A 72089-nucleotide genomic window follows, 5' to 3' on the forward strand; every position below is an offset into this window, starting at 1 on the left:
GTTACGCTGGAAAGAAATTTTTTTTAAAAAAAGGTGAAGGAACATATGGAGCTGGAACCAATTTTCTGGTTTCTTTATCAAGCACTTTTTTATTTTGAGATAATTATAGATACACAGTAAGGTGTATACACAGTATAGATACACAGTAAGGTCTAAGAAATCATACAGAATATCCCATGTACTCTTTACTCAGTTTCCTCTCGTGGTACCATCCTGAAAAATGATAGCACAGAATCACAAAAACTAGGGTTTTGACATTGATGCAATCCACTGATCTTATTCAGACTTTCCCAGATTTATGCTGATTTGTGTCTGATTTTTTTTTTCACATGTGTGTGTTCAGGAATACTTCACCACAATCTAGACACAGAACATACTCCCCTCTCTCTTCTGTTCTTACTCCCTCCTTTTTCTCCAACTTGACTGAGACATAGTTGACAGATAAACTGTATGTATTTAAAGTGTACCAACACAATGATTTGGTAAACATGTTCATTATGAAATGATTCCCACGATCAGGTTAATTAATACACCCATCACCCCAGATGGTTAACAATTTGTGTGTGCGTGTGAGAGAGAACACTTAAGAGCTAATCTTTAAGCAAATACCCATTTTACAATATAGTATTATTAACTCTAATTACCCTGCTGAATGTTAGGTCCGTGGAACTTATACCAGAAGTTGTGCCTTTGACCAACATCTCTGCATTCTCCCCGCCGTGATGACACGAATGTTAGAATTTTTTGTTATTACTCAGGGCCCACGAGGCTCTGTTCATTTTTTCCCCCTGGTTACTTTCTCTCTCTTGTTCCCATTGGGTGATTTATGTTGTTTTACCTTCCACTACACTAATTATTTCTTCTGTCAAGTCTATCCTTGGAGATTCTTATTTTGTTTATTGTTTTTTTCAGTTCTAAAATTTCCATTTTGTGTCTTCTATTTCTTTATTGAAATTTTCTGTCTTGTCATTTGTTCCCAGTTGTTTGCCATTGCTTGTTGAAACATTTTCATGATGGCTGCTTTAAAATTTTTCTCAGATAATTTTCATATCTTGGTCTTCTTGGTGTAGGGCATCTGTCACTTGTCCTTTTTCACTGGGTTTGATAATCTTGTCCTTGGTATTATGAGTAATTTTTAATTGAAATATGGCCTTTGTGTATTGTGTTTTATTTTTTAAATTTTTTTAAATTTTATTTATTTATTTGACGGATCACAAGTAGGCAGAGAGGCAGGCAGAGGGAGAGGGGGAAGCAGGCTCCCTGCTGAGCAGAGAGCCCGATGTGGGCCTTGATCCCAGGACCCTGGGATCATGACCTGAGCTGAAGGCAGAGGCTTAACCCACTGAGCCACCCAGATGCCCTTTGTATCGTGTTTTAATTAAGTTTTAGATTCTTTTAAAAGGTCTGCTAAATTTGTATAGTGTGGTAAACCCACAGAATGAAAGAAAAAAAAGATTCTTACGGACAAGTAAAAAGCTTGAAAGTATACTAAATGGTTAGCTTTTTTGGGGAGGGGACTATGATCAAAGGATTAACATTTCAACCTCAGTGACACAGAAAAAAGCAAAATAAACTAAAAAGCTAAGGTATTAAAAGGTTAGGTTGTTTGATATGTATTTTCATTGACTTTGGGTGGGGGGGTAAAGACAGAGTTTAGAGACTTTTATTTCCAGATCCAGGGACTCAAGCCACATTTCAGCCTGTTAGGCTAAGCAACGTAGGATGAACCAGATACCGTCTCATCCATGAGCTGTTCGCCCATCATCAACCAGAGTCCAAGAACTCCAGGGCAACCAGACACCGCTGTCAATTCTCATCAAAGAATGGATAATCTGGATGATTAACAAATCTAGAAGGTAAAGGAAGAGACTTAGTCAAGTATGTTTCCGGCCTGGGTAAAGAGAGGTTTCTTTTAAACTGGCTTAAGTATGAAAATTAATGGAACCTTCTTTTGGGATAGGTACAAAGGCACCCAGTTTTACAATAACCATGTCCCACTGCCTGACACTGTAAGGAATACAATGTAGAGAATATACTTACATGCTCATGATCACAGGTACAAAAACAAACCGAAATGTCGCCTTTTTGCAGGTATTGTACTAGTCTACAACCTAAGGAGATAAGCTCTTTGCGTTGCTATTTTAAACTCCCAAGAGGGCAGAAATGAATTCTGGCTCTTTTAAAACCATGACAACCTAGTTTAATCCATCAAGTTAACAAATATTTCAAGGCAATGACGAGGAGGGTGACAAGACTGTCACTGTGATTCAGTTTCTTTCAAGCACTCAGAAGTAATTCATCTACGTCTTGGTGAGAAATTACTTTTTAGATGTGGGGTGGATACAGTGGTTATGATATAAGATACTTCATCAGGGGTTTTCATTTTAGCAAGGGAGGTAGACCCCCCTCTTTCTATATATATATATAGTAATAATTTTGAGATAAGAAGTGCTAAATCACTAAACAATTAACTACTAATTAAAATGACCAGTGTTAATTGCCAGGGAATACTGCCCATGTCTCCACTCTCTGCCCCCCTTCCCTCTCTATCATTTGATGGTATTATTCATTCAACAAGCTTTTATTAATGACTGGGGGAGACGGTAGATATTTAAATCTTGCCCTAGGAATCTAACACTTCGAAGGAGGTCAATGGGAAATCAACAACATAAATCAATAAACGGCATGGGATGCTAATTAGGAATGTATGCCAAAGGAAAAACGAAGTTGAGTAGAGACAAAGGCATTGCTGGGCAGAGTTGCATTCCTAGGTAAAGTGACAGAGAAAGCACCATGGAGGTGACCCCTGAGGGAGGACGTGAAGAAGGTGAAGGAGTGGGCATCCAGCCATGGGGAGGAAGAGCATTCTAGGCAGAGAGAACAGTCAGTGCAAAGGCCCTGGGATGGGCCTGGTGTCTGTGCAGAACAGCCAGGCCTTGAGGCTCCACTGGTGTCAGCAGGGCGAGAGCAGAAGGACATGGAGGCAGACAGCGAGGCCCCTGCAGGTGTCGTAAGGAACTTGGCTTTCACTCTGAGTGAGAAGGCAGGCTACCAGATGTCAAGAAGAAGAGTGCCTGTCCACTCTGGCCTCCAGGTGTGGATAGGAAGTGCCGGCTCTGGGAGACGGAGCAGACGGCAGCCGGCTACCTGAGCAGGAAGACTTTGGGCTGTGTGTGTGGGGGGGTGTGCAGCAGGGGGTGTCTGCACATCCCATAGGAGCTCAATTGTAGACATGGCGGGTTTGAGGTTCATATTCCACACCCAAGTGCTGCTGAGTAAACAGATACACAAATCCTCATAGGTCTGAGCTGGATCTAATTTGGGGAGTGTGTATTTATTTAGATGGCGTTTAAAGCATGAAACTGGATGAAATTGCTGATGAGGTCAATGCAGATAGGAAAGAGAAGAGGTCCAAGGACTGAGTCTCTCCAAAGTTAAGAGGTCAAGTGGATGGAGAGGAGCCTGCAAAGAACATGAGAAGGACCAGCTAGGGAGACCAAGGGAACACAGACAGGATCTGGGGAAGGAAAGCCAGGAGCACGTTTCTAGGAGGGGAGAGCAATCCACCAGCTAAGACAAGATGAATAAGGAGAGGAGGTCATGGTGGACCATGATGAAAGAGTTTTGGTGAAGTGGAGAGCAGGTGCCTGATTTGTGTAGGTTCAGAAGAGGATGAGAAGGGAAAGCCTGGAGGCAGCAAGTATAGGCTTCTTCCAGATGTTTCCCTGTGAAAGGAGAAATGGTGAGTGACTCCAGAGTGAAGTTGGCTCAAGAGATTTTTGGTTTTGCTTTTAAAGATGGGAGCATGTTTGAATGCGTCTTGGAATCATCCCAAGGGAAGGGAAAACATGGTGGTGGAGGCAGACTATGGGATTTCCCCAGGTTTCCTAAAGGCCACTGAATAAAGCAGAGAGAAGGACAGAAGTCAAATGTATCTGCAGGGAACACCAGCCCTTGGAATGCAAGTGGGGCGGGGGCAGAGGATGGGAGAGAACAGGGAACATGGGGTCGGAAGGTTGGAAGAAAAAATGTTTCCCAGCCACTTCCTAAAAGATGAGGCCCCCCTCTGTGGATTGTGACCAATGGAGTCCCGTCACCATCCTGCTGCCCAGTGTCTACAGCTCACCAAGCTACTTACTCATCTGGAAAATAGCGAATGTTTTTGTTTAGGCCGTCCAGACTTTCCATGTCCTCTGGTGTCAACTGGAAATCGAAAACCTGTCAGAAACATGAGAAGACGGATTCCTTTTCCCTGCATCTATGACTGCCCCCGTCCCTCTGGAGACACACACATTTATCTAGAGATGGATGCAGGTTTTGTGAGAGGATGGTCATGAACCTGGGGTTCATTCCCCTGCAGGAGTGTGGCAGTGTGTCCACTGAACCCACAGGCCCCTCGGGGGTGCTGGGCAGGTGTGGGGTGGCTGGAGCAAAGGAATCCTAGACAGGGTCAAGCCCAAATCACATCTCATCTAACTCCTTTATTTCACAGCTCAAGAAATCAAGGCCATACTGTGGGGTTAAAAAAAAAAAAAAAAAGGATCGGGACCCAAACCTGACCTTCTGGAGTCCTTTCCCAACACCAGCTTCCCTCCCTGTAGCAGCTGGAGGAGAGAGCAGTTACGTACAACCCTGTGACACATGCAGGACACACAGAGCTAAGCTTTGTCCAAGCAGAGCTCAGGCGCCCCACAGATAACCCAGACCACAGGGAAGTGAGGTGCCTCCATCAGTCCCTGGATGCCCATGCCCTATCACATACCTGGTAGTTCTCCCAAATTCTCTTCTCGTTGAAGCTCTTGACCAAGGCCACCAGGCCCCGCTGCAGCTGGAAACGCAGGGCCACCTGGGCGGGGGTGCGCCCATGCTTTGCGGCGATGGCATTGAGCACCGGATCCTTCAGGAGAACGGGGCAGTTCTTGTTCACCCTGGAAGGGAGGCAGAGGATCTGTGTGCCTGGGCTGTGTGGCCCCTTGCTCTAGGGGTGCTTCCGCCTCTGAAATCTGCCTCATTACCCTCTGGCTGTCTCCACCCCTGTTTCCGCTTCTTTTGGTAAATCCAGACAAGGACCAAAGAAAGGAAGACAGAAAAGGACTCTAGGTATTCTTTCTTTTTTTTTTTTTAAACATTTCTGAGAAATGTAGTAGAAGATTGGATAAGTCAAGAAGATAAAAATGTCCAAAATAGGACCCAATAACCTCCCTGATTTTTTAAGAATTATTTTAGAAGAATTTCAAAAATGCTTTCAATGAATGACCTGTTTTATCAAGGGCTAAAAGGTGCATTCTTACATTGCTCTTCAAGAGATAAACTGAGACTTACAGAAGTTGTTAGTTGCCTCCTCTCACTCAACTATACTCAACTATCAACTGCCAGAATCGTGGTATGGGCTCCCTTTGTCACTCTTGAAGGCCAGAGCTTTTGAATTGTGTGAACATTCTCATCAGTGATTTTATTGCCTAATAAAATATTTTACTGGCAATATTTTATTGCCTAATAGTGTTATTGAGTCATGACAATGTAGGCTGGTTAAAGGGTTTCCAGAATGGATTACTCCTGCTGTCTACTGTCAACCTTCTCCCGAGAGCTGAGCAATAACTCCAGCAGCTACGGTGTCTGTGGTTAGAATAAGTGCACAGAGGTCATTACCACTCCTTCCTAAAATCAGTCCCTAAGGCAGCGTATGCAGTCAGGATGATGTCCTTGGACTTGCAGAACTCCAGGAGTTTCCTCTGGTTGAGGTAAGGGTGACACTCCACCTGCAGAACGCCAGGCACAAAGGTTGAACCACAGAACCACAGCCACCAGCCAGGTGAGGAACAGACAGGGCTGCACCACGTGGTGGCAAGTGCATTTTGTGCACACGATCATCACCCACGGTGGTACCAGTGGAGCAGCCTGAGGCTGACCCCTGATTACTGCCCAGAGACAGCACAGCATTGCTGAGAAACGTGCTCCGTGCTCAGGAGAAAAGCTTAGGGTGAGTGGTCGCCTGATAGGCTCAGTCTCTCCGACTGGAGAGCACAAGGTAGGCTTGGGTCTCCCTCACGCACTGCTCGTGTCTACAGAGGAGCAGCTCTGCCTTTCCTAGTTATCCTCAGCCTCACACTGACCTCTTCTCTTCACAGCCGCCACACCTGGAAACCAGTCACTCATCCTCCACATCTGAGCCATCTTCATTAGGTCAGTTTGGCTCCACAAGCCAGAGTGCTTTCCTCTTTCCCACCACACCGTACTGCAAGGTCTCTGTGTGATCCTAGGAGCCTCCAAATGCCGGCCCTGCTCTGCATCCCTGCACCTGTTCCCTTCCCCAGGCTCAGTCTTGTCCTGGGTGTAGAGGGATTTGGAACTTCTGACCCCTTTGCCATCACATGGAAAGAAATGGCTAGTTGTTATTCATCAGAAACTGTTACTAGTGTCATGACCCGCACACACTGCTAGTAGAGAGGTTTCTGTGCCGTAAATGGTGATCAGTGGTGCTGTCACCTGACTTTCCATCTGACTTTCTGTCTTCCTTCCATGCACCTGGAGAGCAGGAAATCCAGAACCTTTACCCAGAATGCTAACCACCTTTTCTCTGCTTTCTAGTCCAGATCTAGGTGGGCGAAGACTATTTCCCCAGGCATGAGACAGGTGGGCTGGGAACCAGCTCAGCTCAGCTGGGGAGTTTTGGGCTGGCCTTGGCTAGATTCCCTTCCATCAGATCATCAGATCAACTAGGCTCGAGTTAAACCCCAGGAGGTTAGGCTGCAGGGTAGTAGTTTTCACTATGGGGTGGGCATGAACAGAAACAGAATGTTCTGGCCATTTTTCAAGCTGGCCACTTCCCCTTCCCCCTGATAGAAGCATGAGTGTTCACTGGGAAATCCTGGTAGGGCTTCTGGAGGTACAAGCCATGAAAGTCTGGGGACCGTCCCATAGATGAGCCCTCTGGAGTCTTCAGCTCTGGGACTCATCCACTCTGAGCCTCCAGCAAGTCAGCAGCTCTGTTTGCTGCTTTCCTGCCCCACAGGGACCCTCACAGTGGCTATGTTCCTGGGAAGCCGCAATTCTCTGCATCTGTCTGTCTGCCTCTCCAATTTTCGGAGCCACAGCTTGCCCTGTGACCTCAATCCTCTGATGGATTGAGAAAGAGTAGCTGGTTCTCCATTGGTCCAGCTTTTTCATTATTGTACGGATGCAAAGGACAACCCCGTCGCTTCTTACAAGCCCGATCCCAGACCAGAGGTGTGCCAGAAGCACTTTCTACTGCACACCTTTCTCATTGCTTTTCCCCTGATTCTGGTGGTCAGATCAGAAGAAGCAAAGATCCGGAATGAGATGGCTTGCTGGGCCACATTAACTCTCTCGGTCACGGCCGCACGTGTTTGCGGCTCGGTCAGCACCACGCACAGGGAGGAAGGGGGATGGATTGTACGCAGGTCCACAGGCCAAACCAGGACCCGGGTCCACCTGACCTCACCCACCGTCCACGACGGTCTGTTCGCCTCACAGGTCACAAGGAACTACACTCTGCCCAGCTCTTCGGGCCCGTGTAGATTCCCCACTAACCAATGGCCTCCACTTGGCCATGTTCTGTTGGCCCCATAGAGCTCAGGGTCACTGCAGAGGTCACGACCACTCAGCTTCTTAGTTTGTCACCACTACTCAGGTCAAAACCGGTTTCTTTACTTTCTCCAAACTCATGATACCCAGAGTGGAGCTAAACCTCTTAAGCAACACAGAACACAACTTTTTAGAACTCCCATTTGTATTTTTCATCTAAAAATAAGCCTCCCAAGTATTGAATACATAAACTGCCTCTCCCTCTCTGTCAGCCAGCCTGTGAGAGGTTTTAAAGGAGATGATGTAAACGGGGTGAGTGTGGGCCCTGCCGAGTGCAGACGGCCAGCCGCTCACCTCCCTGCTCATCTATCTGACTTCTTACCTTATTTTCTGAGACAAGCAAGTCGTTTGTGTGGCTTATTAAAGCAGGTTTATCTTGACAAGGGGATTTCTTAAATTTTTTTTTTTACTTGTAAATGTGTTTTTGTGTTAAAATACACATAACATAAATTTACCATTTAAAAAAAAAACAAGTTTACCATTTTGGCCATTTCTAAGTGACGGTTCAATGGCGTTCACGTATTCACGTTGTGGTGGGCTGATTTTGTACCATCAGGTCTCAGTGGTTATCTCATGACACAGAGCTCAAAAGAATTCCCCCATTTTCCTTTACACGGGAGTGCTCCAAATTTGTTGACCAGAGATGAGAAAGCTCAGCGGTGGGTTAGCTTTAATTTTCTAGGGCCAACCACCATAACACCTAGTCCATTACATTCCAACCTGACCCTTGGATGTTTTTTTATGAAACAATGTGGCCTTGGGACCTCTCTCAAAAACTTGCAATGCGTTCTGTTCTCTGCAGGAGAGGGGGAGGCTGCTGGGGACCTTGCTGAAAGGAGGGAAGAGGAAGCTGAGGAGGGAGAAGAGGTTGGGGGCAGATGGGTCCGGCTCACCTGGTTACAAACTGGCTTGTACTTGAGCCCTGGCTTGTTCAGGATCCTCTCCAGATGCCTGCGGTTGAAGTTGGACACGCCGATGGACTTGGTCAGCCCTAAATCCTTACACTTCTCCATGGCCTGAGGAGGAAGGGGTGTGAGGAATGACCTGTGTAACCGGCTGGGGAAGCATGATAAACGGGGGTGGGCTCGGCGTGGGGGCTGGGGCTGGGAGAGAGCCTGAGACAGAGCAGGAAAGACAAAGCCTCCAAAGGTGCCAGTGTCAATAAAGGGGAAAGAATTAACCACGTGGGAGAATGACAAAGAAAATAATAGGAGAAAAAAAATGAGTCAGAAGATAGAGTAAGTAAAGAAGGCAAGGCGTTCAGGACGGAGCCAAAGGGGCCAGGGTGATTTTTAGCTGACACCTAGAAACCCAGAAAACCCTGAGTGATGGCAAAACGGGCCCCAGGAGAACAGGAGGTGTGGCCCGGGAAGCACAGGAAGCAGGAAGGAGGCCATACCTGTCCCCCAGACCACTGGCTCCCTCTTTTCCCTTTGACCTCATTTCCTATTAAGGTTACCGAAGTCACTCTGGTTCAGTCACAGGCCCCCTTGCTGTTCTTGAACACGACAGGTTCTCTCTCTCCTTAAAAACTGGGCCTTGGGGGGGCACCTGGGTGGCTCAGTGGGTTAAAGCCTCTGCCTTAGGCTCAGGTCATGATCCCAGGGTCCTGGGATCGAGCCCCACATCGGGCTCTCTGCTCAGCCGGGAGCCTGCTTCCCTCTCTCTCTCTGCCTGCCTCTCTGCCTACTTGTGATCTCTCTCTCTCTCTGTCAAATAAATAAAATCTTAAAAAAAGAAAAAAAGAAAAAAAAAACTGGGCCTTGAGAGCTTTGGAGTGGCTCAGTTGAGCGTCTGCCTTTGGCTCAGGTCATGACCCCGAGGTCCTGGTATTGAGTCTGGCATCAGGCTCCCTGCTCAGCAGAGTCTGCTTCTCTCTCTCCCTCTGTGATCCCTCTCTCTCTCTCTTGCTCTCACTCTTTCTCAGGTAAAAACAACAGCACAGGACTTGGCCTTCCTTATACCTGCATCACCCTCCCTCCAGGCACCCACATGATCAGTTCCCTCACTTCATGCAGATCTTTGCCCACTGTCAGCTGGCCCAGGAGGGCCTACCCTGCCCATCTGCATCCCGTAGCTGCCCTGGCGTTCTCGGTCCCCTTAGCCAGCTCTCCCTTCCCATTCCTCCCCCGTGCCAAGCACCTTCCTATCCATGCGGCCAGAGATCTTGATTTGCTCCCTGAAGCAGCCCGAGAACTTAAAAATACTCAGCACTGAGTACACCATAGACACTCAAGAAGTACTTGCTGAGGTATTGAATGGGGCAGATGTGAAGCCAAGGCAGAGGGACATCCAGGGACTTGTCCAAGGCTACATGGGAGCAGAATTGGACAAAACATACATCTCCCGAGTTCCTTGTCCACCCTCTGTCTCCCAGCACGCAGGGACATAGGTAGCATCTTTGGGGCTGTACTCACCTCCCATGTGGCACAGAGATCTACTGTGTCAAAAATGACTTCTCCATCTTTGTCCTTTGGGATAAATTCCTCCCCAGGCTGGGACACAGAAAAGAATGAGAGGTTGTATAAAGCTATCTTTGGCCTCATCCAAGCCATCTAGAGCCTACAGACCTTGAAGCTCATGCAACAATCTATTGTTCTTGAAAGAAATGGAAAGATTAGGGTAAAGGGAAAGAAAGTACCTGGAGGAAGTATCCTTCCTAGAAAGTATGTTTTTAACTGCTAAGAGTTTAATAAATATTGTTTGTGTCAAGAGCAACTTGAGACACCCAAGACCCCATCCTTGAGAGAAGTGAGGGTGGTGCCAGTTGGGAGCTCTTTGGCCCCCAACCCTGTGGGACAGGAGGCTCCCACCCCTGCTTTCCACCTGGAGGAGCCTTACAAGAGCATGACTCATCCGCATCTCCAGGCCTGAGTTCCAGACTCACTAAATCTCTTGTATGCCAACTGGTCTCCATACTGGGACATTCTCCAGACAAGAAAGGACAGAGGCTGAGATTCAGGAACATGGGATCTTGAAAATACAGGCAATGCAGTCACAAGATTGAAGCAAAGCCATGGAAACCAGTGAACTCTCTTCACTCTGGGGCTGGAAGGGAATATTATAGCAGAAAAGAAGGGGAATCTCAAAAGTATTATGCATCTTTCCTCCTCATCTTTATTAACTATATCCTCTGTTGTATTCAGCTACTAGTTGTTACATTGATCATCAATGTAAAATAACTTTTGCTAACCTTCAAAGCTACTGGGAAATGAATGAGATAAAGATTCACATAGCTCAACCCAAGCTTCCTCAGCGATGTGTCCAGGCTGGTTCGAACCAATTCTGGGCGGAAGAAGGTTCCCCACACCTGCAGCAGTGGAAGAGAAGTGGTATGAGATGGGTTTTTTTAAGAGTCTTTAGGAGAAATTAATAAAGTACAAAATTCACTATTTGCGATGCAGACATGATACTATATAAAGACTCCACCAAAAAAAAAAAACTATTAGACCTGATAAATTCAGAATTCAGTAAAGTGGCAGGAGACAAAATTAATATATAGAAATCTGTTGCATTTCTATACAATAAGGATGCAGTAGAAAAAGAAGTTAAGAAAAATAATCCCATTGACAATTGCACAAAAAAAGAATAAAATTTTTAGGAATAAATTTAATCCAGAAGATAAAAGACCTGGTTTCTGAAAATTATAAGACCTTGATGAAAGAAATTAAAGATGACACAAAGAAATGTAAAGACATACCATGCTTGCAGATTGGGGGAATTAATATTGTTAAAATGTCCATACTACCCAAAGCAGTGTACAGATCCAGTGCAATCCTGCTCAAAATACCAACAGCATTTTTCACAGAACTAGAACAAACAATCCTAAAATGTGTCCATACTTATGGACATGTCTCCCGAGGCATGGAAAACAAAAGCAAAAGCAAACCACTGAGACTACACCAAAGTAAAAAGCTACTGCACAGCAAAGGAAACAATCAAAAAAACAAAAAAAGCAACCTACAGAATGGGAAAAGATATTTGCAAATGACATAGCTAATAAGTGGTTAATATCAAAAATACATAAAGAACTTATACAACTCAACACCAAAAGAACAAATAATCTGATTAAAAATGGCAGAAGACCCGCATGGACATTTTTCCAAAGAAGGCATGCAGATGGCCAACAGGCACATGAAAAGATGCTCAACACCATCAAACATCAGGGAAACCCAAATCAAAACCACAATGAGATACCACCTTGCGTCTGTCAGAACAGTTAAAATCAACACCACGAGAAACAATAGGTGTTGGCGAGGACTCGGAGAAAGGGGACCCTCCTGCACTGTTGGTGGGAGTGCAAACTGGCACAGCTGCTGTGGATAGCAGTACGGAGGGAGCTTCCTCAAAAAACTAAAACTAGAAATGCCATATGATCCACTACTCTAATTCCATTTTGGGATATTTACCCAAAGATAATGAAAACACGAATTCAAAAAAGATACATGCATCCCTATGTTTATTGCAACATTGTTTACAACAACCAAGATATAGAAACAATTCAAATGTCCCTTGATAGATGAAAGGACTAAAAAAATGGGATATATAGGTATATATGTGAAATGGAATATTGTCCATAAAAAGTGAAATCTTGCTATTTGTGACAACATGGATGGACCTAGAGGATATTATGCTAAGTGAAATACCTCAGACAGAAAAAGAAAAATGCTATATGATTTCACATATATGTGAAATCTGAAAGCAAAATGAATGAACAAATGAACGGATACAGATTCATAAATACAGAGGAGAAAATGGTAGTTGGTTGCTGCCAGAAGGGAGGGGAGGCAGGGAACGGGTGACACAGGTGAAGGGGGACCAAGGAGTACGGACTTCCAGTCATGCAGTAAGTAGATCATGAAGAATGGAGAGTATATACAGTCAATAATGTTGCAACAGTGCTGTATGGTAACGGACGGGGGCTACACTTATCGTGGTGAGTGTTGTGTAACGGAGACTTGTCAAAACACTCTCTTGTATGCCTAGAGCTAATAAATACTGTATTTCAACTCTACTTCCATAACAAAAATGCTCTATCTTTTAACTCCATGTCAATAAAAAAAATTGTTTTATTTTAATATGGCTTAGTTGGGGCGCCTGGGTGGCTCAGCGGGTTAAGCCGCTGCCTTCGGCTCAGGTCATGATCTCGGAGTCCTGGGATCGAGTCCCGCATCGGGCTCTCTGCTCAGCGGGGAGCCTGCTTCCTCCTGTCTCTCTGCCTGCCTCTCTGCCTGCTTGTGATCTCTCTGTCAAATAAATAAATAAAATCTTTAAAAAAAAAAAATAATATGGCTTAGTTGATTGACTCATCTGGGGCTTTCTGCCTCATTCTAGCCTGAGTGGAACCAAATAAAACTATTTGATTCAGCTTTAAAAAAAAAAAAAAGAAGAACCTTTAGGAGGAATTAATCAAATAGCAAATAAACAACAACCACAGATCCACATGCCGTCATTGGGAAGTGACAAATCATCCCGCCAAGCTTCTACATTCTGTATCCTTGTAGCTTCTGTTTCATACGGAATGAAGACAATGAGGTAGAAATGGACAAGTATGGCCCTACACAGAGGGTGTCAAACTCTAGAACATAAAGAAATTACTTGGTCTGCCTGTACAGAATGCATCCCTGGGTCCTACCTCAAACACAATAAATCGCAGTACCTGGAGACTGAGCTGGGGAGTTGCATTTTAAACAAGAACCTCAAGAAGTTGTGATTCAGAAAATTGCACCTTGACTGTATTAAATGATCCAGGGTTCCAGAGATAATTGGACCCTATAGGGATTTGGGGGGAGGAGGGCACTTTAGTCAGCTTATTTTAGGAAGTAATAGCATAAGGAAAATCAACCAAATTTGCTAAAGCCAAGGAAACAAAAGGATCCAATGGAAAGGAGACAAGCAGATGAGAGAAAGATGGTGATACCATGTCTAACACGGTCATAAAGGAAGCTTCATCTTCTGGAGTGAAAAGGGAGAGATATCTGTCCACAGACCTGCCTAGGATTCACTTGTGTGGACTTCAACCCTCTCTTCATGGACTACTTCACCTCACATTTAATATTTGGTTCCAGGGCACCTGGGTGGCTCAGTTGTTAATCACCTGCCTTCAGTTCAGGTCATGATCCCAGAGTCCCAGGATCGAGTCTCACATTGGGCTCCCTGCTCAGTGGGGAATCTGCTTCTCCCTCTGACCCTCACCCCAATTGTTCTTTCTCTCTCTCTCAAATAAAATAAAATCTTTAAAAAAATTATTTCTAGCAGTAATCAGCTCAATGAACACTACTAGAATAATGCCTCTTGGATTCCCTTTCCAGCCTGAATTAAGCATGTAAGTTCTATTTGTTTCAGATATGATATCCATGGATATGAGGAATAGCAGGAGAAAATGGCTCAAAAGTTTAAATATGTGTGTGTGTGTGTGTGTGTGTGTGTGTGTGTGTGTGTGTGTGTATGGACATCTGGGTGGCTCACTTGCTTAAGCGTCTGTTTTTTTTTTTCTTTTTCTTTTCTTATCTTATTATGTTATGTTAGTCACCATACAGTACATCATTAGTTTTTGATGTAGTGTTCCAAGAGTCACTGTTCATGTCCAAGTCTTGATTTTGGCTCAGGTTAAGATCTCAGGTCATGAGATTGAGGCCTGAGCAGGCTCTGTGCTCAGCAGGGAGTCTGCTTGAGAGTGTCTCTCTCTCTCTCTGCCCCTCCCCCTGCTGACGTGCACGTACACACTCTCACTCTCTAAAATAAACAAATTTTTGTTAAAAAGTTAACAACAGGGGCACCTGGGTGGCTCAGTGGGTTAAAGCCTCTGCCTTCGGCTCAGGTCATGATCTCAGGGTCCTGCTGAGCAGGGAGCCTGCTTCCCCCTCTCTCTCTCTGCCTGCCTCTCTGCCTACTTGTGATCTCTCTCTGTCAAATAAATAAATAAAATCTTTAAAAAAAAAAGTTAACAACATACATAAGTACTTTTACAAACATTAATTTCATCCTTGTGGCAGTTCTCTTTTCCAACTTCATAGAAAAGAGACCTTCCACGTCATTATTCACAGATACCGAGGGAACTATACACAGAACCTTCGTAGTGTAGAATATGTCCTCTCTCTTCACGGTGCCATCAGCAATCTTCTTCCAGATGGCCCTCCCAATCTCCTCCTCGTTTTGATACAAATAAGCCGAGTCGATATGGCGGTAGCCTACATCAATTGCTGTCTTGACGGCCTCTTCTACCTTACTCTTCGGGACCTAGAAGACCACAAAGACAAGGACCTACTGGGTTCCGGAATGGCTGGTTCCACAAGCAGAGGTATTCCGCAGAACCTATTGTTTTGCTAAGGGCTGAGAGCTAGAGGTGACAGAGGTAAATATTTAGAACCTTAGCGGTAAATGTTTAACAACTGATTCTCTGAAGAGAAGAAGTCCTGATTTATGGCATTTGCTAGTTTCTGTGGTGTAAATCCTACCACCACGGCTAACTTCAGGCTACGAACATTAGGAAAAGGTGCTCACCATCGGATCTCATGAGCCCATGAGCTGGCCCAACTTGTCACTGGTTTTAATCACCCTACCTCTGGATTTACATGATCTGTGGGTTTAGCCAATCTATAGAATTATAGTTCAAGTTATTTCAGTCTGTAAGAGATTGTTACACTGATGGCAATTCAGGAGTCTAAGACGCAAATTATCTCTCAATGCAATGAAAGTGCAACTGTACATAGAATAAAATAATGATTTACCTATGGCGACTTGGAAAAACACTTCAAACAACCTTTGAGGAAGGATAGAGATGTAAAAGAAAGGAATATTCTTTCATGCAAAAATAACTCATCATTAAGTGTGTTGTGTTATGGCGGTCTGTAGGTGATACTTTCTCCTATAACCAGGAAACGACTTGGTTATTGTTCTTAGCTGCCTACTGTTCTGCTGGACTGCCAGGATGGGCTTTTCAAGTTATCTGTAATTTCCCCTCTCTCTGGTCCTCCTCTCCCTCACTTCAAAGGTCTCCCGGGGGTATTTTTTCATTCGTAACTCCCGATGACACAGACTTAAGAGCCCAGTCCGAGGAAAGGCAACGCTCTGTGCTAGCATTCTTGCTGGGTCCTCAGTATGACGTCCCATGTGACTCTCGTGCTGGAGAATGAATCCTACAACTTTCTTCTAAATAATTATAACCTCCTCCGCCAAGAGCCACTGACAAGGCGCTCTTATAAATTTGCAATGTTCAAACGAAAGACATGCATGGCGTTCAGTGTTCCAAGCAGAGAGAGAATTTCCAAGGGCCTCTTGGCTCTCCCCATGGCACAATCTTAACAACCTGGCCTCTAAGAGACTATTTCCAATCCAGACCACCAACACGCTCTCTAACATGAATCTTGTCTCTCTCCAGGTCCTTCAGCAGCTGCGATTTCTCTAGATATTCTATGACCGCTGGTGGACAGAGAGCTCTTGGACCCCGGGCATTACAGAGAAACTTCATGACAAGCAAGCTTGCTGTTAAGTCCCTGCCTCCTGGGTCTCATCGATTCCAACAGACTGTGAATGGCTACACAGGACAGCAAGTGAGAGGAACAGAAACAACCTTGCCCACTCCTGGACTGCTGACAGATGACACACTTCCATGTCCCTTGATCCTTGGACAAGTAGCATCAGAGTGACTGGGTAGCTTGTTAGAAATGTGGATTTTTGAGCTCTATCCCAGATCTACTCATTCAGAACCTTTGTGGGTGCAGCCCCCAATCTGCATTTTTCACAAGATCCTCGGGTGTTTTATGCCTATTAAAATTTTAAAAGCACTGACTTAACGCACTAAATAACTTAACCTGGAAAGAAGCAGCTTACTAATAGAGAAAATGAGGCCCTGGTGCATTTCCTGAATTATGATTCTGGTAAGGACCCTTGTCGGCTACTCTCCATGTCCAATGTCATTTGACTACCTTACTAGGAGCAGAAGTGCCAAGTCCCAGCATAGGCATGAGGTGTCCGTCATTCAGCCTTACAGAGCAAACTTTCATTGGATTCATCTCTTTGCACTCTTCTGGTTTTTTATTAAAAGAAATCTGCCAAGGGGAGAAATAATAAAATTGCTACTTTTTAAACAGCTTTAATGAGATATAAGTCACATACCATAAAACCATCCCTTTAAATTACCCAAGTCAGCAGTTTTTAGTCCATTCACAGAGTTGTGACCAATATACCATTTTAGAACATGTTCCTACACCTTCTAAGACCCAATACTCATAGAAACTCATAGAAACAACTCCCCATTCCTCTCTCCCTTCAACCCCTGGAGACCTCTTTCTGTCTCTTTGGATCTGCCTATTCTGGAAGTTTTATGTAAATGCATTCATACCCTCTGTGGCATTTTGTGACTACTTGCATTCACTTAGCATAATGTTTTCAAGGCCAATCCACGTCATAACGTGTAACGTACTTCATGCTTTCTAATGGCTAACTAACATCCCTTAGTACAGATGTACCGCATGCTTTTTATCCAATCATCAGTTGACAAACATTTGGGGTTTTTTTCTGCTTTTTGCCTAGTGGGAATAATGCTTGAGTAAACAAACATCCATGCACATGTTTTTGTGTGGACATACATTTCCAGTTCTCTTGGGTCTATACATAAGCCTGGAACCACTGAGTCATACAGCAAACCCAGGTTTAATGTTCTGAGAATCTGCCAAGTGTTTTCCAAAATGGCTGTACCGTTGACACTCCACTTCTTGAGAATTCCAATTTCTCCACATCTTCTCCAGTACTCGTTGCCCACTGTTTTGTGTTAATAGCCATCCTGACAGTATGAAGTGATGCTGTGGTTTTGATCTGCATTTCCCTGATGATGTGCGATGTGGAGCATCTTTTCATGTAACCCTTAGCTATTTGCTTATCTTCTTCGGAGAAATGTCTACTAGAGACCTTGCCCGTTTTTTAATTGGTTATTAGTTTCCTTTACTAACAGGTTGTAGGAGTTCCTTATATATTTTGGAAATGAACTTCTTATCAAATATATGGTTAGCAAATTCCAAATACTTCCATTCCAAAGAATGCCTTTTCTCTCTGTTGATGGTTTCCTTTGCTGGTTTTTTTATTTTTTTTTATTTGATGTAGTCCCACGTGTTTATTTTTGTCTCATTGCTTGTACTTCTGGTGTCTTATTTACAAAATCCTGATCAATATCATTAAGATTTCCTCCTATGTTTTCCTCCATAGTCTTAAAGTTCTAGGTCTTACTTTTAAATCTTTCAACCATTTTGAGTTGAATTTGACGACCCCAATCCATTTGTATTATTCTAACATGGACTTAGAATTAATCTCTGATCAATTTTGTTCTTAAGCTATTTAATGAAGCTCTAACCCTGGGCCTACCTCCATTTCTAAGTTTGAATTGATGAATTAAAAGAATAGTTGAGGGGCACCTGGGTGGCTCAGTTGGTTAAGCGTCTGCCTTCAGCTCAGATCATGATCCCAAGGGCCTGGGATGGAGCCCTGTGTAGGGCGCTCTACTCAGCAGGGAGTCTGCTTCTCTCTTCCTCTGCCCCTCTCCTGGCTGTGCTCTCTCTTTCAAATAAATAAAATCTTTAAAACTAAATAAATAAATAAGCAGTTGAAACCCAGGCATTATCTGCTTCATGATATGTTAACAAGACAAAATGTACAGGCCGCCTAAACAGTAGTTTTGAAAAAAAAAAATAATAAGAATGATGTTTATTCAGATTTTATGATGCTATGGAAAATTATTAAATACATATATTTTGAAGCCTTATCTGATGTTTCCAAGCCAGTTTCTCAAAAGGCTGTGCCACGTCGGTGTTTACACAGTGATCAACAGAGCATGAAAATTCCTAGCTCCTTGACCCTATGGCAGTATTGTGATACCTCAGCGAAAAATTTCTAAACAGACTCTTGGACTATCACCCTCCTTTTCTAGCATGTACTATCCACAGTACAAGAGGCTGACTAACGCTGTCAGGTTAATTTCTGGATTCTGACTCTGTTAATCTTCTCCTCTCTTCTCCTGCCTAAATCGGGTACATTAAAGCATTTCCTTCCTCTCTCCTCTCAAAAAGGCACTGGACTCCCAGGAAGTCTATTCCGCCTTCCACCTTGCTTACACATCAGAGACGGGCATGACACGTTTGCTAACTACACACACCGTGGCCATCTGTGCAATCCATCCCAATATGAAATCAACACGCTGCACATCTGAAACACGCAGCGGTATACGCCAATGATACCTCAATAAAAATTACGTTTCTGTGGGGCAAGAAAGAAAATGCACATTAAAAATGAAATACCACTTTCATGAGCCTGTTTAAATTGTGTATTCCCTAAAAAGATCAGCTACAGAGATGGTGACGTGAACGTAGTGAATGAAGAGTTCACTGCAGAAACAATGCATACACGGGGTATGAAACTCCGAATGTTGACGATTACTGTGACAGTTATTATTTCATTGTGATTTTGGTCTCTGTTCTTGAGTACCCAATTTTTAAGATCCCTAAATGCTAATGTATTGTTTTTGAAGAAACAGATTAAAATTTATTTTAAAAGTCCCTGGGTTTGTAGATTTTATTGCGTCATTGGTCACAACGGACTTGCCAGCAGGTACCCAGACTGACCGGATTTGGAATCCCCAAACGCTCTCTCAGACTGTCCCCTTCTGGCCTCCTCTGCTCAGACCTCTCCTGTCATTACCCTCCGACTTCTTGCCTTGGCCCCAATACCTAGAACGGCTCCATCTCTGCTTGCTGAGTTTAGAAATTCTTCCAAGACCTTTGATCTCACCCAAAGCCAGCTCAGCAACTGGCACCTTCCCCTTGGGTTGTATAGTTCATACCAGGGATTGTTCAATTATGAAATGCTTGTGGGTATTTTCTGGACTTTGATACGGACTGTTGCCTTGATTCAGGACCTGAAATTCCTATGGGTACTGATTCTCAAAGCTCTCAAACCTCAGTTTCTATTTGCCTGATTTCTCCCTATTATTTAAATTTCCTTTAGCCAACTGCTTTAATAAAGTAACTGTCAACATAGTATAAGATATTAGTGGTCGACAATACCTCACCCTGTAAGAAACGTTCAGTTGGAAACATGACGAGCTCATACTTCTAAAATTCTATTTAAGATACTGTTTCTGGTCCTGTCTCTCCTAAGGGAGGCAAACAGGATCCAGGAGCGTCTCCACCTACCCCCAATTCTCATGTGTGATACCAGTGACCAGAGTTTACTCGCTAGCTCTGTTTCCTCTGAAAGTAAATCTGCCTTCTGAGAGAGTAGATATTTGTATCTTGCATCCTGAAAATTCAGCACAGAACTGAAACCAGAACCGAGGCAATCGAGAATCGGAAATCGAGGCTTACCATGCCAGCAACAACGTTGATAAAACAAGGTATCCAAGGAAGGAAGCCTGTCAGACCACCTGTGACACTTTGAAAATGAAAATAACATTAACATCGTTATTTAGAAGAAACTGGTTCTATGAAAAGCCATGAGTTTGCAATTAGAGTGAAAAAGAGGAAATTAGTATAAAGGTTAGGAAAAGGCGGTTGAAATATTAAAGTAGGACGAACACAGATAAAATATGTTGAATTTGTCACTGGTTTTACTAAGTGAGGGAAGGCAAATGGACATGACTGTTTTTTCCATGGCAGGTGATAGAACAGAGCTCTGATCTTTTCCATCTGTGCAAGCAGGACATGGAGGCAAGCCCAGCAGCTCTGAAAGGGCGCCAAGTGGGAAAGATGGTGGCAGGCGTGTGGGCAGAAGTGTGCCAAGCACAGGAACAATGGATCCACCAGTGGCTGTACAAGTGGCACGTCCGTGCTCTGGTGCTCAAGAACAGAAAGAGCTTCAAAGTGAGGAAGAGAGGCGATGACCTCCCATGGATGTCATAACACTGGTAAATGGAACCCCTAAAAGGCAGGTCCATTCATGATACACCAGGTTGCAAAAATACTAAAACCTGTAAGGAAGGACAAAAAGCGCAGGCACTTTTCCAAGTGTGTAGAAAATAAGGAGGTTACCGTAAAAAAAGAGGTCATTTTGGTGATCAGTGGCTTGGATTTGAATCAATTGGGGAGAGACAACCGTATCAGGGCCCTAACCAAAGATAAATTTATCATCCAAATCCCACCATTTAGGCTAATTTTTTGGTTCCAAAACGTTTTACTTCTGAATACTAAAAGTTGGAAGTCACATAATTTTCAAGTATCTTGAAATATCATCCATCTTTTGGATTTTCCAGCCATTAAAAAACATGTCTAAGTCATTTTCAGCTTGTTGGCAATACACACACAGGCAGTGAGCCCTGCCACTTTGTGGGTCTCTGCTCCATAGCATTAGTGACATTTCTAATATCTACAATTATCTTTCTATCGATGAGGTCTTAATTGTGATAAGACCTGCATAGCAATGATGATCATTTTGACGGTCCAGTGCGATTAAATAGATTCACAACATTTTGCAACCATCAGCACTAACTCTATGCAAGACATCTTTGTCATCCCCAACAGAACTCTGCACCTGTCCAAAAATTTCCTCCTGGCTAGTTCACTACCGAAGTGTAGAAACACAACTGATCTTATCCTCACAGTAATTGGCATCAAACACTGTATAGCATTTCCCACCGCTTTTCTTTCCTTTCCTTATATCCCTTATATTCACTATAACACACCTGCTAATTTCAAATACTGAAGAGCTCTGATGGCCAAGGACCAAAGGAAAGCTGGTTTCATGTGAACTTCAAAGCAGTGGTTCTCAAAGCGGAGTCACAAAACCCACGGAGGCCCCTGCAGTCCCTTTCTGAGGCACAATAAAAAGACTATCTTCATGATACCAAGGTGCTCTTTTCCTTTTTTATCCTCATTATCTCATATGTCTACAGTGGAGTTTTCCAGAGCTTTACGTGGTGTGGGTTGTTGTACCAGATGGAATGCAAAAGAGGATTGGATATTCCAGCTGTCTTCTGTTCGGTCACTCATTCAACTTTCAAAAAATATCATACAATATCACTCTTGATCCCTAGTGGGCTTTTGCTTGGGAAAATATTTTTATTTTTCATAAAATGTCCTCTTCATGTTTCTGTGTCATAGGCTTGTGATTTTTTAAAGGAAGCAACACATAAATATTTAACCTTTCCTCAGCTTGATTTCCAATATAGTACGCTACAAATGCCAAACTCACAGAAGCAGAGAGTGGGTTCATGCTTGCCAGGCTGGCGCTATGTGGGGGAGAATGGGCGAGGGTGGTAAGGGGGCACAAACTTTCTTATGTCAAATGAAAACGTTCTGGAGATCCAAACAGTGTGGTGACTCTAGTTAAGCATGCCGTTTTGTACCCTTGAAAATTGCCAAGATAGATAATGTTAAAAGTTCTCACCACCCCTCCCCAAAAGAAACTGTGCAAAGTGGTAGATGTAGTAATTAACCTTGCCACAGCAATCATTTGCAACACATATGCAAATCAAATAATGACACAGCCTTAAATTTACACAAGGTTACCTATCAGTTACATCAATAAACTAGAAATGTATACAGAAGTTAAATTATCTTAGAAGATGCAGTGTGAATTTTCCAAGAACAGCAGCTATAAGATGCTACAATCATTTTACTGAAATCTAATTTTTTTTAAAAAAGGTGTCTTACTGTGAAAATAGACATACTTTAGAATTCATTACTAGAGTACAATTGTCCTAAAGGATGCAAATATAATGCAAAAGGAAAGAATATACTAGAATACACTAGAGACTTCTGTCATTGACTAGGTACAAGACAAATACACAAACCTTACACAAAAGCACCAAAAAATGGAAATGAGCAAAATATTGCCCCCATTCCAATCATAACAACTTCAAAATACTTAGGAACAAATCTAACAAGAGTAATGGAGCTTCTACGGAAGAAAAAAATAAAGCATCTTTGAAAGCATAGAATAATTTCTGAACAAGTGAAAATGTATGCTATGAGAAATTTTTGGACAGTTTATTAAAATTTAAATTCTCATAAAATGATGTATATACCCAAACAATTATGATTCAAATTCCTCAAGAATTCTAACTTTTAAAATCATATACAAATTTTTCTGGTATATATATTAAAAAAATTAAGGCCAGAGAGAAAATTCACAGAAATTATCAGTGATGGACATCTGCTTGACCGGATCTCAGAACTTATTACTAAGCCAAGATTCCCTAAATAATCATATTGGTGCTCATCCATCAAAAAGAATGAAATCTTGGCATTTGCAAATATGTGGACAGAACTAGAGGGTATTATGCTACGAAATAAGTCAATCAGAGAAAGACAATTATCATATGATCTCACTCATATGCGGAATCTAGGAAACAAAACAGATGAACATAGAGGACGGGAAGGAAAAATAAAAGAAGATGAAATCGGAGAGGGAGACAAACCATGAGAGACTCTTAACTCTAGGAAACCAACTGAGGGTTGCTGGAGGGGAAAGGAGGTGGGGGATGGGTAACTGGGGGATGGGTGCGAAGGGGGGCACGTGATGTGATAAGCACTGGGTATTGTATAAGACTGATGACTCACTGACCTATACCTCTGAAATACAGTATGTGTTAATAATACAGTATAAGTTAATTGAATTGATTTTAAAGAAATAAAAATAAAATTAAATAATAATTGTATTGGTATAAGGTTACACAAAAATTCTTGTGGAACAGAGTAAAAAATTTAGAATTAAATTTTATTTATATGAGAATTTAAGATATGATTAATGAGGGGGGTATAATCCAGAGGAGGGTAATGAATTATTCAGCACAGGATACTGGAAAAAAGTGCCTATCCACCTAAAAGAAAATAGGACTGGATTCCCTTCTTATACTATATATGTAAATAATTCTAGATACACAAATGATATAAAATAGAAAAAGGGAGAAGAAAAATACTTACAAGAAACTGCAAGGCACGGTCTTGTGTACAAGATGACTTTGTTAAGGAGACCAGAAAACCAAATGCTATGAAAAAAGAAATAAACATTGTTGAACATACAAACGTCAAAACTTTGCACAGCAAAGTTCACCTTCATCAGAGTTAATAGGCAAACAATAAATCTGGAAAATATTTATCAACTGGATGAAAGGGAGCTTATCTATATAACCTCAAAGAGCTCTTAGAAATTGGCCAGAGGGGCACCTGGGTGGCTCAGCGGGTTAAAGCCTCTGCCTTCGGCTAGGGTCATGGTCCCAGGGTCCTGGAATTGAGCCCCTCATCGGGCTCTCTGCTCAGCAGGGAGCCTGCTTCCACCTCTCTCTCTCTCTGCCTGCCTCTCCTCTCTGCCTACTTGTGATCTCTGCCTGTCAAATAAATAAATAAAATCTTTAAAAAAAAAAAAAGAAAGAAAGAAATTGGCCAGAAAAAGACAAATAGTTTCCAAACATGTTGAAGAGGACAGATGGCACAGAAACGCGAGCCAAACATCCCCAGAGATAAAGAACATTCTGATTCACCAGCCGTTAGGGAAAAGCTCCACTGAGTCATGACAGATGTCAGCTTGAAGCCATCCGAGGAGCAGAAATGAAAGCGCCTCGTGCTGTCCATCCTGGGTGGGAGCGAGGAGAAGAGCGCGATCTCGTCTGCTTCGAAAAGGTACTGACAACTGCATTTGCAAAGGAGCCCAGCAGCAACGACTGAAACTGAAAGCCAAGAGAGGGAGAGAGAGAAGGAAAGTTTACAGGTCATTTCATACAGCGGCAAAGGGGTGCACAGCCTGCCACTCGGGGCACTCGGGGGGAGCCCTGGGGTTGCAACCATATGATGGGCAGAGCCATGGACACCAAGAGCTTATATTGTGGCTTTCCAGAAAGGATCAGGCAAGGTGAGCAGGCTTGGGACTGGCTGGCTCCACTAAACATTATACGGTGTTCACTGTGACCAGCTTGGAGCTATTTGGTGCCTTGACACAATTCTGGATGGGCCAAGGTCTACCAAGAAACACCAAGTTCCCATTTTGTGGGTGTTAAAATGTCAGCTTACCAAAATTTAAAGTCTGTTTGGGGTGCCCGGTGGGTTCAGTCGGTGGAACGTGCGACTCTTGATCTCAGGGCCATGAGTTCGAGCCGCACATTGGGCATAGAGACTACTTTTAAGAAAATAATGATAAAGTAGAATAAAGTACGTTTACATAGTTGGCCCCATTATACTGTAGCATCCCATGGCCATTAGGTGCACTCGGGGAATGGGGTGGAGATCACCAGGGAGATTTCGGTAGTCGAGTGACAGAAGACACTTGGAGGGTATAGGGTGAGATCTGGTCACCATGTATCCATAGCAGGGAAGAAAATCACAGCACGGGTCTCTTCCTAGGATGGTAATTACGAGCCCTTGACGCACATCCCAGAGCTGGGCAGCCCCCTGGGCGAGTATGAAAATAAATCCATGACACACTGGGAAATGTTCAGGGCCTAGAGTGACACAGAAGGAAGGGAAAGTACGTGAAACTTGCTTTAGGGACAGTAAGTCCCTCACAGGGTGACTCTGCCCACATCATTCCTGCACATGTAACAGGAGGTTCTGACAATTTTCCAGACACTTCCATGGTCAGCCTGGGTGAAGCCAAGAACTACATCATTTCAGCAAGTGAGCCTTATCCTTGATTTAAGAGGCCAATGGCTGATGGTTGTCTCCATCATTCGAGTGATTAAAGCCTTAGACATTTGCCCTTTGGGCTCTGCAAGTTTTGGCTGCCATGCCCTCCTCTTTGGAACAGGCAACACCACTTCCTGAGGAATCTACCTTCACTGGGTGAACCATCCTTCCTCCCTGGATGAGTCCTGCACCTGGCATTGGCAGAAGGATGCTGGCCAGATGCGGGTGGAGATCCCGGAGTGATGAGGGAACCAGGGAATGGCAGTGGATCCATGAGAAAGGGGGTCACAATACGGCGGCATGGAGGGTGAGGGGAGGCATGAGTTCCACAGAACAGCCCAGTAGGCTGGCTTCCGCAGTGATTATGGGAGAGGGTGACGTTAAGGGAAGTCCATGATAGAGTCAGGAATGGAGGAGGACAGTAGGTGGGAGACCACAGACACAGACTGTGTCCAGCAGGGACAGTCCTCTGGGGGGCATGGGAGCAATCAATGGGAGCCTGGACGGGACAGAGAGCTCCATGGGAGGAGAGCAGGTGGGCCTCAACAGGGGCTGTCCACACCCACGTAAGTGCCATCCCCCGTCACGACATCGGTGGGCTAATGAGTGCAGGGCAGGGTCGGTAAAGTCTGCTGGGACAATTGGTGGTACCTGCTGGTATCGTTGGGCTCGAGATCTGGACTTGGAAACATCGGGGAGATCTCCAGGATGGCAAAAGTCTGACTTGCTTGTGGAGCTGTTTCCGAGTCTGACAACACAGCTTTTTACAGGAATCACGTAGGAGGCTGATGTGCACGGAGCCCGTGTACCAAGGACAGTTGGTAAACAGCACACAGTTTGCTCAGACAGGTACGCTGGACATTAAGAGTGCGGGTGGGTCTCTGTAGGCACTGTGGGCTCCTCTGCAGTCACCACCCGCCTAGGGACCTGGCGCCATCTGAGACATCCATCTTCTGCCTCATGTCCTGTGTTTTTTTTTTTGGCGGGGGGGGGGGGGGGGGGTGGTCCCTCTGAGCTGTCCCAGGCCACACACAGCAGCAAGCAGGTCTGCAAACGCTGGGGAGGCGCGCCATCCATTTCCAACTGCAAAACATCCAATTGTCCGTGGGCACGTTTGATGGTCCTGAAGCTCCAGACCCTCCTTAGGTCAGAGGATTTGAGGCTGAGCGCTTCAGACCCGATGGAGACACGACCAGCTGGCTGACAGGTGTGCTGGAGAAATCTGTTTCTTGCTGAGTTTGTGGCCACTCTCCCAGGAGCTGTGCTGGTCCCAGGGAAAACGGGGGCGGTCATGGTGTAGGGCGCTCTTTGTCTGCACATCCCAGGAGGACGATCGGCGTGGGGTTTTGGGGCTCCACAGACAGCATGGGAACTTCTGCCTGGTCATTTCCAGGTATGGTTAGCAGTCCTGCGGTCGGTCCTGGGCAGCTGTTCCTATTTCCTGCAAGGGGTCAGAGGATGCTTTAGGGTTCATTACTCGGCCTTTCTATCCTGTGAGTTCTGCCACAGTTCCTGGGGCGGGGAAAGCAGATGGGCTTTTCCCGAGGGTCCCACAGCCGGGCCATCAGGGGGCCCCACAGGGGGTTCTATTGTCCTGGGTCATAGGATGTGACCCGCTTCAGTCCTGTCACAGATCCTGTGGGAGGATGGATGATGAAAAGGAAGCAGAAGGGAGAAGAGCGTGAGGAGGTAAACAGAGAAGTGGAATCTCGGTAGACATGGAATGTTTTCACGTCTCCCTCGGAAATTAACAGGGGGACCTGTGGCAGCTTGCTGAAGTCGGTGTGCGTTTTTTTAAGGTCTCTCGGTCTAGATCTTAACAGGACAAGGGCCTGAGGCAGGAGAGAGACCCATTCAGCATTTCAGGGGGCCATCTGCCTGATTATAACTTAAATAGCATTCCTTTTTTTTCTCATGTTATGTTAGTCACCGTATAGTACATCATTAGTTTTTGATGCAGTGCTTCATGATTCTTTGTTTGTGTAGAACACCCAGTGCTCCATGCAATCCGTGCCCTCCTTAATACCCACCACCAGGCTCACCCATCCCCCCACCTTCTCCCCTCCAAAACCCTCAGTTTGTTTCTCGGAGTCCACAGTCTCTCACAGTTCGTCTCCCTTTCTGATTCCCCCCCCCTTCATTTTTCCCTTCCTTCCCCTAATGTCCTCAGTGTTATTCCTTGTGCTCTACAAGTAAGTGAGACCATATGATAACTGACTCTCCCTGCTTGACTTACTTCACTCAGCATAATCTCCTCCACAATCACCAAACTGTGGAAAGAGCCGAGACGCCCTTCAACAGACGAGTGGATAAAGATGTGGTCTGTATGCACACTGGAATATTACTCAGCCATCAGAAAGGATAAATTATAATCCTTTACGGAGGCCGTTAACTGGCACCTCGAAAGCTGCGGCCGCTGAGAAGTCCACCAGATGCTATGTTCTCATTCCCAGGCTTATCCGGGTGCAAAGGGAACCTGGAACACAGTCTGTAATGTCTGGGGCACCAAACGTTAACAATGTAGATTGAGACCTGTGGTGTGGGGTCCACACCGGCATGTACTACCCTGGGGTGTGTGTCCTCCACTGTAATAGCATAGGGCAGGGCGCCAGAGAGGGCCAGGGGACCCATACGACTGGTGTGCCATGGGGAGTAAGGTGCCCGGCTATGGGGAATCGGGGAATAGCTCCTCACCAAGTCTCCAGTCCCCAGTGTCTACTTATCAGAGACAGAAGACAGTTACCAAGTTATGTCTGGGGGATACCACTATGGCTGGAAGTTCCATGAGCCTAGGACCACAGCAGACGCAAGGCGGAGTGTTGGGGTAGCCCCACTGGTGACCCTGGGACCTGCGGCTAATCAATGGGGCCACCAGTGTGCACAGCTGGGTGTGAGCGGGGATGTGAGTCACCCAAATGGGAGGAGAAAATCCACCAACAGCTGCCACGTGTGGCTTCTCAAAGCAGTTCCCCTCATGGTAAAATGACTTCTTTCCACTTTCCAGATTTCCAGACCGTGTCGCAAGCCTGTTAGCATTCGCCCTGGGTTTGTAAAACCCGGGACCTGGGGTTGGCCTCTCCTCGGGCAATCTCAGAAGAGCCAAACAGACCACCTCCAACCCTCCCAACTGCCCAGAGCCCCTTGCATCCCCTCAGGTCAGGGTGTGCTGGAGGGAGCAGAAGCCCACTGCTCTCCATGGGCTCCATTCTGCAAAACGGGACCACTGCCCTTGTTCCAAGGGACTCCCCATCCAGCCGGGGGTGGGGGTTGGGCAAGCTGAGAGGGTACCCCCATCTCCCTCAAGGGGCTAAGATGGGGAAGTCACCCTCCTACAGTCTGGCCCTTCCTGAAGGTAGAGCCATTCAACAAAGGAGCCTCAGGGCCAGGATGGATCTGCCCACGAGGAGGGTCTCTTCCCCCTGGAAAGCCTGTGACCCCCTGGAAAGCCTGTTCTATATCGAGGCCTCACACACACACAAAATACCTTCCACATAATGCCAAAATGCTGTATTATTTAACTGTGCCAGCCCTGTGGCAGAGGTCACGTGCCACAGTGGGGAACCACCCCCAGGAAACCAGGTGACTGTCAGCTGAGCGCCTTCAAATGGGAACGTAATGGGGTGTGAGACAGAACACCCCAAAATATGCCACTTTAGTATACTGATTAATACCTCATGATAAAAATGATTTCAAAGTGACTTTGAACTCAAAGTGACTTTGGATTAAAGTCACTTGAGAAATGGCCTGTGTAAAAACACTCTGTCCCTCCTCTATCCCCTGCAGGAAATAAATTCCACTTGTCAGGGGTACCCTCCCAGCCCCTGGAGGATAAAAGGCATCCTTCCTGCCAGAGAGGAAATTCAGGGCTGAGCCTGTTGTAGAAACAGGGTGGTGACTTTTTCAGTAATTTGAAAGCCCAAGCCCAAACTCCTTTGTCTCTTGTCTTCACAAATCTACTGTTTTCTTGTCTTAAGGGTATAAAAGCTGCCTACTTCAGTCACCTTCTTTGAGTCCCATATTTCCAAGAGCTCCTGTACGTATGAAATTAAGTTTGTTTTCCTCCTGTTAATCCATCTTAGGTCAATTTAATTCTTAGAGCAGCCAAGGAACCCAGGAAGGAGGAAGGGAAAAGTCTTCCTCCCCCACAAGTGCAAGCCAGGCTGGGCAGCTGGGAACACGGGTATCTAGTAAAACATGCTAGTCGTGGGCACCTGGGGAGCTCAGTAGGTCAAGCGTCTGCCTTCTGCTCAGGTCACGGTCTTGGGGTCCCGGGATGGGGTCCCACATCGGGCTCTCTGCTCAGCAGGGAGTCTGCTTTTCCCTCACCCTCTGCTCCCCCTGCTTGTGCTCTCTCTCCATCAAATAAATAAATAAAATCTTAAAAAAAATAAAAAAACAACAAGAACAAGAATATGCTATCCGGATGGATGCCAGGAGAGGAGCTGCTGCAGTGGGCTCTGTATGCTATGTGCCCGGGGCGGGACATAGGATGGGATGACACATTCAAGCGATGACAGTCACCTGTACTTCACCACTCAATTTTGTCTACCTTTAACACTGGACATAGGGAGCTGTCACATACAGACTGAGTTGCAATACTTTGAGTTAGGGGATCTTTAATAATTGTGCCTCAGTACCTCGTCCCAAAAGATATGGAGGAATCTTGACCCATTTTAATGGCAAACGAAATTCCACAGCCTTCCATTTTGTGGGTCCCAACAGCAGTGCCCACGATGGGACCGGACTGCGGGCGAGAACATCCAATACTATGGGGTCCATTCCTATGAGAGGCCGATGGAGAGGAGGAGGAACCACCATCCCGGAGGCTTGGAAGGTTTAACAACACTAAGTGACATTGAGGGATGTCAGGGCTCCAGTCAGGAGTTCTCTGGCGATGCCTGCCCTTGAAGGGGAACCCATGTTGGAACACTGGATGGTGCTGGTACCACTGGGACCCGGGCACACCAATCTCAGAGGGCCACAAATACCAGTTATTACACAGACCCCATGGCACCAGCAGAGTTATATCCGGACAGCTGTGCCTGGATTGTAGGATGGACAGCAAGAGCCGGTGTGGGGGGGGTCTCTATAGGAGCTTTAGCGGGGTGCCATGGACCAAGATCCCAGAGGGGGCTGTGGCCTGCCTCTTCTGCAATGGGAATGTCATGGCCATGAAAGACACCAAGAAGCAGGGGGCTCGTGCTGATGAACTAAACACACGTGACAAAGAAATGCAATGGCAACATTGTATCTGGGTGGAGGAACTTCTGCCAGGACTGCGGCAGCCGCGCTGACCCTCCCCACCTGCGTCACCATTTCACAGATGCAGGACGGACCTGCAGCCGCCTCGTCCACGTTTCTCTGCCTCAGGGCTTTCTCTGCTCTCTGGCACCGCAGCCTGTGACTGTGGGTGGGAAGAGCCAGGACATTAAAGCCTCCACCACGCCACCACCACAGGCAAACCTCAAACGACAGGTAGATGCTGGTGTGGGGTTCCTCCAGCTGCTCACCATTTGGAAGGGCTCGGGGCTAGAGTCTCCCTAATGCTTCCCAGAGTTCCCGGTGGGATTACCTTTCAGGGGTCCCTCCTCTCACTCTCTCACTTCCTCAGCCCTTTTCCGAGGTTTTCGTTAGCTTTTGAATGGGCCATTTTCACTTGACACCTTTCATTCTAGTTCGGGGGGATCCAAACGGAGGCAGACCTTCCCAGGACAGCTGGAGATATCCGAGTGTGGGCTGCAGGCCCGGTGGTAATACTCTGTCCCGGGCCTGGCTGTGGAATAGTGGTTGCACTGGAAAATGCCCTCGCTTTTGGGAGATTCAGTCTGAACAGAAGCATGCTGTTTCTAATTTATTTTTAAGAGTTTCCACAGGGAAAACAAAAATGGAGAGAGAAAGATGTAGCAAACTATTAGTAAATGGTGAATGACGGTGGGGTGCATAGGCACGCTCATTACACTGTGCTTTCAAACTTTTAGTAAGTTCGACATCGTTCAAAATAAAAATTGGGGGAAGATGCAGATGTTTCTCTCTGGCTCTGCAGGAGCACAAAAGTGATCCACGAGGAAGCACAGAAGAGCATGTGGGCTGCCATTATCTTCCCAACTGAACAAGAGAGCCGCCACGAGCGAGCCAGAAGGGATGGAATCACTGGATTTATCTGGTGAAATCTGTGTTGGCCTGATTTGGCGTTCCCTGTAGAGTAGAAGCAAGGCTCCCCAAGAGGGTCAGACAGAAGAAAGAGCCCCCGCCATGCAGCCGTACATAAAAGGAATGGGCTTGACCTTGAAAGCAGTTATAGAAACAGTAAGGTTGGTAAATGTGGTTTAAGGATTAAATTCAAATACAGGACCTCCTCCATCCAAACGTGGAGCCTTCCTTCTCAACCTTTCCTAATGGCCCGAAGTGAAGAAGCAATTCCCATTAATGTAGGCTAATCAGCTTAACAATTTCCGAGCATCGCCGATGCAAAAATACCACCTGTGTTGGGCTTTCTGAGACTCAGGGCACATCTCGCCAAGGGAGGCCCAGAAGCGCCAGAGCTCGAAACCAGAGGCTCCCAGACCAGCTCAGAGCTCCCGCGGCGGATGCAGACGCCGCGTGCAGTTCCCGCGGCCGGCGCTGGGTGGCGACAGTGGCACCGCCTCCCCGAGCTGGGCAAAACCAGGTTCAAGGCTCTGTGTTTTCCCCTCTTCTCCCAAGAGCAAGCAAGCAAAAAAAAAAAAAAAAAAAAATCTTCAACTCTCTTTCAGCTAACGAGAACAGGTACTAATGTAGGTCTTTCATAAAAGCGAAATAGTGCAAGGTGAACTTTTGAGAAGCAGGGGATTCCTGTGACCAAAAAAAAAGCGATCAAGACAAAATGATCTTTATTGGGAAAGTTACACTGATTAACCTCTTTTACACGGAACTCATCAATATAGACTCTTTTGTCATTGGCTTTGGCAGATAAAAAGACATCAGGTAGGTTCTAAAAGTAGTCACTTCATTTCAGTAAAATTAACAGCTGTTTATTGCATCTAGTGAAGGTGGTTCTTTTTTAAAAGATTTTTACTTATTCATTTGAGAGAGAGCGAGCACAAGCGAGGGGGAGGGGAGAAGGAGAAGCAGGCTCCCCACTGAGCAGGGAGCCCAGGGGGGGCCAGGACCCAGGGACCATGACCTGAGCCTCAGGCAGGTGCTTACCCAACTGAGCTACTCAGGTGTGCTGGGTTTTCTCTCTTATTCAAACACTTTAAAGTCTTTCCCCATTTGTCTTTTCTTACTTATTTTCCTTCTTCCATAAATGTTTGTCCCTTCTTAATTTCTTTGAATATGCCAAACCAAATTATTTTTAAGTTCCTCCACCATTTTTATTTCTTCTCGTGTGGTTGGGGGCCTGCTGGTCCTTTTTCATGGTGAGAGATCATCTTGTTTGCTCTGTTATTTTTGACGTGAGAAACAGTCATGTTCTCTCATGCCCCCAGATTCTGTGATAAGTCTTGTGGTGCCAGGCCTCGTGCTAGGATTCAGGATTATCACACTCTTTCTCCTCAATATCAGATCTCCTGAGACTGTTTCCTAGTGGACCAATATTGGCATACCCCACTGGCCTTTGACTCATAGGGTCTTAGCCAAATCTCGGAAAGGATTCCATGATTTCTCATCCCCTTTGTGTTTGGAACTGCAACGTCCATAGGGTGTTCCTGGCCAAGGACCCTTTCTGACATCTTCAGTTCCACAGAGTGCAATGCAAAGGTTACTGCCAAGCTAGGAGCCTTGCCTACTTGACTGCGTTCTAGAACTGCAGGGTTCTTCTCTGCATGCCGCCTTGGATTCAGGGGCCATTCATCTCGGAACCTTCTTAGAGGCTCAGAAACAAACCGCTCTTTACTTCTGTGGGACTGAAAATTAGGCTGAAATGAAACAGTCACTTCCCTATGCAAGTAACTTCAAAAACCATTTCCCCCAAGATGACTGACTCCACGTGGCTTTGTGCGATGAAGTCTGGCAACCTGCTCATCTGGTTCAAATGGCCTCATTTCCCATTCGAGTTCACCTTCATAGACCTTGAAACTGTCAAAAACACTGACATCTAGACTAGACTGGTATCAGACCCTTTAACAGTTGTGTCATAAAAGAGTCACAATATCTCACTCTTACCAGATGCTCAAAAAGTTTTTTTTTAATTAATCGGCATAAGTTTTGAGAAGGACTAGGAATTGGACTGTATAGTTTTTTGTTCTTATTAATAGATGATATTTTTAGAATAGTTTTGGATTTATGAAAAAAATGTACATAAAGTACAGAGAGTTCCAGTTTCCTCTCCCCTGCTCCTCCCTGCCCCCAGCTAAGTTTTCCCTATTATTAGTGTCTTGCCTGACTCTGGGACATTTGTTACAATTGATGAGCCAATATTGATTCACTATTATTACCTAAGGTTGGAAGTTTGCCATAGGGTGGACTCTGTGGTTGAACTGCTCTATGAATACTGAAAAATGCATAAAGACATGTATCCACTATCACTGTATACATCACTCTGAAGAGTTTCACTGCCTTATGGCCCTAAATCTCCCCCGTGCTCCACCCATCCATCCTCCCCTTTCTCTCTTCCTCCTAATCCCTGGAAACTATTGATCCTTGTACTGTGTCAAAAGTTTGGCCCTTTCCAGCGTGTCAGACAGTTGGAATTATAGAGCAATGCGGCCTTGTAAGACCGGCTTTTTTTACTCAGTAATATGCATTTAGGGTTCTTTTCACACCCTGAGACTTCATTTCTTCTTATTACTGAGTAAGATTCTACGGTATGAATGGGATTATGTATCCAGATCCTCTCTACGTACTTTGGCAATTAGGAAAAGCTGCTACAAGCATCTGTGTGAAGTTTTCTGTGTGGACTTAAGTTTTCATCTGATTTGGGTAAATGCCAAGGAGTACAATTGGCAGATCCTATGGTGAGAGTATATTTAGTTCCATAAGAAACAGCCAAAGTGTCCTCCAAAGTGGCCAGACCATTTGCGTTCCCACCAGCAGGTAATGAGAGTTCCTGTTGCTCCCCAGCCTCATCAGCATTTGATGTTGTCAGCATTCCAGATTTGGGCCATTCTAACAAGTGTGTAATGGTAGCTCATTTTTTTTTTTAAATTTGCAATTCTATAAAGACAAATGATGTTGAGCAACTTTTCATAAACTTATCTGTATATCTCCTTTGGGGATGTGTCTGTTCGGATCTTATGCCCATTTTAAAACTGGGTTGTTTGTTTTCTTACTGTTGAGGCTTTAAACAGCTTTGCACATTTTGAACACCGATCCTTTATTATTTTTTTTTAAGTTTTTTTTTTAAGATTTTATTTATTTATTTGACACAGAGAGAGAGAGATCACAAGTAGGCAGAGAGGCAGGCAGAGAGAGAGGAAGAAGCAGGCTCCCCACTGAGCAGAGAGCCCGATGCAGGGCTTGAACCCAGGACCCTGAGATCATGACCCGAGCTGAAGGCAGAGGCTTAATCCACTGAGCCACCCAGGTGCCCCCACTGATCCTTTATTAAATAAATGTTTTACAAATATTTTCTCCTAGTCTGTGGCTTGTCTTCTCATTCTCTTTATGGTGCCTTTTATGGAGCGATATTTTTTAAATTTTATTTTAATGAATGCTAACATTGATTTTTTTTTTTTCTTACAGGAATTGTGCACTTGGTGTTATGCCTAAAAAGTGATCACTGTGCCCAAGATCATCTAGATTTTCACCTGTTATCTTCTAGGGTTATATAATTTTACTTTTGCAAGTAGGTCTACAATCCATTTTGAGTTAATTTTTGTGAAACGTCTAAGGTCTGAGTCTAGATTCACTTTTTACATGTGGATTTGTTGAAAAGATTAATCTTTCTCCATTGGATTATCCTTGCTCTTTTGTCAAAGACCAGTTAACTATATTTTTGTGGGTCTGCTTTGTTCCACTAATGGACTTGTCTATGTTCACCACTACCACACCATCTTGATAGCTGGAGCTTTTATAGTAAGTTTTAACATTCATTAATGTCGGTCCACTTGCCTGTGTTACTCTCCTGCTTCTGGTGCGTCATGATGCTCTATGTCCACCTGTCTCTCCAATTTTGGGATCTTCCATTTGTCCTGTGACTTCAATTTTCTGATGGATCTAAGAGCTGTGGAATTTTAGTTTACCTTTTTGCTTGTTACGAGGACGGGAGTAATGACTTCCAAATTTGTAACCTGTGAGACTGGAGGCCAGAAGTCCAGCTTTTTCTATATTATTAAAATTTGGCCTCCCTCCGTAAACAGTTCTGACTTCATTAGACAATGTAGTTTCTTAAGTTTTTGCATCTTCTCCTATCTCTTTACTGCCTGAAGCAAGCCTAGGGAGTTTCCCTAGCTGCCTTCTTCATATACATTGATCTTTCCAGGGGAGCAAATTTTAAAGATGGAGTTCAGTAAACTGACAAAAAAAAAAAAAAAAAAAAAGCCCAATGAGACATTATAAAAAATAAGAGAGAATCAATCTCGGCCTATGTAAAGAATTTGATTCCAATAATTATGTGCTATGTTTTAAAGACACAAGATTATGTCATAGTCCTACACATGCAAACTAACATATGAGAACAAACATGGCGTCCTCTAATTTTAAAAGGTGGAGTCATTGTAGGAAATACTGTGGGTTGCATAGCTTGTTGGTTAGGTCCCAGCTAAAGAGCATGGCTTTAGAAAACTCAGTGGTTATGATAGACAAATGTGTTTACGAGAGGAAGCAGGAGATGAGGTACTGGTGCTGGGCAGTACACCTGGGTCTTGAACGACTGTCCATCTCAAAGTTCTTTCATTGTCCCTGACTGTACCTAGTTTTAACAAAGTGATCTGACATAAAAATCTGGTTCCTTATGATGATATGATTAAGTCTGTATTCTTAAATATTATAGAAATTACAGAGCACCAGTGTGGCTCAGTCAGTTAAGCATCTGCCTTCGGCTCAGGTCATGATCCCAGGGTTCTAGGATGGAGTTTTGCTTCCAGCTCCCTGCTCAGTGGGGAGTTTGCTTCTCCATCTCCCTCTGCCCCTCCCTCCTGCTCCTGCCCTCTCTCTCTCTCTCTCTCAAATAAATAAATAATCTTTAAAAAATAAATACTATAGAAAGTAATGTATATTTTTTGTAAAAGATGTTCCTAAAAGTTAACATATTCTTAAAAATCATAGAAAATAAATGTACATTTTTTGTAAAAGTTGTTCCTAAAAATAACACTTGTTGGAAGCAGTGTGCTAGTGAGCATGCAAACATTTTCAAATGGTGCTTTAAAATTTAGGAGAACCAAAGTTATTAAATGTATTAGCCATAGAAATATTGCCTTTATCAAAAATATTTAATGGCTTAGAAATAGTTTGTGTTTTGTATTTGCAGGTGTGCCTGATTTAGTGTTTGAAATGTTTAAAGGGATCAAGTATATCAAGTTAATATTTTTTGGACCTAAGAAAATTAGATAAATGTGGAATTAATGGGCACGGTACTAAATCCACAGGGCATCATGGAGTCACTTGGATTAGGCCCCAAGTCAGTAAATCAAGACTTACTACCCTACCTAACCGCAGTTCCAACCCCTCGGGAATGTGATCTCTAACTGGTCAACGTGGGAACTGCCTGGTCACTAGACCCTTCCATTCCTGTTAGGAGGGCGACCTTGCCTAAAACAATCAGTTCTTTGCTAATAATTCCCTTTTTTTCTGTGCCCTCTCTACATTGAAAAACTCTCACTTTTCTACAGCTTGCTGGAGCTCCTTTCTATTTGCTGGAGGGGACGCTGCCTGATTTATGAGTAGTTTAATAAAGCCAGTTAGATCTCTAAAATGCACTCAGTTACATTTTTGTTCTTAGCAAGGACAACGTGACCAGTGAATGAGTAGTTCCCTTGACTTCCTGCCAAACTACCCTAGCAAGTTACTGCTGTTACCTACATGCACATGACAGTCTAGCCCTGACTGCCGGCTCTGGTTCTTTGGTAAAACACTGTGGACAGTGCCCTTTTTCTGCAGGGTAGAAATATCAAAAGAGGCATTTGCCACCATTTCCCAACAGACATGCGCTCAACTCCTTCCTCAGCCTTTTGTCCACCCAAGTCCTACGCATCCTCTGGGGCGGGTTCCCCTCCCATATCTGGGTTGCTGGGGTCATGGGATGTGCCTCATTCCCTCTGCTCTGTGCACTGCTGGAAGGAGCCCATGGGCTGCTTGTTGTCCTTTCAGTGTGCCTCTGTCTGGACCAAATGCCATGCATCGCCCTGTTCCTGGAAGGGCCCAGGGGACACTGACTATTGAGTACCTGCCAGCTGCTGCTTTCTGGAGGCTGAAAAGTACCCACCCCAGGAACATCTGGGTCACTGTGCCATCTTACCCCTTCTTCTGCACCCCAAGCCCAAACTCTGGGCAAACCAGTTTGAGGCTCTAATTAGTTAGAAAGAAACAAAACAGACAAGACAGAAGCTGGAGTTGCTAGGAGTCTTTAGGGAAAACAGTTCTTTAATATTTACCAAAAGTGACAAAGGCTTAGTGCCCTCCCTTCCTGACCTCTGGATTTCCCTCTGAGTGTGCACTAAACAGCACGGACTGACCCCGAGCTGGTGTGTCTGCTCACCGACAGCTGAGGTGTTCCCACACCGCGCCACACACACACAGAGCGAAGGTCGAAGTCCAAGGCTCCAATGTTAATATTCATTAGGAGTAGACGGTTATCACCCGTGGTGCAGTGGATCAGCTGCACCCAAACGGGAGCAAACATCGTGTATTACTGGCTCAATGACTCTCTTTCTCTCTCTCGAATAAATAAATGAAGTTTCAAAAAAAAAAAGTAAAAGTTAAAAATTTCATTATGTGGCTGATTGTGAAGTCTGCCTTTCTTCCTTTCACAAACATGACTTTATAAGAAATGTGGCTTTTAAAAAGTAATAATGAAATTATTCAACTCATATTCCCTGCCCAGAACTGAATACAGAGAACATGCAGAGTCAAATATTCAATTATATTCCTCACCTGAGCGACGTCTGTCAGCACAGCAATGGCAGAGAGCCTGTCCCTTTTTATTTCAAATACTCAGCGGAAGAGGCTGATTCTGCTTTGTTTTGAATAGGACAAGTCCAGCCACTTGCTTGGCACTAATACTTACTTTAGAGTGATAAGTGTTACTGATAGCAACTTTATTTCCCATTTTTAAAATTCATTAATTACTTATCCCACCATTGCCCACCATTGGCAACATATAAGAAATGGAAAGAATGTCACATAAGAGTCAGGTCCCATGTCCAAACGGCTTACTCTAGAGTAAGGAGATCTTTATACAGAGTAGTGACCCAGAATAAAATGTGATAGAAAAATGATGTCTTATTATTGAAATATCTACTTTTTTTATAGGAGTTACCGATTGATCACCATTCTCTCTTTCTCTTTGCGTTATTTCCTTATCATTGTCTTCATTCTCTTCTATATCAATAAAATATTAGCAAGAATATTTACCAACTTCTGAGTGTCACAATGTGCTATTAAGCTAAGTCCTTTCCAGATGTTTTTGCATTTATTACTAAACGGGAGGCTGTTTTAGGATTGCCTTATAAATAATGAGTATTAGTGAGTTATCTGCAAGAATTAGCATAGAATAGTATCGGGTAGAATTCCCAAAAGAATAGGATAGGTAGAATTTCTGATTACAGCTTTAATGAAGATAGAGAAGTAAGTTCAGTGTCCTGGACCACAAGCCCCCGAAAGAGAACACATGTAGCTTTGGAGGATGGGGCCCAGGCTGAACATCCCCCTATTCATCTGGCAACCAGTCAGAATCCTCAAGCTCCCAGGCCCCCTGGAGAAACTGGCTGATCTGTATCGCCATTTGCTTGACCAGTCTGGGTTAAAGGAATTGGTGTGGATTCCAACTTTCCCAGCTATATATATATATATTTTTTTTTTTTACAATCAGGCTGAACGGGTGAATTGTCAAGAGACCTGAGCATTTCCTAGTCCCCTAGGAGAGGGCTGAGACAGGGGCGTGAGGAAAGGAGAAGAGAGGAAGTAGGAATGCAGGAATGAAAGAAGGAGATAACAGGGGGCCTCTGAGTCATAAATAAGTAATACAGGTTTGCCACAAAAAAATCATTGCTTTCAGTTTCTCCTCACTCACTCCCTAGGTGATAACTGTCAGTGTACAGAGACGGCAAATGTTTGCCCAGCAAAGCATAGGTTGACACGGTTTAAAAAATAAATAAAATTATGTGGTTAGTAGTACTTGTCCTTGCAAAGGGACCTGTTCCATTTAATGAGTTCTGGGCAAACAAAAGTTTGCAGCTGAACTTGACAAAGATGCATGGTAGGAGAGTGCAGGCCAAAGGCCAGGTACACACTGCTTTGGAAAATGGGAAGTTGTGTGTGCAGAAGGGTAAGAAAGAGAGGTCGTGTGTATAGAGGATGTGAGGCCCTGCTATAGGCCTGCGGGGAATCTGGGGAGAAAAAACAGAGAAACTTTACAAAATGTTAGGTATGGTGTTTGATGAAATCCAGAACCCGTGGAATTTTAAGTAAAATCCACTTCATTCACTGTTGTGTCATGCAGTGGGTTCCATAGGAAAAACAAAATGCATCCCAAATGCAACCTCAAGATAAGTGAAGGAGAAATCCAAGGCTTTTGGGGGGACCACTGCATCTTCTGCATAATTATTTAGTTTAATATCACCCAATACCATTGTCAAACACTTCGAATCCCCTGGGGTCCAAGCTCTCCAAGGATGACTCAGCAACTTTTGCACATTCTGAACTGCCAGCAAGGTACACCATGCAGGGAAGTTGTCAACAGATAGTTGTTAACTTCAATGTCTGTTTTGGTTAGGACACAACCAGGTCAAGAAAACCAGCCTCCTCCCACAGCTTAAACCCCACGGAAATGCGCTACCTCTGTAACAAGAAGTCCAGAGGCAAGGCAAGCGTTGGGGGTCCAGGTCTTGTCTGATATTCTCTGATCTCCTCCCTTCTCTGGGCATTGGCATCATCCTTGAGCTGGGTGTGGTCAGGGCAGCAGATCCAGACATCACATCTCCACAGGACCAGCCAGCAGCAGGAGAGGGGTCACCTGTTTTAAGAAGTGGGAACAAGGTGGGGAGAGAAAGGGGTAACAGGGTAATGAGTATTAAGGAGGACACGTGTAGTGATGAGCACGGGGTGTTATAAGCAACTAATGATTCACTCAACAGTACATCAAGAACTAATGATATACTATACAGTGGCCAACTGAGCATAATAAATAAAATAAAATAAAATAAACCAGTTTAAAAAAATAAAAAGAAATAGCACCAAGTCCTTAAAAGCCCCACAACACAGTTCCTCTCATTTGTCATTGGCCAGTGTTCTTCCCAAAGCCTTTATGTGTCAAGGGAATTGGAATCAACAAGAGTGACCTAACTCAATCATTAAAGGTAAAATGGGTCTTAGGAAGGCAAACTGAGAACATGATCATTAGACTAGCAGTTTCCAACCTTAGCCTCACATGGAACTATGTACTGAGTTTTCACAACGTACTGACACCGAGGCTTCACTACAGAGCAGAAGATTAAGAGTCTCTGGTGGGGTTGGAGTCTCAGCTTTAGATAAAATAAAAGCAGAGCAATTGTCTTGGCTATAGGCAGACTTGTCTTGTATGGTTGATACAAGGACAGATGAAGACATGAACGAGCCAGGAGGCAGAAATGTAGAAGAATGCATGACATCTGATAAATTTCAACTTAGTGTATCCCTTTAGCCTAATCTGAATATGTAATCTCCTATGGGAGCCGAAGGATGGAAAGGGAAGGGACTCACGGGCTGCTCCTGTGAGTCATCAGAACTTGATGGATGGAGGTGCAGGGGAAACCACAGGGTAAAAGAAGGGACCAGTGTGGATCACGTCAGCATGAGGGCTTCACAGATGCCATAGTTAAAGCAGTCATAATGGGGGTAGTGACCAGTGGGATCTCAGTACAAGGAGAGACTCTCTTGAGTTGAGAACATCAAGAAAAGTGAGAAGCTTGCATCATCTGCATGAACAAGGATGATGTCAACACATCCTGGGAAGGAATTATAAACTAAGAGAACAAAGGGAGTGTTGCCAAGAAGTAGGTAAGGTAATGGGGTCAAGATGATGCTAACCTTAAAAGAGAAAGTTTATTATTATTATTATTATTATTATTATTATTATTATTAATGTGGCTTTCCACTTGATATTGGGGCAAAATTCTAGAGCTTCAGAACTTGGAACCTGATGGTATAATTATTCTATTGGAAGGATTAGGAAATTAGGGCTTAATTGCCTCAAATTAAGCACAGAGGTAATGCAGTAGACTGAATAATGGCCTCAAAAATGTCCATGCCCCAATCCCTGCAGCCCGTGAATATGCCACCGCGTGTGGCAAAAGGAACTCTTCAAATGTGATTAAGGATCATGGGATGAGGGGATTTTCCTGGAATATCTGGGGAGGCCGAATGTCAGTGGGACAGGGCAGGGTTGCTGTCAGACGTGGGTACAGAAGCATAAATAGGAGATTCAAAGATGCTATGAGGCTGGCGTTGCAGAATGGAGGAAGAGCCCACAAGAAAAGGGAAGATGGTGTCTTTGAGAAGCTGGACAAGGCAAAGAAATGGATTCTCCCCTACAACTTCAAGAAGGAATGAAGCCACACCAACACTTTGATTTTAGCCCATTGAACCCAATTTTGAACTTCTGAACTCCAGAAGTGTGAGACAATACATCTATGTTGTTCCAAGTCCAGAGTTTGTGGTGATTTGTTATAGCAGCAACAGAAAACTGATATGGACACGATTCCAGCAGATCTGATCCTCTCCTGGGTCGTCAATGTTCACGCTTCACTAGATTGCTCCTATGCGCATCAGGCGCCCTGCTCAGTGGGGAGCCTGCTTCTCCCTCTCCCTCTGCTCCTCCTCCTATCAGTGCTCTCTCAGACAAATTAATAAAATCTTTAAAAGAAAAAATAAAACAAAACTGCTCTTGACCTTGAATAAGGTCAATTGCCAAATCCAGTGGTCCATTTTCAGTCCTTGTCTTAACTACATTGTTAGTAGTATCTGACTCTTCTTAAAACTCTTCCTTCTTTGCTTCCAGAACAGAAAAATCTCCTCCTTTTCCCCCCTACCTCACTGGCCCATCCTTCTCAGCCTGCTTTCCTGTCTCCTCTACTTTTTTCCTTACACACCTCTTAATGGGATCCCTCCTGGTGCTTCTCTTTACACTCACTCATGCGATCTAGTTTCTGACCAGCTCCTTCCATGGCTTTAAGCAGCAAATGTATTTTGATGAATCCCAAATATATATTTTTGGTCTAGATCTCTCCCTTAACTGTAGACTTGTATGTTCAACTGTCTGCATGGTTTCTTCACTTGGATATCTAACAGGCATCTCAAACACACATGTCTAAAATTGAGCTTGTCTTCCTCCCACAAAAATCTGCCACTCCTACATTATCTTCCTTTGAGAAGATAGCGACTCCTTCTGCCCAGTTCCTTAACTGAAAATGTCTGGAGTCAACTTTGATTCTTCTGTCCCTTCACCATATGTCCAATATGTTAGACAGCCTTGTTGACTCTACCCGTAAAATATATCCATATTCTAACAACTTCTGACCACATTTACTGTTCATGTTATGGTCTAAGCCAACATTATTTCTTAATTTTTTAACTTTTAAAAAGATTTTATTTAGGGGCACCTGGGTGGCTCAGTGGGTTAAGCCTCTGCCTTTGGCTCTAGGTCATGATCTCAGGGTTCTGGGATCGAGCCCCGCATCGGGCTCTCTGCTCGGCAGGGAGCCTGCTTCCTCCTCTCTCTCTCTCTGCCTGCCTCTCTGCCTACTGTGATCTCTATCTGTCAAATAAATAAATAAAGTCTTTAAAAAAATTTTTAAAAAAAGATTTTATTTATTTATTTATCAGAGTGAGAGCACAAGCAGGGGGAGTAGAGTCAGAGGGTGAAGCTTGTCCCCTGCTAAGCAAGGAGACCAATGCAGGACTCAATCCCAGGACTCTGGAATCATGACCTGAGCTGAAGGCAGACACTTAACCAACCAAGACACCCAGGCTTCCCTCTTATCTTAATTTTTCCATGGAGCCCTGAAACAGGATCTTCTTCCTCCTTGACATTCCAATCCATTTACTGTCACTTAAATATTACAGGAATATTCTTTCTTATTGGCCTTAGCATTTTCTGGTTCATGTCCAGGCATTCTCTCGCACATTCCCACAGAGCTCACTCTCTTGCCTTAATTTTTGCTCTAGAGTCCCCTCTTCAGTCCAATCTTTTCTAACGATATTGTAATAGCACCAAACACTCCCTCTCTCCACCACTACAATTCTCCTTCCCTACTTCATTCTTCTTCAAATCCCTGTCAAGAACCATCAAGGATGGATTTGCAAGCTAATAAATTAGCTTGCCCTGGTTTCATGGATGTTGGTTGAAGAAGTACAGCTTATTAGTCCCAGTAAAAGCTATAAGCTAAAGTAACAGCATCTTTTCCAGCTGTGTTGAGACATGGTTCACATATAACATTGTATAAGCATAAGGTTTATAATACGAGGATTTGATAGATGTATATATTGCAAAAAATCTTTACCACAGTAAGGTTTGTTGTGCTGAGCCCCCATTTCCACAAGGTGAAGTGAAGGAGACCAGGTGATACATAAACACTGTGGGTAGAATTATGGGAGAAAAATCTTGAGTCTAGGGAACCTGGATCAGGGACAGTAGGCACTAAACATCCCTGCCCTTTCTCTGGAGGGGAATATTTTCTTAGTATTATTAGGCAGTAAACAGACTTCCATTTCTCTGGTAGGGTTCACGATCTCTATATTCCAAGACCATTTGCTGTATGAACTTCTTGAAAAAAATACTGTGAAATGAAGGGCAGTCAGTGCCTCTGTTTCTGAGGAGTACAGAAATGTGAGAGACTGCAGAATTATCTCCCGCTTACCCATTTCTAACAACCAAATACACCTTATTTCACTCAAGTAATTCTTCCTCCACTAAACTACAAACTCAAGACATTTCTCACTTTAATTTCATTCTCATCTATCTTATTTATGGATAAAACAATAAATAAAGGATGTTCAATAAGGTGTGCTGCATGAGTAAACAGATGAAATGCAAAAATACACAAGAACTTATCACGATGCCAAAACACAGGCAGATGATTGAGAAATTAAATAAATTACTGAGATACATCGCCTTACCGCAAGCCAAATGCAATAGTGGAACTTTTAAAATAATATTTTAATATCTTAGAAAAAGACTTAGGCTAACTAAAAAAATTTATACAGTATGTATGTTGAGGATTACTTCAGTTTTGTAAATAAACACACACATGTATAGGAAAATCATGAAGGAAAATGCATCAAAAGTTAAATTTCTTTTTTTACTTTTTTAAAAGTGTTTTTAAATGGGATAATTATAGGTTATCTGTATTCTCTATCCTTTGTCTTTATTTCCCCAATTTTCTGTAATTTTTATGTATCATTTTAATTATCTGGAAAAAAAATGCTTATTTTGAAGTCTTTATTATTTCATTTAAAAGAATGAAAGAAAGACAGACAGACAAGCAGCCTGAAGCCACAGGCACTGCTTTTAATCACCTCCACCATGAACAGAAGTCCTCTCAGCCCTGGAAGTGATAAATTCTGGTGGAGTCAATGGTGATAGGTCATGGTCAGTATTCTCCAGAAAATGGGTTATGAGGATAATTGACAGCACTGAAAGAGATGGAGGGACATGAACTTGTCAATTATGCCTCCCAGGCTCCCAGAGGCTTTCTCTGGGTAGGCAGGAAATCTCCCGTCTGCAGCCACATCTCCCCCCATCCCTCCCACCTTGTACCCCAGCGCGCATGTGCACTGAAGCTCCGGAGCCCCGAGCAGAGTTCACCTGGGCGCGCAGTGCCCGCGCACGTGCAGTACAAACTCCAAAGTGCCGCAGATCCTGTTCTAGGTCGCATTTTACAAGAGAGTAAGTATTGGGGCTCAACTATTGTGGTCACTTCATCCCCAGGTGGAACCAGCCTCTAGATGGTGAGAACAGTCACAGGGAGGATTTTGCTGCCTTTTGAAATTTTTTTATGCATGCATTCAGCAAACATATAAGGAGCTCCTTCGACAGCACAGGGTCCCTCTATGAAGGAACTCCCAGTATACTGAGATAATATGTACACCTAAATTATCATACCTACAAAATGTGATTACTGTCCTCTTAATTTATAACTTAAGAGAATACTTGTTCAGTAATCAGTATTATGATATTTTTTTCAAAACTAAATTCTTATTCTGTAACTAAAATCTTTTTCCCCTTATCTCTAAACTGCCTCGTGAACTCCCTCATTAGACACAGAAGGCACAGCTCCCACAGTCCACTCTACTTCTGGGGGGCCTGTGAAAATGGTTCGTCTTTAATTCTTTTCAAAATCAGGAGAAAAAAGGTTTTCTACTAATAATGACTGCATCATAATGAGTCCAGCCTGGATTCTATTTATTATTATCCTAACACAATTGTAAACTGTGATGTTAGTATTGTTATGGAGGAACATGGCATTCGTCACCCCATGTGGAGCCCAATGCAGGACTTGAACTCACAACCCTGAGATCAAGACTGAGTTGAGATCAAGTATGGGCTGAGCTGACTGGGCCACCCAGGTGCCTCACTTCTTATTTTTTTAAATTAGTGTTTAAAATGATGACAGACCATTATGCTCAGGTTGTGGCCTCTACATGCCATCTCCTACTAAAAGTAACCAAGATTTCTTAGAAAGCTGGATGATTCCTGCTCTGAACCAAAAGCTACAAAGGGATCCTAGAACATCTACAGTACTGAGAGTAAAGAAGATGGGGAAGACAAAGAGAAGGAGGATGCTTCTACCGACCAAAATGGTGACCATTTGCTCATGGATAAGAACAGCAACTGCACTGGGTGGGAAAACATCCCATCTATTAACACCCATGAATTACTGATGGCATGTGTATGATTATGGCTTTAGACCTAACCTCCAGCTTACAGGAAGCACAAAAGACAGAGCAACATGTCAAATTGTAACATGGGGATCAGTCAGTAAAACCAATTCCGTAGAAAAATTTAAACGAAAAAAGTCTTAGTTTATTTCACAAATAAATTGAGAGAGAGAGAAGGAGGAGGAGGAAGACAATGGGAAGGAAGGAAGGGCAGAAGGACATATTTTAACACATTTTTAATTATTTTCTGCAAATAGATTCCTCGAAGATGAAGAATATAAATCTGTGAATGGTTTCCTGCCTCATTTTCAAGCTCCTTCACAAAAGGGCTATAAAGCTTCACAATATCATAGTGTTTGAAAATTGGCAGCATATGGAATTTTTTAAATTCAATTAGCCAACATATAGTACATTATTAGTTTCAAATGTAGTGTTCAGTAATTCACCAGTTCCATATAACACCCAATGCTCATCACATCACATGCCCTCCTTAATGCCCATCACCCGGTACCCCATCTCCCCACCCACCTCCCCTCCATCAACCTTCTCATGTTAAGAATCTCTCATGGTTTGTCTTCCTCTCTGATTTCTTCCCAGTCTTCCCTCTCTTCTGCTATGATCCCCTGCACTATTTCATATGTTCCACATATGAGTGAAACCATATGATAATTGTCTTTCTCTGATTGACTTATTTCAGTCAGCATAATACCCTCTAATTCTATTCACATTAATGTAAATGGTAAGTATTCAACCTTCCTGATGGCTGAGTAGTATTCCATTTTATATATATACCACATCTTCTTTATCCATTCATCTGTCAAAGGACATCTCAGCTCCTTCTACAGTTTGGCTATTGTGGACACTGCTGCTATGAACATTGGGGTGCATGTGCCTCTTCAGATCACTGCATCTGTATCTTTTGGGAAAATATGCAGTAGTGCAATTGCTGGGTCGTAGGGTAGTTCTATTTTTAACTTTTTGAGGAACCGCCATACTGTTCTCCAGAGTGGCTGTACTCTGGGAATGTTGTATTCCCATCAACAGTATAAGTAGGTTCCCCTTTCTCTGCATCCTTGCCAACATTTGTTGTTTCCTGTCTTGTTAGTTTTAGCCATTCTGACAGGTGTAGGTGGTATTTCATTATGGTTTTGTTTCTATTTCCCTGTTGGCAAGTGATGTTGAGCATTTTTCATGTGTCCATTGGCCATTGGGATGTCTTCTTTGGAGAAATGTTTGTTCATGTCTTCTGCCCATTTCTTGATTGGATTATTTGTTTTTTGGGTGTTGGACATTATTTTTAAAAATTATTTCTTTTACTTATGACTTATTCCTTTCCTCACTCTCCACTTCTTTGCTACTCCTCTCAGGTCCTCTCTCACTGCTTTGCCACTGCTCCTGTGGGCTTTCCCAAGCAGCCCACGTCATGAAGTCCAGTGGTTTTTTTCATCCCTATTTGGACTGGCAGCTCCTCACCAAGACCACCCCCACCCCTGTGCCCCATGACACACTCAAACATTTTCAACCCTCCACTTTGGCTTCTACCATGTTCTCTCTCCCTACTTGGCAACTCATATTCAGTCTCCTAACCAATGCATTTTTGCCTGATCCTTAAGTAATTGTTGACTTTTCCGTCCTCTCCAGTTCATCCTTCCCAGAATAAACTGGAAATTTGTCCCCAGAAATGCTAATCCATTTCTGTGAGTTTAATTACCACCCATAAAGCAAGGACTCCAAAATCTTCACCTCCAGCCCTCACCGACTTCCTGAGCTCCAAATCAGCACTGCTGTTTGCCAAATTCAGCATCTCCCACTTGGATGTCGCAGAGGAAATCATACCCTACCCAGTCCCCTCAACCTGTTCCTCCTTTGGCATTTATTCTTGCGATAAAAGGGACAATTCCCTCTTCAGTGGACACAAGCCAGAAATTTGGGTCCCCTACATTAAGGAAGAGGGTGTGAAGGGCAGGAAGCAAGGCGGTCTCCGGTGGACTGTGGGCTCACCTAGTTGCAGACAGGTTTGTACTTGAGCCCTAGTTTGCTCAGGATCATTTCCAGCTGCTTGTGGTTGAAACTGGATACCCCTATGGACTTGGTTAAACCTGCATCTGTACTCTTCTCCACGGTCTGGAGTGTAGGGAAATGTGAGGCAAATCCTTAGTGTACTTTGGCCCTTGCATTTGACACTGAACTTTTCAAAAACAGGAAATCTGTTTTTAACATATATAATGATTTGACTGAACCAGTTTTACCATTTATGTATATTATTTCCTATGATTCTTTATCGCTGTGTGCACGTTTTACTTCCTTGAGTCCATTAACATGCACAACCAGGACAACAAATAGACACTGGAAAGCTTCTAAGTTCCCCTTCCCCTCCCCACTCTCTTCCATGGCACCTGTTTTGCTATTAGGCCCATAATAGTTCTTTAACAGGTGGTACCGGAGTCTAGGGCAAAGAGGAACTCTCAGGTTTTCCACCAAGGGAAAGTCCTTCTGCTTCCTCTCTCCTTAAATGGTAAAAAAAAAAAAAAAAAGTATGGAATGGGATACACAAGGGCAGACTTTACTCCTAAAACCCACCCTTCTGCTAAGTCAGACAGCAGCCCTTCCCTCCCTCTGTGGGTATATTTACTTGTCACAGATAGAGCTCCCCCTCCTTCTGAGCTTGCTGCTGACAATCCCCTTTATGGGGCTCGCAGGCTCAACCTGATCCATGGAGCAAAGAAACCCCCATATAGAACCACAGAAATTAGATTAAAAATAGACCTAAGAGGCCATCCTGGTCAACTCCCTTGCTGTACAGATGAGAATACTGAAGTACGTCAAGGCTCAGCCACCTGTCTGAGGGCAGACCATTGATGGAGCCAGAACCCACGTCTCCTGACTCCCCACCTAGCGGCCCCTACCTTGCCGCATAGTGCCTCTCGGGTCTAGTGGCCATACTTCCGCTCACGTGTCACACAGGTCCACCGACTCTAAAATAACCTCCCCATTGGCATCCTTGGGCATAATCTCCCCCCAGTCTGGAACATAGAGAGGAAGAAGGTTTTTTAAAGAATGAAGTTTCTGGTGCCTAAGCAGCTGGGTCACATGATCTTTAAAAAGTTGTGATTAGTGATCAAAGTGTATGTGTGAATTTGTGCATGTGGGTGTGTATTGTGTGTTGTGAAGAAGAAATGGGGGGCAGAGAAGAACAAGAATCACCTGGAGACTGTAACTAAGTACCCCCCACTCCTATTCACACACACCTCTAAACCTTGCCAAGAATCGGTCCTCTTATTGTTGGAATTGATTTCACAAGGACAGGCTGGTTTAGATGATAACAACCCCCTTTACTAATGTGTTTAAGCTTCAGTTTACAATAAACTAAGAGATGGTGAAGTTACCAGACATAGTCAGTGGACGTCCTCTCTGATGAGAGGTTGGATCAGCAAAGCCCAAAGCAGCCCAGGGGTGCAGTGTGGACCATCCCAAGGTAGCTTATCATGATTGGGCTAAGAAGTCCACAGGGAAGTGACCCTCCCCTATAGAGGTGGGGGTTTCCCATCATATCTCTGCAGTCAGTTATAACTCAACATTCTTGAGGACACTAATCACTAAGTCACCACAGACAGCAGTGCATCACATAGACATGTAGGGCCCATCCTCGACTCTTTGAGGTGGAGACAAAGAGATCATTAAATTTCAAGCATTCTGCAGGTAATGAGTGAAGATTAAAAAAAAAATCTCAGTGGTGAGATAACAGAAGTGTCAAAGAGAGTCAAATCATGAAGCAATTCTGTGCACCACACCCAAGCCTACCTCTCAGTCAGAACCCCCAGACAAGCTAGCGGGAAGGAGGTAACGAGGCACGGCATCAGGGGTGGGCATAACGAGGAAAAGCAGAAGCTGACCTTCATAGCGATTGCCAAACGGATAATGAAGAGATCCATGCAGTCCAGCTGAAGGGCCTTCAGAGATCTTTCCAGGGCTGATCAGAACAATTCCAGGCGATGGAAAGTAGTCCAAAGCATCAGTGACCAAAAGAAGTTGTATCACATATTTGGGGACCAAAATTAAGCATCTCAGTTCCAAGATTGAAAAGCAAATAACAAGCCACTAGAATGGTCTAGAAGTAAGAAACGCCGGGACTAAATTCAACAGTTGGTGTGACTGGGGTCCCTCAGGGCATGGAGCTGTATTTGAGTGATGGTAGGAAAACTGAATGAACTTGGATGGGCCAGGGAGAGCAGCCCAACATCTCATGGGTCAGAAAAGTCACCTCTGAAGGGAGAGTCAGGAAGTGCCAGGCAAAGGGAACAGAATCTGCCTGGAAACAGTTCTGCCACTTTCCAGAAGCAGGGTGTCCCTGATGAGACACTCATAGGATCATTCTGTAGAGACCCCTGTTGTCTCAACATTGGAAGCACCTTTTTCCACCTAAGAACATTTTACAGATTTCGGGAAATTCAATGCTGACTTGGAGAGTGTATTTCTGAGCCAGGCTCTCTTCTGTGAATTCCAGGTCAACCACATGTGGATTCATCCTGACAGAATCTGCTGAAGAGTAAAAGGAGGGGCCCCACCTGTGGTGGCTCAGCCGAGCCATACAATGGATAAAGACTGTATGTGTCACCAATCACGTTTCACGTGTGAATGGGGTCTGCTCTCCTGCCTCTTACCTGCTTCGAGCTCAGTAAGTCTTTTTCATTCTCTACTTTTCTACAGTGGGTCCTTACAATGTGAGAAGGTACATAAATTACTCAAACCAAAACCAAAGGTGGTTTTTTGTGTTTTGCAAGATAACGTATCTAGCAGCAACTCCCTGCCACGGGCCCACAGGATCTTGGTGGTGTAAAATACATCCTCTCTCTTCACAGTGTCATCAGCAATGTTCTCTTGAATGGCCTTGCTGACCTCCTCCTCATTTTGATAGACATGTGCTGCATCAAAGCGACAGAAACCTACGTCAGTCACCACTTTGGTGGCCTCACTGACCTTGCTCTTAGAAACCTATAAAATATGAATTAGGAGGGCTGGTAATCCACCTGATGCAGAGAGAAACAATGTATTTCCTTAATGGCATGTTGGCCAGCTGTTTCTGCATGTCCCCTGCTCCCCTCAGGAGTGATGCAAGCTTTGGTAACAAAGCTATAGTTGGGGGGCACAGACCTCTCATCTCAGAGGAGTTAGTGAAATGGGCTTCACCAGGGACCATGAAACATCAAATCTCATTCAGTAAAGAATTCGTTGTATGGGAGTAACTAAGAGGAAAACTTCTGACATTAGAGAAAACTTCTAAGGATATAGATGTACATAGATATAGTTACAGAAGACAAAGACAGGGTAAAAAGGACCGCATGTATTTTTGGCTTAGAATAAAAAATGAGGCCATTATAGCCATTCTCCATCCAAACAATTTATATACATATATATAAGAAAATCTAATATATATAATACATTATATATATTTATATAATATAATTATATATACATATATACATATAAAGAAAATCTAATATATATAATATATAATTATATTACATAAATATAATGTAAATTATATTAAATATATATATATATTTAATATAATTTATATATTTATATATATTATATTTATATAAATATAATATATATATTTAATATAATTTACATTATTATATTATATTATATTATATTATATATATTATAATATATATATAAATTATATTAAATATATATATTATATTTATGTAATATAATTATATATTATATATATTAGATTTTCTTTATATGTATATTTCTTTACACACACACATACACACACGCACACACGCAATGGAATATGACTCAGATTTGAAGAAAGAAATCCCGTCATTTGCAATGACATGGATGAACCCTGAGGGCATTTATGCTAAGTGAGATAAGGCAGACAAAGACAAACACTGCATGGTGTCACTTATATGTGGGGTCTGAAAAAAAAATTACATTTCCTAGAAACAGAAAGTAGAGAAGTGGTTGCCAGGGGCCCGGGGTTGGGGATATGGGAAGACATTAGTAAAATGGTGCCAACTTTCAGCTATAAAACAAGGTCTGAGGAACTCATGTATATCCTGGTAACCTATGTTGATAACACTGTCCCGCAGAACTGAAATTTGTTAAGAGGATAGAAGATAAACTTTCTCACCAGAGAAGAAAGGGAGGGCATACATACATGAAGTGAAGAATGTGCTTGACTTGATGGGATGAATATTCTCCCATGTACACGTATATTAAATAATCATGTCAGGCAGTTTAAGTATCTTACACTTTTGTGAATTTCACCTCGGTAAAGCTGACAAAAAAAAAAAACAAAAAAAAAAACAATCCATATACCAGTTGGATTACAGGGGAAATAATGGGTGATTTTCAGGGAGATTGAGAGAGAATTAAAGGAGAAAATACTGCATGATGCCCCTCATTGAGATGCAGTTGTTATTCTGTGAGCTTGCACTAAACCCATCCATGCACACTCACCCAAAGTCTTCCAACCGGAAGCACCCACAGCTCTGCCTGAGGAGAGGCTCTCAGTAATCAGGTAAAGAAGGTGTGTTGAGGGGAGGAGTCAAAATGGCGGAGAAGTAGCAGCTGAGGCGACATCAGGTAGCAGGAGATCAGCTAGATAGCTTAAAGCATTGCGAACACCTACAAATCCAACAGGAGATCGAAGAGAAGAAGAGCAACAATTCTAGAAGCAGAAAATCAACCACTTTCTGAAAGGTAGGACTGGCGGAGAAGTGAATCCAAAATGACGGGAAGATAGACCACGGGGGGAGGGGCTGACTCCCGGCCAGCGGCGGAGCAACGAAGCACAAAATCGGGACTTTTAAAAGTCTGTTCCGCTGAGGGACATGGCTCCAGAGGCTTAACCGGGGTGAAGCCCACACGGGGTCAGTGGTCTCAGGTCCCGTGGGGTCACAGAAGGATCGGGGGTGTCTGAGTGTCGCGGAGCTCGCAGGTATTAGAGCAGGGAAGCTGGCTACAGAGACAGAGCCAAGGGGTAAGCTCTCAGCTCGGGGTTACCTTGAACTGTAATCCGTGGCACAGGCACTGCTCTGTGAGTGGGTCCCCACAAGATCCGGGGAGACACCCCTGAAGAGTGCAGGGATCTGCAGGGTTTCGGAGACTCCAGGTGGAGCTGTGTGCCAGAGACAGAGATGCTTGGTCACAGGCTGGCTGAGCTCAGAGCGCAGCTGGAGGCCAGGGAGACGGGAGTGATTGAGCGCCTTTCTCTGAGGGCGCACTGAGGAGTGGGGCCCCGAGCACTCAGCTTCTCTGGGCAGGGGACTGGGAGGCCGCCATTTTCACTTCCGTCCTCCGGAACTCTACGGAGAGCGCTCAGGGAACAAAAGCTCCTGAAAGCAAACCCCAGCGGATTACTCAGCCCGGCCCCGGGTAAGGGCAGTGCAATTCCACCTCCGGCAAAGACACTTGAGAATCACTGCAACAGGCCCCTCCCCCAGAAGAGCAACAAGAAATCCAGCCAAGACCAAGTTCACTTACCAAGGAGAAAAGCGGAATTCCAGAGGAGGAAAAAGCAAAGCATGGAATTCATGGCTTTCTTCCCATGATTCTTTAGTCTTGCAAAGTTAATTTTTTAAAATTTTACTTTTTTTTCTTCTGCTAATTTTTTTTAACTTTTACCCTTTCCTCTTTTAACATTTTTTAATTAGTTTATCTTAACAATACCTTTCATAAAAAAATAATCTTTTTTGAACCTTCATTATTATAGTCATATTTTATCCTTCATTGTATCTAACTTTATTTTTTGTATACACATAGGGTTTTTTCTTCTAAAAAATTTGGGGTACAACTTCTTCTAATAGATCAAAATACACCCCAAATCTAGCACTGGGCTTGTTCTAGTCTCCAGCCTGAGCAAATTCTCTCCACTTTCTTTTTCTTTATTCTCCCAACCAACTTACCTTATCAACTCCTTTTTTAGAAATTAAAAAAAAATTTTTTTCATCTTTATAGTCATATTCCATCCCTTCATTGTGTTTATCCTTATATATGTTTTTTATTCTTTAAGATTTTGGGAGGTAGTTACTTCTAAGAGACCAAAATACTCCCAAAATTAAGTGGATGACCCTGTTCTAGTCACCAGTCACATATATATATGTGTGTATATATATATTCTTTTATATATTTTTTTCTTTATTTGTTTTCTTTTTTTAAATTTTTTTTCTGAACTTCTTTTTACCCCTTTCTCCCCACCTTGATTTGGGGTCTCTTCTGATTTGGTTAAAGCACATTTTCCTGGGGTCTTTGCCACCTTTTTAGTATTTTATTTGCTCCTTCGTGTATTCTTATCTGGACAAAATGACAAGACGGAAAAAACTCACCACAAAAAAAAAAAAAAAAGGCAGTACCAAAGGCTAGGGACCTAATCAATACAGACATTGGCAATATGTCAGATCTAGAGTTCAGAATGAAGATTCTCAAGGTTCTAGCCGGGCTCGAAAAAGGCATGGAAGATATTAGAGAAACCCTCTCTGGAGAAATAAAAGCCCTTTCTGGAGAAATAAAAGAACTAAAATCTAACCAAGTTGAAATAAAAAAAGCTATTAATGAGGTGCAATAAAAAATGGAGGCTGTCACTGCTAGGATAAATGAGGCAGAAGAAAGAATTAGTGATATAGAAAACCAAATGACAGAGAATAAAGAAGCTGAGCAAAAGAGGGACAAACAGCTACTGGATAACGAGGGGAGAATTCGAGAGATAAGTGACACCATAAGACAAAACAACATTAGAATAATTGGGATTCCAGAAGAAGAAGAAAGAGAGAGGGGAGTAGAAGGCATATTGGAGAGAATTATTGGGAGAGAATTTCCCCAATATGGCAAAGGGAACAAGCATCAAAATCCAGGAGATGCAGAGAACCCCCCTCAAAATCAATAAGAATAGGTCCACACCCCATCACCTAATAGTAAAATTTAAAAGTCTTAGTGACAAAGAGAAAATCCTGAAAGCAGCCCAGGAAAAGAAGTCTGTAACATACAATGGTAAAAATATTCGATTGGCAGCAGACTTATCCACAGTGTCCTGGCAGGCCAGAAAGAGCTGGCATGATATATTCAGAGTACTAAACGAGAAAAACATGCAGCCAAGAATACTATATCCAGCTAGGCTATCATTGAAAATAGAAGGAGAGATTAAAAGCTTCCAGGACAAACAAAAACTGAAAGAATTTGCAAACACCAAACCAGCTCTACAGGAAATATTGAAAGGGGTCCTCTAAGCAAAGAGAGACCCTAAAAGTAGTAGATCAGAAAGGAGCAGAGACAATATACAATAACAGTCACCTTACAGGCAATACAATGGCACTAAATTCATATCTCTCAATAGTTACCCTGAATGTTAATGGGCTAAATGCCCCAATCAAAAGACACAGGGTATCAGAATGGATAAAAAAACAAAACCTATCAACATGCTGCCTACAAGAAACTCATTTTAGACCCAAAGACACCTCCAGATTTAAAGTGAGGGGGTGAAAAACAATAAGACTAGGAGGGCTTCCAAAGTGAGGCAAGAGCAAGCCATGCTCAAGAAGTAGGTGGGACAGAGCTCGGGGATGAATGTTCAGGGGACTGGGATGAGCTGGGAGTCTGGGGCTCTTTGGATGACAGACACAAGCCAGCGTGAGGAGCAGACACCTGACGAAGGAGATGTGGTGGCCCAGGGAGTAGAGGGCTCACCTTAGTCGGAGAAACACCCTCCACTGAATCCAGACATCTTGAGAATTGATAAAGCAGAGGACTTTTTCCCTGATGGTCAACCATCATGTTCCTGCCATGTGAAAAAGAAACCATCCACCAAACAGGGGATGCCTGCTTCTCTCTCAAAACTCAGGGAGATGAATACTGGAAGGAAAAACTGACAGAGGGAAACAAGAAATGAAGAAAGTTAATTGTCTTATTCCCCACTGGAGGGCAAGGCTCGGATGCGTGACTCAACAGTACAGGGCAGGAGCTGCCAATGCCCAGAAGGGAGACCCACACAGCCCACACGAAATCAAGCTGAGTGGGAAAGCCTCAGGGGAAGGGGTGGGAAGGAGTGGTCCTCTCTTTGACTCAGTCCCTCAGAAAAAGAGGCAGAGTTGGGATTAGTGAATGACACACAGCTGGATAGCTTTCTGGAAGTCATAGGAAAGTGCTGGGCCTGAGGAGGTTAAAAGATGTGCTGAGAGAAATAGTCTTCTCTGGATACAACAAGAGGTTTGTTTTACCACGAAATGTATTTCTTCTTTACTCTGCCCATTTCCCAAGAGACCTCGTGATCTAGTGCTTATGATGGAGGAGAGTTTCAGTTCAATGCAAGCACGTTAGTCCATCATGGCGGCCGATGGCCAGCACAGACCAACTGTCAGAGGAACAAGTGTGTTTGTTCACTGGAGGAGGCTGCTTGATGTGAGGGTTCAGTGGGTAACTAACCTAGCCCCAAAGATGAGAATGAGATGTGGATATCCCTTTACAGGATCACAGTGTATTTGCCCTGAGAAATCTTACAATTAAAAGAAAAAGATTGTACAGATATATTTTCTTGAGGAAGGATTTTGCTCAACACAACTCTTAACTTGCTCACATGCATATTCACACAGAAGTCATTTCCAGTCTGCTCTCCACTGTGGCTCTAGGTCTTTGCCTCTGTGCAGCCATGCATACCCGGGGGATGGGAGAGATGAGGGTTTCCCCAGCTCCAGCCCTCAATTATCCAAGTATCTGCAGGGGATTCACCCCTTCCCTGTGCCATTTCCAGAGTACTTCTAGAATTGCCATTTATGCTTTTCCTGTACCTTCTCTGGTCCCTGTGCCAAATGCAAACATACTAAACCATAAGCCCTAAAAACTCAAGTGTACCCAGAGATCCTTGGACAGTCACCCATTTCCTGTCTCCTGGAAAAGTGGACACCAGCCTCAGAAACATTATAAAGCAACTGCAAAAACAAAACAAAACAAAAAAAACAGAATGATTTTAAAAAGAATGGCCCTCATTTTAGGAGCTTCTTTCCAAAAAGCTGGTATTGAAAGAGAGAACCTGTGTGGCTCCGAGTGAGCACAGACAGGTTAGGTTTGTGTTTTCAGCGGTTCTAACATGCCATCAAAAGTCTCTGGTCACTGTGAGTCAGCAGGATTTTTGGAAGAGGGATAGGGTGGTATTTCTGAGAGCAGCAAAGCAGAAATTCCTGAAACCAAATATAGAGGCAGGTCAAAGTCTCAACTCCTCTTGGGTTTCCTACAGAATGCAATGCCCTGTACTAATGAGATATGCCATGCATTGCCTTTTCTCAACTCTCCAGATGGTTCTGGGAGCCAACACTGGCATTGCTCACTCAGATGAGGGTAGGAAAGAGAACAAAGGGGTTCCACGTGTCCATGTCCCTGGGCATTACTGGATAGTTCCCAGTGAGGACTCTGGAAGGTGAAGGTATCTCTGTGTCATTTATTATGTACACTGAAGGTAGGAATGATGGGCCTGTGGTTACATCATATGGCAATCTTCCTTTACCTTCTTTGGGACACGGACTGTCAAGATTCTCTTCAGTAATGTTCAGGGAAAAATTAAAAGCAAAATCTCCTGCTAACACAGAAAACTCCTCTCCGTGCATACAGAAAAGAGAGCAAATGGTTTTATTATTGGATTTATTGGATTATTGGATGAATATTATTATTGGATTTTATTATTGGATAAACCGGAATGCAGTGAACTTCACAGGTAATCTGCTAATGAGATTACAAAAATAGAAAGAAATCTCACCCTTTTATATAAACAAGCAGATATATCTTCAAGATAAATGATAGCTTGTCCTCAGGTAAGAGGGTTAATACCACCATTTGCAATTCATTATTGTATAGTTCAATTCTAAATTTGTGTAGTAACTGGGACAACCATCTGGGCTAGTTCATTGACTTTTTCTAAAGGAAAAATGAAAGCTCTATGACAACAGGCAATTATAGCTCGGAGCAAGGTGCCCAGAGAGACAGAAACCTGTCTGCTCTGATATTTTCATTTCAAAGAGACGGGGTCCCAGCCCTTTAAGAGTAATGTTGACAAAATTGACAAAACTTTAAGTAAACTAACCAATAAAAAAGAGAACCTACTTAAGTAAAATTATAAATGAAAAAGAAGACATTACAACAGATACCATGGAAATACAAAGGATTGTAAGAGACCATTATGAACAACTCCACATCAACACACTGGACAATCTGGAAGAAACAGATAAATTCCTGGAAAAATGCAAGCTACTGAGGCTGAGTCATGAAGGAATAGAAAACCTGATCAGATGAATAATGAGGATAAAGATCAAATCAGTAATCAAAAACCTCCTGACAAAAGCTCAAGAACAGATGGCTTCATAGGCAAATTCCATCAAACATGTAAAGACGAATTTACACCAGTTCTTCTCAAACTCTTCCTCAAAATTGAAAAGGACAGAACACCCCCAAACTCATTTTATGAGGCCAGCATGACCCTGATACTAAAGCCACATAAGGACACAATAAGGAAAGAAAACTATAGGTCAGTGTCTCTGATGAACATGGACACAAAAATTCACAAGGATATATTAGCAAACCAAATTCACAACTCATTAAAGGGATACTCCATGATCAAGAGAGATTCATCCCTGGGAGGCAAGATTGGTTTGATATACATAAACTAATAAATGTGATACATCACGTTAGTAGATGAAAGATAAAAATCACATGACCATTTTACTAAATGCAGAAAAAGCATGTGATGAAATTCAGCATCCATTCATGATAAAAATTCTTTTTTTTTTAAGATTTTATTTATTTATTTGACAGAGATCGCAAGTAGGCAGAGAGGCAAGCAGAGAGAGAGAGAGAGAGGAGGAAGCAGGCTCCCCGCTGAGCAGAGAGCCCAACTCGGGGCTCGATCCCAGGACCCTGGGATCATGACCTGAGCCGAAGGCAGAGGCTTTAACCCACTGAGCCACCCAGGCGCCCCTCATGATAAAAATTCTCAACGAATTAGGTATAGGGGGAACATATCTCAACATAAAAGGGCCATATATGACAAGCCCACAGCTCACATCATACTCAATGGCGAAAAGTCAAAAGCTTTTCCTCTGAGATCAGGAAAAAGACAGGATACTACTCTCACCACTCCTATTCAATACAGTCCTGGAAATCCTAGCCAGAGCTATTGGGCAAGAAAAAATAAATTAAAGGCGTCTAAATCAGAAAAAAAGGAAGTAAAATTGTCTCTGTTTGCAAATGACATGATCTTATATATGAAAAATCATAAAGACTCCAAAAAACTGTTAGAAATAATCAACAAATTCAGTACAGTTGAAGATAAAAACATGAATGTGCAAAATCAATTGCATTTCTATACATTAAAAATGAATTATCCCAAAAATGAATAAATAATCACATTTACAACAGCATCAAAAACAATCTTATATTTATGAAATAATTTACTCAAGGAGGTGAAAGATCTGTACTCAGAAAACCATAAGACATTGATTTTTTTAAAAAATGGAATGAGATACAAATAAATGCAAACATATCCTGTGTTCATGGATTGGAGGAATTACTATTGGTAAAATGTCCATAGCACCCAAAGTACCAATCTACCAAAGTAGATTCTAGGCAATCTCTATCAAGATTACAATGGTATTTCTTAGAGAAATAGAAAAAACAATTGTAAAATTTGTATGGACCCATGAGAACAAAAACAAACAACCCCCCCAAAAAAACCCAAAAAACCCAAAGCAATCTTGAGGGGAAAGAACAAAGCTGGAGACATTGCACTTCCTGATTTCAAACTATATTACCAAGTTATAATAATCCAAAGAGTTTGGTACTGGAATTAAAACAAACACATAGACCGATGGAAAGGAATCGAGAGCCCAGAAATAAACCCACACATATATAGACAACTAAATTTGACAAGGGACCCAAGAATTCTCAATGGAGAAAAGACAGTCTCTTCAATGAATTGTTCTGGGAAAACTGGATACCAGAAACCAAAAAAAAATATTTAAACTGGACCCTTGTTTCACAATGCTCACAAAAATTAACTCAAAACGGATTAAAGACTTAAATGTAGGGCTTGAAACCATAAAACTCCTAGAAGAAAACATAAGGAAAAAGCTTTCTTGACCTTGGTCTTGGCAGTTGCCTTATGGATATGACATCCAGAGCACAAGCCACTAAATAAATAAATAAATAAATAAATAAATAAATAAACAAACAAACAAGTGGGACCACACTGGACTAAAAGCTTCCCCGCATGATAGAGGAAACCATTGACAAATTCGATACAGGGTTAATATCCAAAATATAAAAAGAACTCATTTGTCTTCACATGTCATCCTTGTATGACACCAGAAAGTGAGCTCTGGTGTCTCTCTTCTCACGAGCCCACCAGCCAGAGTGGGGGACTTACAGAGCAGAGTGGGGGACAGGTCTAGGATCCCACCTTCTTCAGCACAGTTCTCCTAAGAGCCTACATCATGGAGTTTGTGCTGGTTTCTGTAGGATGAGCCACAAAATGAAGACACTTAGACTTCAGAAGGGGGAGTTGACCATTTAATACCAAAATGCAAGCTGATTTCAGCACCCTTGAGCTCTCTTCTTTCCCAGGCCTTGTTACAATGCATGAGATGAGAAAAGAGAGGAGGCCCCCAGCGTCCAAGAAAGAGTAACCACGAGACATTCTCGTAAGGAGAGCAAGTCTCTTGCCCCAAACCCAAGAGTAGGGTCTGCAAGGCAGGTGCTTTTACTTAGGACCATCGTCGTTCCTGATTTTCCTGCCACAGGAAGCTTAGCTCAATCCTGGAACGACAGGAATAGTAGTACCAATAGCTCTATTTGATATTTCCAGCAGCTTTATTGAGGTATAATTTATGCATCATGAAATTCATCCATTCTAAATGTATTTCCAAGGAGTTTCGGTAAATACATAGAGTTTTGCAATCATCACCACTATCCTGTTTCTGAACCCTTCCGTCACCCCCCAAAAATCCCCCTGTGCCCGCTGGAAGGCAAGTCTCTCTCCCATATCCCAGCTCGACACCACCTCTAACCTCCCTCCTGCTTGCCAAGGTTGGCCTCTCCCATGAATATCATATAAATACGTAGACTTTATGTTGGGTTTCTTTCACTCACCAAAATATTTGTGAGATTCATTCATCGACATTGAGAAGTGTCCCATGATAGTGTGCACCACACTGTATCTCTCCGTCCACCCGCTACCGGTGTTTGGATCACTTCTACTTCGGGGCTGTTATAAATAAGCATTCTGTGATGCACGTTTGCGTCCAACTCTGTCTTAAACGTAAGTTTTCATTTGTTTTGGGTAGATGCCTCCAATACCTAAGGACAGAATTCCTCTATGATAAATATATGTTTAACTTGTCAAGAAACTGCCAAACAATTTTCTGGGTGCCGTCCGTTCCTAGTCCCCAAGCTGGAGAAAGGAGTTTTCTTCTCTGCTTCGTTTCCTGATTTGTTGTCTGTGCCCACGGGGAGTCTGCAGGGCTGGGTCCCACACAGTCTGCTTCCTTTTAGCTGCCCCTGCTTTTCAGTGGCGTAAGCAGGGCAGAACAGAAATGTGACAGGTTACCATTCCCGGAACCAGAAGCTAGTGAGCCACACGGCCCGGGGGCACATCCCGGCTCTGTCACCTCCTACCTGTGTGACCTGGTGTCGGCTCCCTGATTCGTAAAGAAGGCATGTTCAAGGACGCATCAGTGCCTGCAAGATCCTTGAGATGGTTTTGTGTGGTAGACATGGAAGGCTGTGTTTTTGTTATCTTCTGGATTTAAAAACAATGCGCTTGTCCATGACACTGTCCTGCCTCTTCGCCGATGACAATTTCCAGAGCCATAGATACACTTAGGACCGTGGTGGAGATCCTGTGCTGTGGACAGTAACTGTGAGTACAGACTTGGGCACTAGCTTTGCGGCTCACAGTCCGTAGGCAGATTTCATACCACGTGAGCACTTGTTCACCATTTGAGATTTCATCCTTACTGCTGAGCTCAGTGCAAAGCATGGACCAGGAGCCCGGAAGATGTTTGCTAGATAGATTAATACAGGGGTGTGTCACATTGCTCAGTCCTGATGACTGGACGCTTCCTGGTCATCTTCTAACCACAGAGCATGAGTGTTTAGAAGAGCTAAATATTCAGCCATAATCGAAATGCTTTAAAAATAGTGGTGATGTTCGCTAACATGGACAGAATGTGTGTGTCATGGGGAGGGGGGGATTGTTGTAACTTTTTCTCTTCACCCTTGTAAATTCTCTGGGACATCGTCCACCTGGCGGAACTCAGGAACGAGTAACCAGAAGGTTGGTTAGAACTCAAGCTTAGAAAGCATTTTAGCAGAAGTACATTTCATAAAGAAGGGACAAGACAGAGACAAGGGAGGGAGGGAAATATAGGGGAACCTCTGGGGAACCAAGGGGAGGTAAACGCTAGTCAGTGGGGCTGTGTGTTCACTCCCCCGGTCTCCAGGCTGATGAGGGTCTGGAAGTGTCTCTGGTGATTAACCTGCTGTCCTTCCTGGTGGGGTTGGGCTGGCAGAGAGCCACTCTTGTACCCGCTTCTCAGCTCCAAACAATCCTATGCCGAAGCGGTGTACTTCGGGGAGATGTCATCAGAGACCCTCCAGATGTGTTATCCGTGCTACAACAACATGGTTAAGTGTTAACTGTAATTACCATCATCCCAAAGTATGTCACATTCACGCCAGCTTCAAGAGCACCCTTAAGCCCGGATCGGCCTCTGGTGGCTGGGCTTTCTCAGTTTTAGGGCTCGTTCAGAGTTGGGGAATGAAAAAATGTGAAAAAATGTATTGCGCTGTTAAAAACAGAAACGAAAACAAACCACAGGTCCAAAACGGTGTCATGTAGATATGTTCCCAGACTGGGCCTTCATATAGAACCTATTAGCAGTCCCCCAACAAGGGGCTCCCTCAGGGACTTTTAACAAGTCCCTCAGGGATTTTTCTGTCTGAGGCCGTGGGTCTGCCACCCTAGGTCATCTTTGTGGGGTGGAGTCATCCCCGTGCTAGGATCGCTTCTCCTCCTTCTCCTCCTGGAAAGGGCCTCACCCAGACCAATCCTTTTCTTTTGCTGGTCACTTTCTTTCCCCCAGCCTCCTTCTACAAAAACCTTCCATTATGTGCCAGTCTCTATGGACTGGCTGGGGCGCTGCCTGATTTACAAATCCAGTAATAAAGCCGATTGGATGTTTGAATTTACTTGGTTGACTTTTGTTAATTTAACAGTGTAATGGAGGATGTTACACGATGTGGGATCGTTGAGCACAATGGTCATGCAAGAATTCTGGAGACACTTTCAGTGCAAGAAGGTGTATTGATTAAAGCACAGGGACAGGACCTGTAAGCAGAAAGGGCTGCACTGGGGTTGTGTGGGGTGACTGATTGTGTAGGGTTTTCTGTCCTTTGAAGGCAAAGGTGACATTAGGGCTTCAGGAAATTGAGTCTGTAGGTTCCAGGAGGTCTGACTATTAGTAAGGTTGTGTTTCTCTTGTCAGTCATTAAGACAGTGACAAACCACAGTGGAGTTTCATGCCCTACAGGACTGGGATCTTTATCAGCTGACCATTTGTTTTTCCCTGGCCTTTGTTCTTACACAGTCAGGAGCGCCTGAGGGACATAATATATATCACACCTTAAGGGGGTCCTTTGTGGGGTGTCAGCTCCGCTTTGCCCTCAGCTTGCCTTCTGCTCCCTCATCATTATATATGACTCTACCCATCTGGGTGAGTCCCTGGCTGTCCAAAGCACAGAGCCCTGATAAAGACTGAATTTGAGAAGGTGTTTAGTCCCAGGAACCTGGACTGGGGTCACTTGCACCCAGCCTTAAATTCCTCTCCCAGACACACATGGGGGGACCGTCTCACTGCAGTGAAGGAAAAGAACAAGGCCCACAGCATGAAGGACCCCACTCACCCAGGACGCCCAGCCCCTGCCCTGCTGGCTTTGGACACTCAGCCCTTGGCCAGACTCTAGGTTCCCTCAGGAGGTTGGAGGAGTCCTTGGGGCTCCTTCCGTGCTGTAGCCAGGAACCCTGGAAATGGGTGAGTGGGCTGGAAAAGCCCAGGGCCTGTGTGCCTGGATGTCCTGACATCGCCTGATCAGATCGGCCACGTGTTAGGGGAAAAGGAGAAACTTTATAAAACAGAGCTCATACGGGCCAAATTCCCTAATGAAACAAAATCACAGGCAAAAAAAAAAGCTAACTGCCCAGCAAGCCAACGAACACAAAAAGAAAAACAAACAACAAAAGCGGGGTTCAGAAAGGATCACAACACAAATTTAGAGACAGGAGAAGAAAGAGGGAAGAATGAACAAGGATTAAAGCAGAGTAATGAAAACAGGAAAGAGAAGTAGCGCGGATTTGTCCCAGTAACTTAGACTGGAGTTTTGGAAAGACACCATATTGAGAAAGCCTGACTAAGGAACACAGAAGGAGTATCTACAGAAACAATATCTAGGACAACACGTGCAAGTTGAACACATTGCACAGATGTCTCTGGCCGTTGTTGGAAGGGACAAGTTGTGACCATGCCTTCAAGGGCCGTGTGTGACAGGAACTGAAGTTTACAGTGCTCCTTTCCTTTGACCGAGCAATCTCACTTCTGTAAGATCCATCTCGCAGAAATACCTACACATTGTCCAAAGAGAAGCAAAGGTATGCTTCACTGCATTGTGTGTAAAAACAGTCACAAAAAAGTGAATACAAACATATCAGTAAAGTGCTGTTTAAGTAAATCGCAGTTCAAACCGTACAGGGGAGTTGTGAAACGAATGGGCCCATGTGGGAAGGGCACACTCGGAGTAATGTGTCTACGCAGCATGGCTCTATACAGACATACGGGCTTTGTATGCACGTGTTGGGTACACACAGGCACACAGGGTGTCCGTGTTATGTAAACACATGTAAGATGTGCAAGGCTGCCCTCCACGTAAGCCATGGACAGCGGTATAAAGTAGGGAGGCTTTTTTAACCCTAAGTATTTGGGTCTTACTTTTGTTAATTTTAAAGCCTGGAAAGGAGACTCGACTTATATTTTCTTCCTGTGCAGCAGAGGGAAGGGAATCAGAGGACAGACAGCACAGTGCACACACTCTTGAGTGTGTCCGTGTCTCTGCAGTCTCAGAACCCTGCCTCACCCATGAGCTCAAATTCCATCCTAGCCAAGTTCCAAGCCAGACATGGAAACTGTTGTGGGCATTCTGGGCAGAAATGATGCAAACAATCGGGTGCTCAGAAAAGCACCAGCAGGGCCGGAAAGTGGGATCTCGACATGATCTGCAGAAATGGCCCCAAGAATGGATGCTCCCCGGGGGGGAACCAGTCAGAGAACTGGCCTTCGGGAGGTGGACTTGGCAACTCTGGATTTCAAGAACACACCCATCTCCAGCTGTGTCACCCAGGGGTGGGGAACCCACTGCCACTGGCCGCAGGGCCCCAGACACCAGAGCCATCACACCCACCAGTGAGTCGATCCTCATAGCACAGAACGGCTGCAAGGAGGTACCCCTGATGCAGCCTCTGCGTCACAAAGGCCTGTGGTCACCTCAGAAGCCAGAGGCTGCAGCCTGCCACCTGTGACTTTACCTCCCAGCACACGACCCAAAGCCATTGGACAATAGCTTCTGCCTTCCAAATCACCCACGAGGGCTTCTAACGGGCAGAATCCATCCTGGGAAAATTCTTTGTTAGAGTCCACTTCGCTGCCGCTGGGTGAAACAGTCTTCCTGGTCACTGTACACCGGACACAGGAAATGGTCCAAGGGCCAACTAACAAACGGGGGGGGGGGGGAGCGGGGAGTTTAAAATGCACGGTCTCAAGTGCCTTCCCAGACACTGCCGGCCTCCCTCCGCCGTGGAGGACTTCATCGTTTGGGCCATCCGAGAGTGACCCCTGCAAAGAGGACGAAAGATCTTTCTCTGCAAAGGGAGCAGACCTGGAGAGAAGTTTCACTGTTACTACTCCCGAGGGTCCCCATTTACACTGGGATAGAGCCCTGCCTACCACCCTATAGGGCGGATTACCAGTCCTTAGAGGAAATGCTATAGCATGAAAGACAGGAAAAAAAAAAAAAAAAAAAGAGGAAAATAACTTAGGAAAAAAAAAAAAGCATAGAAACTAGCAGACAACAGAATTTTTTAAACAAAGACTGCATAGGGGGCCCCTCAGCTGTCTGACTAAGCGCTGAGATGTGAAACTCCACAAAAGCACTCAAATACAGTGGGTAGCAAAGGGCTGAATAATTCCAAGATGGCACCGAGCGAGGGTATGTTTGGGTTCTAACCAACAGAGTAGGGAATCTTTGTTGAACACCCGTGGAATTCAGCACAGACTCTAGAAGAGTAGGATCTTAAATTCTGGAGGAACCACCAAAAAAAAAAAAAAAAAAAAAAAGGTGTAAGCTAATCAGACAATAATGAAGCTCAACATAACTAACGGAGTGCTGATACAAAAGAAAGCAGAACAGGAGAAAAAAAGGAGCAAAGAACAGATAAATAGAAAACAAACAGCAAGATGGTGAATTAAACTCCAAGCCCATGGACAATTATGTTAGATATACATGGTTTAAACACGCCATTCAAAAGGCACTGACACTCAGACTGGATAAAAAGCAAAATCTTTTTATATACTATCTGCATCAAACAGATAACACTGTCTCTATGCACAGACAGTATGATTATCCATAGTGGATATTCAAAAACAATCTGTAAACTAGTAGAACTAATATGTGAGTTCAGAAGGACACAGAATACAAAGTTACTATCCAAAAGGTCGATGGTATTTTTATATACTAAAAACAGAAATTGATATATTTTTAAGCAGTATCATTTACTGTTATGTGAGAAACACGATATTTAGGGACAAATCTAGAAATATGTGTAAGATTTGTATGCTAAAATATATATAGAAAATTGACAAGGGAAATTAAGAACGCCTAAATAAATGAAGAGAAATACTGTGTGCATGGACTGGAAGACTTCACATTCCTAAGAGGTCAATTCTTCCCAAAATGTTTCTCATTTGTTTCAACAAATGAAACAACAATGTTTCAACACAATCCTGCTAAAAATTATCAGCACTTTTTTTTCTAGAAATCCACAAACCGACCCTCAAATTTATATAGATAAGCGAAAGAGTTACAGTAGCAACAGTAGAGAAAGGACCAGTTTGGAGGACTCACACTCCCTTCTATCAAGACTTCCTATAAAGGGAAGTCAAGACAGTGTGCTGTAAGGAAAAGATAGACATACAGACTAAAGGAGCAGCATGGAGGCCAGGAAGAGATGGGCGCTAAGACGGTCCATTGGTTTTCTACAAAGGGGCCCAGGTAACTCAGGAGAAGGGAAGGTTTTCTCAACAAAAGGTGCCCAACCACGTGGACACCTCTGTATCCAAGGGCAGAAGCTTTCCAGCTAGGGGCGTAACCTCCCCAGTCTATACCTACAGAGCAGCTGAGTTGTCCTTCCCAAAGAAGACATTCCTATTTGTCCCTCACAACTTCTCTCATAATGGCCCTCAAGAGGAACTACCTACTCCTTAGGACGCAGCCTCTTTATGATGGACCTCATAAGCCCCATGCCTTGCCCTTCCTCCCCTTGTGCTCCATATTCTACCTTCCTGAACTACTTACAGTTCCCTGAATATGCCATTCTCCGACCTCTTCCTTAGAAGGCTTCCTCTGCCCGGCCTGCCAAGTCTTCACCCGTCCTCCTTATGCTTCAGTGTTATCTCCTCCCAGAAGCTAACTAGGACAATCCCCAACTAGGTAGGGAGCCCCTTCATGTGTCCTTAGCTAACTATGCTCACACTTACCTGTAGTATTTGTCGTACGACCCCGAGATTGTTGGCCTGTCTGCACCTGCATCTCTCACGGACAGTGAGATCTAGGCGGGCAGGGGCTACGGCCTCCCGACAGTGACGTCCCCAGCCTCCAGCATGGAGCTGGACACATGCAGGGCTCTTTGTGTCCCACAAGTAAAGAGAAGAGTCTTTACCTTAGAGTCAGTTGCTCGGAGGGATGCAACCAGCTTTGAGCGTTGCTTGGTAAAATGTTCATCCAGCCTTGCCCATCTCGGATTCATTGTCAGAACAAGCCTCGCCTATTAGCACGTTCTAGTTCACCAGCCCCGAGGCAGAATTCACAAAGAACCCCATGAGGAAGAAAAGAGTTGAGCAAACTGAAATATTTCAGCCTGAAGTAAACAACGCTGAAGTATTGGCAAGTAATCATTTTAAACAGTCAAGGTTGTCTTGTAGGGTCTCCCCATCTGTTATTGATCCAACTCAGGACGGGATAAGAAGAGTTTCTTCAGTCAGAAGGCTTTCAGATGGGTGGAAGGGAAGTGGTCCTGGCCAACGGAGGGTAGAGAAGGGCGCTGCCCTCCCAGGTGGGCTGGATAGGTCGGTGGGCTCCCTCCCGTTCACCTGCACGTCTGCAGAACGCTCACGGAGCATTCCCGCCTACACCAATGACAACAGTTAACAACCTGACTGCTCTGAACTGGTAGGTCCTGAGTCCACTCTACCATGATCTCAAAACCAGTATTTGCGGAAACTCAGGGAGCTCAACTTCCGAGACAGGATCCCGAGTACTTCTCAGCACATTTGAGTCAATGCTTCCCTCTAGTGTGTGGCTTTGGCATTGCACCAGCCCAGGGCTGGGACCACAGAGACCTAGAGTTTGACAAAACCTGGAGACATTTCCCATCAGCTAGCGTATTTCACACATAAGGACACTGAAATGCCAGGTGTGTTGCCCCAGGTCACACAGCTGGGGGCCGGCAGAGGGAACCAGCTTACAGGACCCCAGTCTCCCACCTTTGGCCGCCAGCTAAAAGGCACTACACACAGCAAAGTAACAAAGGTGGGGATCAGGAAGCCCGTCTCGTGCAAGGCTTTCCAACTCCAGCCAGCCATGAAGGGCAGCCTTAGAAGCACGCAACCCAAACACACAAGATGATGACATAGCTCAACTGAAAAACAATCCAAATTCCTGCAAGTCAGAGAGCACTGGGTTTCGTTTATCGGAATGTTGGAATTTCAGCGTGGAGAAACAGAATGGAGGAAAATTGACGGGATGATGGAAGAGAAGTCCAGGGTGGGGAACAGTCCACGTGCATCATAAAGACGGCTTCCTTTTCTCCTATCCAGGCTGGCTATATGGGAAGCTTGTTCCATTACCTTCCAACTGTGCTAATTCCTTTCTTAAGATTATTTATTTATTTATTCGAGAGAGAGCACAGGCAGAGAAAGGGCAGAGGGAAAGGGAGAAGAAGAATCCCCACTAAGCAGAGAACCCGAAGACATAGGGTTCAATCCCAGGACCCCAGGATCATGACCTAAACCTAAGGCAGATGCTTAACCGACTAAGCCCCCCAGGTGCTCCCCTCTCCACCCCCACCCTGCCCACTGTGCTGATTTACACCTCACATTAATTTCTGAGCCATTAAACATTCCACGGTCCCAGTCTCCCTTGGGAAGATCCTTGAAATAAAGTAAATGAAATAATCCCCTCTCTATTGCTCACCAGGGGAAATATGATTCACCAAGGGGAAATGAGCGACAGGCCATTAACACGTTAAAAAAATACCTGAACACACAAAAGTCTCTATAGAACTTGGAAGTGAGTCCCTAAGCATGGGATCTCTCTGCTCCTCAGTGAGGCTGTCCGTGGGCTTTCCCTCTCTTCTCTAAGTAGCTATTGGAGAGATTCAGTCAACTGGGGAAGTACTCCTAACTTCGGCGACCACTACACTGGAAAGTGACACTTTTTCCTCTCCCCTTTCTCCCCCTAGGAGAGTTGGAGCCGAAAGGGCAAGGACACCCATTAGCACTCAATGTCCGTATAAGGTCATCAAGAGAACCGTAAGAGCCAAGCAGTAAGAGAGCACAGTGGCCCTCACGACCCCACAGAGAAGCACGCTAAGGCCAGCACAAGGATGGACATGCCCGCAGAGACACCTGCCCCGTGAGGTTCCACGTGTTAGCAGGGGAAGAGAGTGGGAACGTGTGGGAGACCATCTATCGAGGCCTGACCCCAGTGGGGTCTCCGGCTTCCAAAGGCAGAAGAGAACCCCCAGCGCCATCAGAGTGCATTTCTCCCCAAGAACGACATTTTGTTTTCACTCCCATGACTTTCCTCGATCTGGACACAAGGCTGGTGTTTTCAGTTGGAGCCGCTGCCCCAGGATGGTCCACACTCAGAGGACATCGTCATCTTGACTTAACCCTCCTTCACGGCCTTCATAATGTGACAAGGACAAAACCCCCACCTCTGTCTCTGGCTCTGGGTGATGCTCACAGGACGGGAAGCGGAGGAGACACGGGAGCACCAAAACCAGACAGTGCTCTCCCTGGACCGGAGTCAGGGAGTGTCAGGGTCGGGCCTGGCTTAGCATTGCTTTGGTGGGAATGGCCTTCTCCACCACTCCTCCCTCTCCCCTTTCGCTCCTGACCTTGTCCCTCCACACGACAATACCCACCAGTGGGACTCACTGAAAACGCACCATGTGCCCGGTGGGACAGGCTGTTCTGACAAGGGCCACTGGAAGCAGCCAAGTTCACGTGCGATCTAGAAACGTCCCCGCTTTATGAATCGGGGGATTCATAAACAGCCCTCTGTGCTGATGAGCCTCACCCGTCCCTGACGTGCCCCGACGCAGCAGGCTCACTTCAGCTCTGGATGCCTGCTGGAGCAGTTTCCTGATCTAGGGCCGGCAGACCCATCAGGAACAGAGTCCAGAGTGTCCATGAACTGAAAAGGGAGTCAACGACATTGTTGCATTCACTAAGCTTTCCCTGCAGCTCCCCTTTCTTTCCATTATAACTGTAGGACACAGACCACAGTGACTTCCACAGGCCCTATGACTCACGAACAGAGTCAACACTTTCCTACCCTCTCTCAGTTGTTAGATGTTGTCCACCTTCACCACCCCTTTGAAGTCTCGGTCCTCACTAAACCTGCCCCTAGACCTTGCTATTTGTCGGTGCATGGTTAAAGGGGCTCAGGTATTACGCGAGAATAGAAAGGAGGGGTTAACTGTGTGGTAGGCAGAAGAATGTTCTCCCAAGGACATCCACATCCTAATTCCAGAAACCTGGAATTCATTTCCTTACATAGGAAAAGAAGTCGGAAGATGTGAGCAAGTCAGTGATCTGGAGCTGGGAAGAGTATCCCGGGTTTTTCAGATGAGTCCAAAATAATCACAAAGCTTCCTATGAGGGGGAGGCGGGCGGTCAGAGCCAGAGTGAAGCACCTGCTGGCCTTCCAGTTGGAGGAACAGGCAAGAGCCTCTTTCCGGAGTCCTCCGGAAACTGAGAAAGGCAAGGAAACAGGTTGTCCCCGAAACTCCAGAGCAATGCAGCCCTGCTGACCCAGTTTGGATCTCTGATCTCCAAAACTATAAGATAGACTTGTGTTACTTCAAGGCCCCTGTCTGTAGTGACTTCTTACAGCGCAGTAAGAAACCAACGCCCCTGCATTTCACTGCCGTTTGTTTCTTTTGTGATCCTATGCATTTACTTTATTTTTTGGCCTTTAAATCCTCACTATGGTAACGGCCCATGGCTTCGCCCTCGCTCAGGAAAGTAAAGAATGGATGAGACTCAGGGATGGGACAAAGCCTGAGATGGGGCCGCAGTCAGAAATACAGCAAGAATTTAAGTTGTACGATGTCCTAGGTCTTTAACGTTCAGAGCGTCCTAATATAAACAGCACTCCAGTGTCAACTTTGCTATTATTTGTCTCTCTGAGACCTTCAAGTCCCAGAGTTACAATGAGTCTACTTGCAAAGAGCCGGGAATTGCTAATGGAAAAATAAAATCTTTGGAAAATCACATGCTCCTGACTGTGGAC

General features: G+C 44.2%; 1 protein-coding gene across 3 annotated transcripts; it reads right to left on the reverse strand.

Annotated features, from left to right (window-relative positions):
• Positions 1-1509: 1509 nt before the first annotated feature.
• On the reverse strand, positions 1510-24438 carry LOC125107753 (prostaglandin F synthase 1-like). Of its 3 annotated transcripts, none has more exons than XM_047743123.1 (11): positions 24310-24438; positions 23514-23578; positions 16533-16655; positions 14677-14844; positions 10799-10915; positions 10023-10100; positions 8499-8621; positions 5650-5759; positions 4763-4928; positions 4139-4218; positions 1510-1849 (listed from the first exon to the last, which is right to left on the reverse strand). In XM_047743123.1, exons 1-11 carry the CDS (start codon positions 24389-24391, stop codon positions 1807-1809), a joined length of 1155 nt encoding a protein of 384 aa, XP_047599079.1. In that variant the 5' UTR covers positions 24392-24438; the 3' UTR covers positions 1510-1806. The 3 variants fall into 3 exon arrangements, with proteins under 3 accessions (XP_047599079.1, XP_047599078.1, XP_047599077.1); XM_047743122.1 differs by lacking the exon at positions 24310-24438 and adding an exon at positions 24071-24254; XM_047743121.1 differs by lacking the exons at positions 23514-23578; positions 24310-24438 and adding an exon at positions 19959-20025.
• Between the last annotated feature and the right edge of the window lie 47651 nt (positions 24439-72089).

This window comes from Lutra lutra, chromosome 8, assembly GCF_902655055.1.
Source record: "Lutra lutra chromosome 8, mLutLut1.2, whole genome shotgun sequence".
In the NCBI taxonomy this organism is placed as follows: Eukaryota; Metazoa; Chordata; class Mammalia; order Carnivora; family Mustelidae; genus Lutra; species Lutra lutra.

Excerpts from the sequence above, each read along its gene's own strand:
- LOC125107753 (XM_047743122.1), bottom strand. The coding sequence starts at position 24,161 with ATGGACAGCACGAGGCGCTTTCATTTCTGCTCCTCGGATGGCTTCAAG. Across the intron at positions 23,579-24,070 it reads GAGCTTTTCCCTAACGGCTG|CATTTGGTTTTCTGGTCTCC; the intron begins GTGAATCAGAAT and ends CTTTTTTCATAG. Across the intron at positions 16,656-23,513 it reads ACCGTGCCTTGCAGTTTCTT|ATTTCTTTTAATAAAAAACC; the intron begins GTAAGTATTTTT and ends TCCCCTTGGCAG.